Here is a 72,089-nt window from a genome sequence, read left to right as displayed (position 1 = left end):
TCAGACCTTGTTGTCAGTGCTGTGTTGGACATAATTACACGCAGTGTTCAGGCCTTGTTATCAGTGCTTGGTCAGGCGCCATAACACGTAGTGTCCAGGCCTTGGTATCAGTGCTGTGTTGGACATAATTACACGTATTGTTCAGATCTTGTTGTCAGTGCTTGGTTAGGCGTCATGACACGTAGTGTTCAGACCTTGTTGTCAGTGCTGTGTTGGACATAATTACACGCAGTGTTCAGGCCTTGTTATCAGTGCTGTGTTGGACATAATTACACGTATTGTTCAGATCTTGTTGTCACTGCTTGGTTAGGCGTCATGACACTTAGTGTTCAGACCTTGTTGTCAGTGCTTGGTCAGGTGCCGTAACACGTAGTGTTCAGACCTTGTTATCAGTGATGTGTTGGACATCATTACACGTTGTGTTCAGACCTTGTTATCAGTGATGTGTTGGACATCATTACACGTAGTGTTCAGACCTTGTTATCAGTGCTGTGTTGGACATAATTACACGTATTGTTCAGATCTTGTTGTCAGTGCTTGGTTAGGCGTCATGACACGTAGTGTTCAGATCTTGTTATCAGTGCTGTGTTGGACATCATTACACGTAGTGTTCAGATCTTGTTGTCAGTGCTTGGTCAGGCGCCATTACACGTAGTGTTCAGACCTTGTTATCAGTGCTGTGTTGGACATCATTACACGTAGTGTCCAGGCCTTGTTATCAGTGCTGTGTTGGACATCATTACACGTAGTGTTCAGGCCTTGTTATCAGTGCTGTGTTGGACATCATTACACGTGGTGTTCAGATCTTGTTATCAGTGCTGTGTTGGACATCATTACACGTAGTGTTCAGACCTTGTTATCAGTGCTGTGTTGGACATCATTACACGTAGTGTTCAGACCTTGTTATCAGTGCTTGGGCAGGCGCCATTACACGTAGTGTTCAGACCTTGTTATCAGTGCTGTGTTGGACATAATTACACGTATTGTTCAGATCTTGTTGTCAGTGCTTGGTTAGGCGTCATGACACGTAGTGTTCAGACCTTGTTGTCAGTGCTGTGTTGGACATAATTACACGCAGTGTTCAGGCCTTGTTATCAGTGCTTGGTCAGGCGCCATAACACGTAGTGTCCAGGCCTTGTTATCAGTGCTGTGTTGGACATAATTACACGTATTGTTCAGATCTTGTTGTCAGTGCTTGGTTAGGCGTCATGACACGTAGTGTTCAGACCTTGTTGTCAGTGCTGTGTTGGACATAATTACACGCAGTGTTCAGGCCTTGTTATCAGTGCTGTGTTGGACATAATTACACGTATTGTTCAGATCTTGTTGTCACTGCTTGGTTAGGCGTCATGACACTTAGTGTTCAGACCTTGTTGTCAGTGCTTGGTCAGGTGCCGTAACACGTAGTGTTCAGACCTTGTTATCAGTGATGTGTTGGACATCATTACACGTTGTGTTCAGACCTTGTTATCAGTGATGTGTTGGACATCATTACAGGTAGTGTTAAGGCCTTGTTATCAGTGCTGTGTTGGACATCATTACACGTAGTGTAAAGGCCTTGTTATTAATGCTGTGTTGGACATCGGTACATGTAGTGTTCAGACCTTGTTATCAGTGCTGTGTTGGACATCATTACACGTAGTGTTCAGACCTTGTTATCAGTGCTGTGTTGGACATCTTTACACGTAGTGTTTAGGCCTTATTATCAGTGCTGTGTTGGACATCATTACACGTAGTGTTCAGACCTTGTTATCAGTGCTGTGTTGGACATCATTACACGTAGTGTTCAGACCTTGTTATCAGTGCTTGGGCAGGCGCCATTACACGTAGTGTTCAGACCTTGTTATCAGTGCTGTTTTGGACATAATTACACGTATTGTTCAGACCTTGTTGTCAGTGCTTGGTTAGGCGTCATGACACGTAGTGTTCAGACCTTGTTGTCAGTGCTGTGTTGGACATAATTACACGCAGTGTTCAGACCTTGTTATCAGTGCTGTGTTGGACATAATTACACGTATTGTTCAGATCTTGTTGACACTGCTTGGTTAGGCGTCATGACACGAAGTGTTCAGACCTTGTTGTCAGTGCTTGGTCAGGTGCCGTAACACGTAGTGTTCAGACCTTGTTATCAGTGATGTGTTGGACATCATTACACGTTGTGTTCAGACCTTGTTATCAGTGATGTGTTGGACATCATTACAGGTAGTGTTAAGGCCTTGTTATCAGTGCTGTGTTGGACATCATTACACGTAGTGTTCAGGCCTTGTTATCAATGCTGTGTTGGACATCGGTACATGTAGTGTTCAGACCTTGTTATCAGTGCTGTGTTGGACATCATTACACGTTGTGTTCAGACCTTGTTATCAATGCTTGGTTATGCGCCATTACTTGTCGTGTTCAGACCTTGTTATCAATGCTGTGTTATGCGTCATTAAACGTTGTATTAAGACCTTGTTATCAGTGATGTGTTGGACATCATTACACGTAGTGTTCAGACCTTGTTATCAGTGCTTGGTCAGGCGCCATAACACGTAGTGTTCAGAGCTTGTTATCAGTGCTGTGTTGGACATCATTACACGTAGTGTTCAGACCTTATTATCAGTGCTGGACATCTTTACACGTAGTGTTTAGGCCTTGTTATCAGTGCTGTGTTAGACATCATTACACGTAGTGTTCAGACCTTGTTATCAGTGCTGTGTTGGACATCATTACACGTAGTGTTCAGACCTTGTTATCAGTGCTTTGGCAGGCGCCATTTCACGTAGTGTTCAGACCTTGTTATCAGTGCTGTGTTGGACATCATTTCGCGTAGTGTTCAGACCTTATTATCAGTGCTGTTTTGGACATCATTACACGTAGTGTTCAGACCTTGTTATCAGTGCTTGGTCAGGCGCCATTACACGTAGTGTTCAGACCTTGTTATCAGTGCTGTGTTGGACATCATTTCGCGTAGTGTTCAGACCTTATTATCAGTGCTGTGTTGGACATCATTACACGTAGTGTTCAGACCTTGTTATCAGTGCTTGGTCAGGCGCCATAACACGTAGTGTTCAGACCTTATTATCAGTGCTTGGTCAGGCGCCATTACACGTAGTGTTCAGACCTTGTTATCAGTGCTGTGTTGGACATCGTTACACGTAGTATTCAGGCCTTGTGATCAGTGCAGTGTTGGACATCATTACACGTAGTGTTCAGATCTTGTTATCAGTGTAACGACTACACTAAAAAATTCCACATATTGTAAACATGATTAAAGACAAAAGGACTGAAACATGAATAGGAATTCTAGGAGAACATCTTCTTCATTTCACTACACTTTCAGAAAGCTCACTGCCACTACGACGGCACGTGTTACGCTTATGGCGACGTGGTCCACTTCCCTGAAAACTGCACGACAGCTGTATGTGACGTCATCCCAAGGTACAGGCGATGGATGCGGAGACCCCTGTGGAAACCAACTGATGCTGGTACTTCACTTAGTCATAGTCTTCTATCCTCAATAGGCCCGTGAAGATCCGGGGTAGAATAGGTCTTCAACAACCCATGCTTGCCGTAAAAGGCGACTATGCGACGTAAGTGGCAACTAACGGGATCGGGTGGTCAGGTTCGCTGACTTGGTTGATGCGTGGATTATTTACAGACCGCCGTCATACAGCTGGAATATTGCTGAGCCCGGCGTTAAACAACAAACAAACAAACTCTATCCTTAAAGGCAACAGGCCCAGAGCACGTGTATTAGAATGCTTTTGTGAAGAGGCTGAACACACAGATTGCTTTCTGTATATCTTGACATGGCATAACATGTACACATTGTTAAAACACATCAGTGACGTCATTCTATCGTTTGAACGCTCAACTAATTTTTAGGAATGGAAAGTTGTTTGTCAGCTATATCTTGAACCAACATTTAAATTAATTTTCACTTGGAATAGACGGAACATTTTTTTGACAAGTGAATAATTTCATTTTTTTCCCCGAAAATGTGTGTCGCCAGCGGGGTTCGAACTCACATTGTTTGATTTGAGAACGTGTAATGGTCACCTTCAGCTACGGCGGCACATGAATGTATGATGTGAAATTAACTATTAAATCTTTTCACAATTTTGCATGATGCTTTAAAGATCAAAATAATATGTATATTATTTGTGTTAGAGCAGGTTACCAACAACGATGTTCATATTTATAGCAATTAGATAAACCTTTGACGAGAAAAAACAAATCCGTTATCCTCGTAACTCTCCATTCCTTAAAAACAATGGGCATGCTCCATTATTTTGAAGGAATTGAGAGTTACTCGGACATTCCCCTCTACGTAAGTTACGAACAATATTTGTATTGACTGATGGCATCATAGAAACATAATGATCAAATAATGAGTATGGATAGAGCCAGTGGCTAAAATCGGTATCCGTTGGGGTCATTTACGGTTACATATGCAAACAAAAGGTCACGTATGTACGTAGTACTTTCAGTGTTTCCAAACACGACGTCGCTCTTGTCAGCGCCGATCGAGTCAGCATTGACCATCAGGGTTCAGAAAAAACCGTCGTTTGTTTTTTCAGGATACCGATAGTTAAAATCGTGGATTCGTCCTTATTACGATCATTGGTCTGTCCATTCCACAGTACCATGCCCTGCTAGAGCTTTCGTCGAAGTGGTAAACTACTACCCCTACCCCTACTACTACTACTACTACTACTACTACTACTACTACTACTACTACTACTACTACTACTACTACTCCTGCTGCTGCTCATCTTCCCGAGGCAAGGGAGTTAACTGACTGTTAAAGTCCATTTTCCACCCTTGCCCAACTAGGCTTGAGTTTTGGAGTTATTTCTAGAAGGACTAACGAGTCTATGCATAGTCAAATCAAAATCGCGTAACGAAGTCGACATCCGGTTGGTAAACTGCTGAACAGAATTCCGTCGCTTGCGGGAATCGCTAAGCATGTGTACCGCCAAATCGGCGTCAACAGATATTTTCCAAATCATTTCATGTTTGTTATCAAGGTGCTCACGTGATTTGATGTACTTCCCGAAGTAAGACCCGTTTTATTACAATTACATTTCGATTATCAATCAGATCGTCTTGACTGGGCGCCGCCATTTTGTTTGAAGTAAATGTAAGTGATATGAGAGGTGGAATCTGATTGGTCAGTATGAGAAGCGTAGAAGGGACATAACTCGTAATTGCCACTTGTGGCTCTACGATCGCGGCGAGAAAATCCAGCCAATATCGGCAAGGGTGGAAACTGTACTTATACAGTCAGGTAACGTCCTTGTGGCGGGATGATGGCTGCTTCTGCTCGTCGCTATTACTAACAATAGCAATTATGATGATGGTAAAAAATAGAGACACTTAAAATATAAGAGGATAAAGTAATGGAAACGTAAGACACCGGGGGGAGTCCGCCATATGCTTGTCGCTTTTTGTCATCAAAACAATGAACCTCGTCTGAAATATATTGATAATTGGTGGCCATATTGGATTATGCAAATTAGACATATTTCCCAAACTGGGATTGCTTGGGACTTTTAGTATGTTGCTTTCGGGACCTTGTAGAAATGCATTGTGGTGAAATAAATTCTGCTGCAATTTGTTCCAGGTGAAACCATATTTTGCCTGGACTAGTGAAATAGAATAAATATAGCTGAATGGGTTGTTAAACAGAAAAAGTGTGCATTCCAAATGCTATTTCAGCTTCCGAAGAAAAGTACTTGTGTCGTCGCCGCTTAGTACCATACAGCTCCGCACGCTTTCCTCCTCTTTTATACATGGGGGCACGGGTGGCCCAGTCGTCTAAGGCGCCGCGATTCGCTGTGCAGAGTTGCGTCCCTTGGGCACGCCAGAAACCTATGATTGTGGGTTCGAATCCCGGTTCGCCCCGATTATGTTTTTAGGTTTGTCAGCACCATACCCGTGCTCGTGGGTTTCACCGAAGTGGTAAACGTCTAAGACCTGCATCACTTCGGGCTTTCCTCCCACATTAAGCTGACACGCCGTGATATAACTGTAATACTGTTAAAAGCGGCGTTAAACCCAACTCACTCACTCACTCTTTTATACATCCCCATTGGTGTTTTTGTTTGTTTACAGGGTGTGTGATAGGAGACAAGTGCTACGAGAACGGCACGGCGCTAACGTTTGGCGTTTGTCTTCAACACACATGTAAAGCCAGTGTCAAGATCTCTCAGGGCATGAAGAACAAGGTGTTTGAATTCCGATTCCATGCTGTTGCTGAACTGGACCCAATAATTGAAGGTGAGGAGCTCCTGGATACTCTGTTGAAAGTCTCCCTGTTCAAGTGATGCTCGATAAAGGTCCCTGTGATCCAGGATAATCTTCTAAAGGTCCCCCTTTCCAGGGGATAATCCATTGAAAGTCCTTCTGCCCCAGGAATACTCTCTTGAAAGTCCCCCTGCTATAGAAAATCTCTGTTAGACATCTATTTTGCAATGGAACACTATCTTTACTCAACAACAAAAGTTCCTGTGACACCAATATTTTAGTGTATTTTTCAAACAAGTAAAGCTTGGTTTTCAATATTGTAGTACATGAATCGAATCAAGTCGCCAAAACGCAACTGCTACAGAAAAGCATGCATTCAATGCAAAAGTTGACTTTCATGCAAGCCCCATGCATTTCACTACCCAAGAATGGGTGTAAAAGCATGTGCGTTAACAGGATTCAATATGCATTGTTTAGCATCGTGCTGACAACAACCACTCAGAAAAACAACAAAACTACGCAATTATTCAACATTACGAAATGCCACGCCTATCCGAAATGAGCGTCTGCGAGCCATTGGTATGCTTGAAGCAGAATCGAGTCAACGTGATGATGCAAAACAATTTAACGTCCACAGAAACACCATTTGGTGTTTATGGCAACATTGGCAACAGACGGATGCAGTCAGAGACCATCCTCGGAGTGACAGGCCGAAATTGTTTTAGATTTGGTAAAAAACATAACTTTGCATTAAATCTTATTCAATGTCACAGAAACATTTGTTGTTCAGTATATATAACACGCACTACAAGGCAAATATAAAGAAAAGTGCTCAAATGTAAATCACACGACAAATGTAAGTTATTTTTACTGGTGGGACGCTGATAAACCATAATGCCTTTAAGATACGAGTATGCTTTACGTCCTTTTCCTACCATGACGGTTCTTTGAAAGTGTGTTGGTAACATAATAAAATTGTTGATAAATGCTATTTCAGATGTTTCTTCCTGCCTTTAAGACAGGTAAAACACTTTCCTCCGAGGCCCATGAAGATCCGGGGTAGAAAAGGTCTTCAGCAACCCATGCTTGTCGTCAAAGGCGACTAACGGGATCGAGTGGTCGGGTTCGCTGACTTGGTTGATGCATGTCATCGTATCCCAGTTTCGTGGATCAATGCTCATGTTGTCGATCACTGGATTGTCTGGTCCAGACTCGATTATTTACAAACCGCCGTCATATAAGTGGAATATTGCTGAGTGCGGCGTTAAACAACAAACAAACAAACCCTCGAGTTTTCCCCCTGTTCGTAATGTTTACATTTCCAACCGAACCATCGTGTTATCCTTGACGTGAAAACCATACTGACTGACTACAATGCATCGTGTGTTTAGGTTGTGTCAAACATACAGGCGGCTGCGTCAATGTGAACGCTAGCTACCAGGCCTCGGAGTGTGTATACCTCAAGTGTGTGCAGTCAAACAGCAAGTTTACACTGCAGGTGGACAAAGAAGGTCAGTATAGCGGAGAACGATGATGTCAGGTGAGGTGAGGTGAAATGGGGTTTAACGTCCCGTCCAAGATTATTTCACGTATATAGCGACGTGCATGCATGTGTATGTGTGTTTGTGGCTGCTTGTACTACTCCGGACTGATGCCGATTTATAGTGCTAGCACACTGAGATACCATGCTGCAGTTTACCATGAATACCCCACTCAGACACAGTATACTGACTCCGAGCCGACCAGTCCTTGTTTTAGCCCCTTAATGCCGAGCGCCAGACAGGGTAACAACAAGTACCATCTTTTAACGCCTTTTGGTATGACGCGGCTGGGGATCGAACCCCGGACCTTCCGCTCTCCGGGCGGACGCTCTACCATCGGTCGTATGATACCAGGGCCCACGTACACAAAGCGATCTTAGCGCTAAGATGATCGTAACCCCCATACTTTAACATATGCTTACATGCTTGTCGTAAGAGGCGACTAGCGGGATCGGGTGGTCAGGCTCGCTGACTTGGTTGATGTCATCGTATCCCAATTGCACGGATCGATGCTCATAATGCCAATCACTTGATTGTCTGTTCCAAACTCGATTATTTACAGACCGCCGTCATATAGCTGAAATACTGCTGAATGCGGCGTTAAACAACAAACAAATAATATAACATAGGCTTGCGATAGTCTCAGCAGTAAGATCGCTTTGTGCAAGTGGACTCTGGACCTAAATGACTTAGTGTGTCATCGATCCCTGTCGATCTTTGCTCACGGTATCAATCAGTGGTTTGCCTCTTCCGGATTCGACTGCATCTTGTAGACTTCTGTGATATCTGCAGTCGTAGTATTATAAATGTCTGAGTATAGTAGGGCGGTCGGGTAGTCTGGGGTTAAAGCGTTCGCTCGTCACGCCGAAGAACCGGGTTCGAATCCCGATAGGGGTACAATGTGTGAAGCCAATTTCTGGTGTCCCCCGCCGTGATATTGCTGGAATATTGCTAAAAGTGGCGTAAAACCATACTCACTCACTCACTTAGTTTAGTAGATGACATTTTACATCGGAATCCTTACTGATCTCAGAACACAGTATGCTAACGGTTAACTGTGTGGTTATTTCCGGGTGTACAGTGTTGTGTGTTTCCAGGTTGCCTTCATGACAGTGGTTGCATCGACGTGGGCGCTGGCTACGGAGAACGCTGTAACACACATACATGCGAGAAGAAGAGGGATGGAAACTCTATAACCTACTACTTTGTAACAAGGAGAGGTGAATATGGGAAGATTGGCATAGTTGCCATGGTAACACACCATAAGCGTTGATTACGGGAGGGTTAGTATAGTTGCCACGGTGACATACCGCTGGTGCTGAGTACGGGTATATTAGTATAGTTGCCATGGTAACATACCACTGGAGCTGAGTACGGGTAGGTCAGAATTGTGACCATGGTATCATACCTCTTGTGTTGACGAAGAATAGTCTAATATAGTTAACATGGTAACATACCGCTGGCGTTGACTATGGGTAGGTTAGCATTGGTGTTGATGTTTGTTGAAATTTGCATTGAACATTTCCACATAATTTCGTGGCAAAAGACAAACTTCGTTTGCCTTGAGTGTTGATTTCGCGAGTTCGAATTCCGAGACACACGCCTTTTGTCAAATTGTTCTATCAACAATGATACAAATAGACACAATCAGTCAACGTAGGGTGGTGCTTTGACAGCACATACTGTGGCTGACAATTATTATGCTGGTCACAACAATTTGACTAATCGCCTCTCAAACATCATAACAACTTTTTTACGTGAATTTCAATCATGGAATGCATTTCAGCTAACGGATGTCCAAACCATTTTGACCCCCGAGATACAAAGTGTTACAAGCAGGGGGAGATAATCACGTCGACAGACGCCTACGGGAGGACACAAGGCTGCCCTGGAGCAGTGGAGTGGAAGTGCAGCCAAGTCACTAAAACCGTTGAACCGAGTAAGATTACTAACATACTACATTGCAGTTTCTACTACCATTAGAGCTGCATCATTGCCCAACCTCTACCAGTACCGGGGTAGTGATATGGGCCAGTGGTTGTGTTTGCTCGTCATGCTGAGGACCTGGATCGATTCCCGACATGGGTACAATGTGTGAAGCCCATTTCTGGTGTCCCCCGCCTTGATATTGCTGGGATATTGCTAAAAGCGGCGTGAAACCATGCTCACTCACTCATTCTACCACTATCATGAAGTCCTGTTGTTATCACCTCTACCACTGTCACGTATTCTGGTGTTACCACCTCTACCACTGCCACGTTGTCCTGGTGTTACCACCTTTATCACTGCCATGTAGTCCTGTTGTTACCACCTCTACCACTGCCACGTTGCCCTGGTGTTACCACCTCTACCACTGCCACGTTGTCCTGGTGTTACCACCTTTATCACTGCCATGTAGTCCTGTTGTTACCACCTCTACCACTGTCACGTTGTCCTGGTGTTACCACCTCTACCACTGTCACGTATTCTGGTGTTACCACCTCTACCACTGCCACGTTGTCCTGGTGTTACCACCTTTATCACTGCCATGTAGTCCTGTTGTTACCACCTCTACCACTGCCACGTTGCCCTGGTGTTACCACCTCTACCACTGCCACGTTGTCCTGGTGTTACCACCTTTATCACTGCCATGTAGTCCTGTTGTTACCACCTCTACCACTGCCACGTTGCCCTGGTGTTACCACCTCTACCACTGCCACGTTGTCCTGGTGTTACCACCTCTACCACTGCCACGTAGTCCTGTTGTTACCACCTCTACCACTGCCACGTTGTCCTGGTGTAACCACCTCTACCGCTGACATGTAGTCCTGGTGTTACCACCTCTACCACTGTCACGTAGTCCTGGTGTTACCACTCCACCGCTGTCACGTAGTCCTGGTGTCACCACCTCTACCGCTGTCACGTAGTCCTGGTGTTACCACTCCACCGCTGTCACGTAGTCCTGGTGTCACCACCTCTACCGCTGTCACGTAGTCCTGGTGTTACCACCTCTACCACTGTCACGTAGTCCTAGTGTTACCACCTCTACCACTGTCACGTAGTCCTGGTGTTACCACCTCTACCACTGTCACGTAGTCCTGGTGTTACCACCTCTACCACTGCCATGTAGTCCTGGTGTTACCACCTCTACCACTGTCACGTAGTCCTGCTATTACCACCCAAATAACTACATTAAGTACACCTGCTGTTACCACCTCTATCAGTACCTTAAGTTCACCTGCTGTTACCACCTCTTCCACTATCCTAAGTACACCTGCTGTTACCACCTCTACCACCATCTTAAGTTCACCTGCTGTTACCACCTCTATCACCATCTTAAGTACACCTGCTGTTACCACTTCTATAACTACCTTAAGTACACCTGCTGTTACCACCTCTATAACTACCTTAAGTTCACCTGCTGTTACCACCTCTGCCACTACCTTAAGTACACCTGCTGTTACCACCTCTATAACTACCTTAAGTTCACCTGCTGTTACCACCTCTACCACTACCATAAGTTCACCTGCTGTTACCACCTCTGCCACTGCCACGTATTCTTGTGTTACCACCTCTATCACTACATTAAGTACACCTGTTGTTTCAATTCTACCACTGCCACGTACTCCTGGGGTTACCATCTCTGCCACTGCCACGTATTCTAGTGTTACCACCTCTACCACTACCTCAAGTTCACCTGCTGTTACCACCTCTACCACTACCTTAAGTACACCTGCTGTAACCACCTCTACCACTACCATAAGTACACCTGCTGTTACCACCTCTACCACTACCTCAAGTTCACCTGCTGTTACCACCTCTACCACTACCTCAAGTTCACCTGCTGTTACCACCGCTACCACTACCTCAAGTTCACCTGCTGTTACCACCTCTACCACTACCTTAAGTACACCTGCTGTTACCACCTCTACCACTACCTCAAGTTCACCTGCTGTTACCACCTCTACCACTACCTCAAGTTCACCTGCTGTTACCACCTCTACCACTACCTTAAGTACACCTGCTGTTACCACCTCTACCACTACCATAAGTTCACCTGCTGTAACCACCTCTACCACTACCATAAGTTCACCTGCTGTTACCACCTCTACCACTACCTTAAGTACACCTGCTGTTACCACCTCTACCACTACCATAAGTTCACCTGCTGTTACTACCTCTACCAATACCTTAAGTACACCTGCTGTTACCACCTCTACCACTACCATAAGTTCACCTGCTGTTACTACCTCTACCAATACCTTAAGTTCACCTGCTGTAACCACCTCTACCACTACCATAAGTTCACCTGCTGTTACCACCTCTACCACTACCTTAAGTACACCTGCTGTTACCACCTCTACCACTACCATAAGTTCACCTGCTGTTACTACCTCTACCAATACCTTAAGTCCACCTGCTGTTACCACCTCTGCCACTGCCACGTATTCTAGTGTTACCACCTCTATCACTACATTAAGTACACCTGTTGTTTCAATTCTACCACTGCCACGTACTCCTGGGGTTACCATCTCTGCCACTGCCACGTATTCTAGTGTTACCACCTCTACCACTACCTCAAGTTCACCTGCTGTAACCACCTCTACCACTACCATAAGTTCACCTGCTGTTACTACCTCTACCAATACCTTAAGTTCACCTGCTGTTACCACCTCTGCCACTGCCACGTATTCTAGTGTTACCACCTCTATCACTACATTAAGTACACCTGTTGTTTCAATTCTACCACTGCCACGTACTCCTGGGGTTACCATCTCTGCCACTGCCACGTATTCTAGTGTTACCATCTCTACCACTACCTCAAGTTCACCTGCTGTTACCACCTCTACCACTACCTTAAGTACACCTGCTGTAACCACCTCTACCACTACCATAAGTACACCTGCTGTTACCACCTCTACCACTACCTCAAGTTCACCTGCTGTTACCACCTCTACCACTACCTCAAGTTCACCTGCTGTTACCACCTCTACCACTACCTCAAGTTCACCTGCTGTAACCACCTCTACCACTACCATAAGTTCACCTGCTGTTACCACCTCTACCACTACCTTAAGTACACCTGCTGTTACCACCTCTACCACTACCTCAAGTTCACCTGCTGTAACCACCTCTACCACTACCATAAGTTCACCTGCTGTTACCACCTCTACCACTACCTTAAGTACACCTGCTGTTACCACCTCTACCACTACCATAAGTTCACCTGCTGTTACCACCTTTACCTCATTTCCTCTAAACAGCACACGCTCCCTTCCTCTAAACGACACGCACCCCCTTCCTCTAAACGACACGCACCCCCTTCCTCTAAACGACACGCACCCCCTTCCTCTAAACGACACGCACCCCCTTCCTCTAAACAACACGCAGTCACTTCCTCTAAACGACACGCAGTAACTTCCTCTAAACGACACGCAGTAACTTCCTCTAAACAACACGCAGTCACTTCCTCTAAACGACACGCAGTCACTTCCTCTAAACGACACGCATCCCCTTCCTCTAAACAACACGCAGTCACTTCCTCTAAACAACACGCAGTCACTTCCTCTAAACAACACGCAGTCACTTCCTCTAAACAATGTGTACTTTTACAACGCTCTACTAGTACCTTTTTCTGACAGCATCACTTTCTCGCCAGCTACACTATTGTTTCATATATGTATAACTCAAAATATGATTTCTGTTTTCAGAATGTAAAGAGTAACCCGCGTACTCGTGTGTCGACAGTACCACTAACACAGACAACACTGACGATCTTGGATGTAACACTGTTTCATAGAACATAATTTTTATATTTCCCATATACTAACATGGTTTCAGACCATGGTATAGATAGACATTATGGGACGGAAAATAAATTGGAAACTTAATACTCTTAGGCGAAGTCAGACAGAATGTGCCGCTGCCTTAATTTATACCCCGATATCATACGTCATAGAGTGTTGTTCTCACTTAAAGCACACATCCAATGTTTGTTGTACAAAGTGACAATGTGTCATGGTTACTTTTCTTTCTACATATGTACCTGGTTATTCACAGGTAAATTGGCAGAATTGTTATGTATAGGCAGCATATGACACTAATACTATGTTGAACGCTGATACGAAGCGATTGATAACTAAAAACGAAGGCTTAACGGAGGATGCTAACATTTAAAGAGGATATGGTTGATACCTACTAAACGTCTTTGCAAAAAGGAATATTTTGTATTTTAATGGAGAAAACACTCAAATCTGTTGATTTCGGAAGTAGAAATAACGAGCCTCGGGAATCAACAGATTTGAGTGATTTCGCCGGCTTAAACCAGGTGATTTAATAAATAATTTCTCCTATATTTTTCATAATGACAGTTACGTATGGGTTACCTGATATAATGCACGTTCATAATGGCCAGTGAATTCCTGGATCAGAAGGGCAATAATGGTTTAATCACGGCAACATAAGCCCCACTGTATACGGGAATGTGTTAATGTGGCGATCGCTGTCAGCTAAATAAAGCAAGTGTTCCGCAGAGGTTGTTGTTGTCATTTATATCAGCTTTCTTTAACACTGACAGGAGAGGGGGTGAAGACTATTGATTGAGTAGAATACAAGATTTCCCAAGATGCGTTCTTGCATGGTGTGTCAGCACCAATACCTGCACGTTTAACATTGACACCGCGTGTCGCCTCGTGCAATCGTTCCAAAACGAGCTGGTAAACTGTAACAAAACTGAAATATAGATAAACATAGCTGGGGTATTGAGCGCGGCGTTAAACAATAATCTGAGGTTGCAGGGGAGTGTTGCGAGTGAATAGTCTAGGGGAGGTAATTCTTCGGTCCTTGTTACAAGAACCAAACTTAATTTTTACATCCAAAAGTCAGAGAGTTTTTCATAAAATCACTGTGTCCGCACACATTTGTTATAACGTGGGTTGGTTGGTTGGTTGGTTGTTTAACGCCGCACTCAGCAATATTCCAGCCATATGACGGCTGTCTGTAAATAATCGAGTCTGGACCAGACAATCCATTGATTGATACCATGAGCACTGATCCAAGCAATTTTGATCGATGAAATGCATCAGCCAAGTCAGCGAGCCTGACAACCCGATCCCGTTAGTCGCCTCTTACGACAAGCATAGTCGCCTTTTACGGCAAGCATGGGTTGATGAAGACCTATTCTACCCCGGATCTTCACGGGTCCCTTTGTTATAGAGCAACGGTGTGTTAGAAAAGATGGAATAGGCTCAATGGTTCATATTCTATTGTTTTCCACAGTTTGGGTATTGTGAACGTAAAACAATTAAAGACCACCATCAAACCCACAAATAACGAGTACATGTACTACTATATATTACGACCATAGAAACACAATTCACGTCGCAGTCGTCGATGCAAGTCCGTGAAAAAATGGCACCTCGAAGTGGTCGTCTTGCTCGTAAACGGTTCCTCACTGTTTGGGCTGATTTCCTACATAATCCTGGTATTGCCTTAGTTGTAGAGGTGGCCGTGGTGGTTCTTTCATGGAAGTTACGTTGCCGTATAAATTTGTCCTGTGCTCCAGTGGTGATACGTGGTCGACCGGATCTGGGAAGGCCAGGTTTAGTCCAGTGTGTCTCATAACGGTTCCACAGTCTTGTAATGGTCGTGGCATGTTTTCGCTGTTCACTTGCTGTAAGATTGTGATGGCATGCAAATGAAATCCAATGTTTTTTATAGCCTGATGTTGCACGTGCATGTCATGTTGGTGTTTTTCGGCACCAGGCTCTCACGTGGTTGTGGTTTTGCGATGTTTCCATCTTGTCACCAGATGTCTGCAGTGCCTCTTTCTTTCCACACAAATCAACCCCAATCCATGCAGACATGACCAATTCACTTTGGGTATTAATTTTGTATTGATGTTGGCAAGACAAAAGTAAGATGTACTTGCTTCGTTGCTCTCTCCCTACCTTAATTTGTTGTGTAACCATTCCGTGTAAATTGATACACATTGTGTTTCAGTATGCGTACATCAAATAAATATAATACCAAAATAAAATCAAAAATATTTCTAGTACACCAAACTAAACAAATTATTTATCCGCATTTACCCCTTGTGCTTCAATTCCCTCTGTGCAGTGATCGGACGATATAACGTCTGACCCTACTATTCAGCACGAGTGTACACAGTACGAATCGTACAATGGATTCTGCTTTGAGCAGGGATTTCTTATAGATATAGTTAAAAATCTCAGATTGACGGCATGATGCTTGCAGCCAGTGTAGTAGAAGGAGGGGGCGCAATGCACGTCGTGCCGCCGCGGAGCCGGTGCGAGCTCATCCTGACCTCCCCATTAAACCTCATCAAACCATTAAGGAGAAGGCAACCATTCAAATTCGATACCTCCGAGGCCAGAGACCAGCGGTAATTGTTGAAGGAAGGTTCTATGTATCCTGCAGTGGATAACCGACAGAAGCATTCACCATATTACAAATTTACTCATAACGCAAAAGTGACTGTGATCATAACGTTAGCGTTTCTTACGAATTGACTTTCACCTTGTGTAGGGTCATTGAAATATATATATTTTTTTTTATTTGAAGTTTACGCGATACACAGCTTTTCAATTGGAAGAGGGGCAGGTCACATGACCGCGAATCTGACGTTCATGGGCGTTTGAAAGACACAATTTGACGTTCATCGTTTTTCACGAGACCGTATTCTCGAAATGACGAAAACACTGACGTACAACTTCCACATTCCTTGGGGAACCCCTGGGTTACATACAGAAGCGTTGTTTCTCATTATTTAGACCCTTTAATCTTGAACTTAGCGTTGTAGTTGGGATTGGGATCAGACAGAATTTGATTGCATGCCCGTTCAAGGATATCCTCGCTACAACCAATCCTAGATAACAAAACGAAGAAATACTCATCCACTATCGTAGTCTCGACTCGATCAGTGTCTAGACTGTCCACAGCAATCTATGTATTAACCTTAGTATCAATTTGACACATCTTTATAATCACCTTTCAAAGGTCTACCAACTGATCAATGATGACTAACACATATAACCGCCACAGATTCATTACCTTCGGAAATGTTTATCGTTTATCGTGTCGGCCATTCTGACGTCTTGTACTTCATGTAAATATATTACGGCGCGTTGTCATTGTGGCTGACTAACGGAGGTAGTTCTTAACAGACCTATCTCACCCAATGATGATATTATTTGAATACATTTTTGTAGAGTACAACAGATGTTCTTGTTGTGCATACATACGCTCACGTCACCTCTCTTCTTTATGGAACTATTTTTTTCCATGATGCACATGGTTGTTGTATGGCTGTCAGTGTAAACATGAAGTCACACGTACCGATCAAGCATTACATCAACAATCGAGGTATGAAATAGTAATACAAAAAATCATAAGAATTGACTTTCACTTTGTGTGAATTCATAGTTAAATGAACACACATAAAGTGAAAGTCAATTCTGAAATAAGCCTTCATAGAATACAGTTTGGCCCTCACTCATTGAAGGTTCATACTCCAATGACCTCCACAAAGTAAAAGTAAATTTTATGGCTTTTTTAATATCCCGTTTTTGTATCTCAGATTCCGGTTTAGAATTGGTCTTTAGCAAACCATGCTTGTCAGAAGAGGTGACAAACGGGATCGGGTGGTCAGGCTCGCTGACTTGGTTAATGCATGTCATCGTATCCCAATTGCGTAGATCGATGCTGATGATGTCAATCACTGGATTGTCTGGTCCATATTAAATTATTTACAGACCGGGGCGGTCGGGTAGCCAAGTGGTTAAAGCGTTCGCTCGTCATGCCGAATACCCGGGTTCGATTCCCGACATGGGTACAATGTATGAAGCCCAATTCGCCGTGATATTGCTGGAATATTGCTAAAAGCGGCGTAAAGCCAAAACCCTCTCACTCATTTACAGACCGCCGTCATATGGCTGGGATACTGCTGAGAGGGGCGTTAAACAACAAACAAACAAACACTATTTAAAAAAAAGATATAATAACGAACTCTCTTGTTTGCCAAAAAGAGAATCTTCTTTTTCTAAAATGCTTGGAAATAGGTCAATGTCATTATAACAAGTGAGATACTAACGGATATAACCTTGTTCAACATTCAAGAGCATCAGTAACAATATTATTAACCAACACGAACGCAACGATGCGGGCAACTTCCATAAAGGCTACAATGAATGTTTTGGTCTACAACTGGGGATATGGCTTCATTATACATTTTATTGAAAAGTATTTCCGAATATGGGAATTCTATGCTGCTCGATGATTAAATCAGTTGATTTACCAGCTCCTTTGTTACCTGGTATCTTGTTGATACCAGTCCATGTTTTATCGTCATGAATAGGGGTATTATTTTGTCACCAGTAGCGCCAGCAGGACAACCTTTGTCCGATACATTAGCTCTGACATTAAGTACTCCTACATCTGTAACTGTATCAATTTTGTCTACGATATATAAGACATCGCTTTTGAAAAGATCTTTAAAATATCTATACTTTACAAGCATTATGTTGAACCTGGCCTTTTCCTGATAAGATCCTAAGCTTCTTCCAGAACAATTTGGCATCGTCGTCAACAGACTTAAGAAGATCCGTCTTGTTCTTCATATTCATAATGCTGTTTTGACATCTTACATATATTCCAGTTTGAGATACATTGAGATACATTGAGATTTCTATATATATTTCTCTCTTGTGCAGTTCGTATCTACTTTCAACCCATTTCTGTGGTATGCTGCACCGCACCTTTATTCTCATACCTTCAGCAGACTTGAACATCATTAGCCAACAGCAACCTTAAGTCGATCTGTACTTACAGCAACCATAGAACTGTTCTGCGTTATCTGAAACCTTCATTCCACGCATATTTGTACTTGTTTACACCAACATATTTGCCAGCATTTGGAACGTAAACATCTTCAAATAAATTCAAGGTAACTTTACGGTAACATTTGAAATGACCTCTTATCGAATAATGACCTAGATACAATAACATAGTCTATGACGCTACAACAATTGTGTCCAGTGTATGTACAATCTCTTAAACCTTTGACATGCCCACATCTACCATTTACAATGTGTAGGTTAAATAGTCACATCAGCAAGACGCTTTCAATGTACATCTGTGTGCTTTGCACATGAACTTTGTGGCTTGTCAAACCAATCTGACACAAATAGACAGTAGTAAATCTATAATTATCACCACCAACGTCAGATATTAATACAGTTCTTGCATTCATATCTAATAAGGTGTACATTTCGTATAAAGACTAAATAGGCAATAAACTCGAACTAACTTTGATATGTTTGATTATGTAAAATTTTAATTCGAAATGGAATAAAATATAAATACAACACTCTATGGTACTCTACTGGTGTTATTTCGATACCACTGAAGTCATACACTGGCGAGTTCTTCACATACGACTGCACATTAACATGTTAGACCAGACATACCTAGATTATTATAAAAAAAGATGACGCTATAAGTCATGAAGGCGAAGTCTATATTCTTGTTTCTTGTGTACAAACATTAAATTGACTGTAACAGAAAGAATTTCATAGAGTATATGTTCTTTTAAATTTCCTTTTGTTAATACACATACTTCATAAAACAGCAGTATTATACTCGGTTGGGCTTGTTTACTTCACAAAGGCATGTTCATTTGACAGTGATGTAAATTTCAGCACAAACTGGGAAATTACACAAAGTACATAATAGTCCAATAAAATGTGCAAAAACAATACCTTAACTGCACTAAATTAACAGGAAGCTTAACACTTCATATACCTTTCATAAGAACGTTAGGCCATGAGAATACTTATGAACAAAAGTTGAAGTCTAGGCCATATTTCCATAAGCCAAGTCTAAATCAGCCTTAAAACCTTAATTATGAAGAATTAAGTTACTATGTACGGTAAAAAATAAAATATGCAGCAACAAACAAATTCCAATTTATGAATTGTCAAATAAGTGAATAAATGTGCCTTGCCATTACTTTAGACCTCACAAAACATTCCTTCCATGACTTCCCCATGCATGTTGGTCAAACCACATGGTGATCAGACCACACCAATCTGTTATCATCTCCCTTATTATTAAGGTTGACATGAAATTGGTCAAAACCAGGAAACTGAAAAAAACATCCTAATCATTTCAATTATATAATATTGTATTATACTGTTGTTATATGCAATAGACAATTTGTGGACGTACTATAAACCATATTTTATACCTCCTTAACCTGTTGAGCTGTCATACTGAAACGAAATGGAAACATTTTGAGCATGACAATGTTTATCATATAAAGGACAGGTGTCTCGGCAGGACAAAGCCAACGGATAAAATTGGTATCCGTTGGAGTCATTTACGGATAAATATGCAAATACAAAGGGTCCGGTAGGTAAATTGTACGTTCAGTGTTTACAAACAAAGATGTCGTCGGCCTTTTCAATAGACTATCTGTAGAAATCAATAGAAATCTGTACGTAACAGAATTTAGTGTGAAACCAACCAACAACCAACAAATGGCTTACAATCAACAAGTGTAGTATACAATAAACTAGGTTTACAAATCAATACAAATTACTGAACAGCAAGTACAATGGCAGTACAATATTCAATGGCAGTATCAAGTACAAAATGTGATGGCAGTGGTGATATCAAAAACCTCAGTGATAATAATATTCACCGATCTGCAACGGTGGTTAAGTTTCAGAGATAGGCCTTGGCTGGGAATCTGGGGTGATAAGTGATCTTCACACGAAAACTGGTCTTGATGTAATGTCAGATGAAATTTGAGATGAATTGAGAACGCGCCCGCTCAACTTAAATAGTCTAACCAGCTTCCAACAGTTTCCACACAGTACTTTACCAGTCCACTATTACTTGAACATCACAGAGTTTTTCATAAGTTTCTATAACGCTTGACATCCATCCATGCTATTCCGGGAGTAACAGATAATTCGAGCATCTAAATATATTAACTTCCTCACCACTGCTTACATTAAATAGTACTTCATTCCTGACAACTAATAATACAATGCAATGAACTTCTCCTGAATCTCAACAGAAACAATGTGATCCAGTTACAATCATTGTTTAACACTCAGTTACACTGCCATGTAACAATAAATTGGGGTCTTGCTGGTTTTGGCCGCCTGATCACCTCAATGTATTTCTTGTTGGGTGAAAATGTTGGCTGGTTGGTTGGTTGGTTGTTTTACGCCGCACTCAGCAATATTCCAGCAATATGACGGCGGTCTGTAAATAATCGAGTCTGGACCAGACAATCCAGTGATTGATATCATGAGCATCGATCTACGCAATTGGGATCAATGACAAGTCAGCGAGCCTGACCACCCGGTCCCGTTAGTCGCCTCTTACGACAAGCATGGTCGTCATCTACAACAAGCATGGGTTGCTGAAGACCTATTCTACCCCGGATCTTCACGGGTCGGGTGAACATGTGTAAAAATGAGTAAATATTATAGTTTCTTGGAAGTGTATCCAAGACAGTGTAAGACTCTGTGGTTAGTTGAGGTGGTTGTGCAGGTCAAAATTCATTTTAAGAATGTTACATCTACGTCTCATATTTCACCACAACCCTGAGAAAGTGAGTGATCGGGAAACAGGAGATCAGGAAATACTGATACTAATGATAACGCCTACATGTGTGCAATGTCAAATCTTGCCTATATCGTTTACTAATGATAACGCCTATATGTGTGAATGTCAAATCTTGCCTACATCGTTTACTGATGATAACGTCTATATCTATTTTATTCAATCTTGCCTACATCGTTTACTGATGATAACGCCTATATCTGGACAGTAACTTATCTTGCCTGTATCGTTTACTTTTGATGTGTGCAATGTCAAATCTTGCCTACATCGTTTACTGATGAATAACGCCTATATCCGTACAGTAACTTATCTAGCCTGTATCGTTTACTGAATATAACGCCTTTATTACCCACGTGGTGAAGATACAGGTGGTAAGATACTAAATCCGTAAGTCACACGTGTGTCGTACAAGGTTGGCCTTGTTTTATTCGTTTTGATTGGATAACCGTGACCTCTGTCACACCGGGACTACTTTTTTCATTCATAAAAAATCGCGAGACGTCATTCATTTTGCGATTACAAGGCAGAACTGAAGAAATTCATGAGAACGAGAGGTATTTACAAACACTTTATTAAACCAAACAAGATAGTCACACGCAAATTCGGTTTGCATTCAATGTAAGTTATGCATAGAGCTCCTACAGACGTATAATCGAGCTAGATCTATAAATCGATTTACAATGTACGACTGCCGATCGAGCGCGTCCCTTGAGCGTGACGCACCCGACCTTTTTTCGCAACTTTCAATTTGATTTAACGGAAAAGGATAAGCGTGGTGAAATGAAGTCTGTTTAAACTATCTGGACAGATATCTAGACTTACTTGGGATGATCCGGTTGTGCCATCAGTGTCCCCTTTGAAGCGTATTTTGTGGCGCTGTTTCGGTAGGTGTTGTTCATGAATGAACGAACACGACAGCACGACCAGATCACTTAAAGTTCCGATAAAAATCATTCGAAAACTCCGTGGAAGTGTGCCTGACTTCTGATTTTGTGGCCCCCAACATCCCAAATGTGAACAGTAACATTCCCTATCTCTAGCTTAAAACGCTGTGAGTGGATCGCGGTTGTCTTTTCTTATTCCGGTGGCGACCTTGCCCTTCGATCGTTCGAAGCTGTCACTGACATGCAAGCAGACTTGAGTTTGTTGATTTTCACGTCTTCAGTAAAGGGTGGTACAGTTAACATGAATGTCTTTGGCGAACAGTCTGATTTCCCTCTTCCAAAATGGTACGGACATGATATAAATTCAGCTGATAGATCAAGGAAACCGAACCAATTTGATTGCACAGACAGGACCCCGGCAGTGTGACCGACTGTTGGTCCGATATTCAAAGCGCGGCGCTAATGTGACATTTCAAATTTTCTTATGGGTGTCCTGCGTACTAACAACATGGCGCTTGAATTACCATAAGTTGAAGACTTTCTTCCAAAAGGATCTTGAGCGTCGGTGCTGGTTTGTTTGCAAACAGAACAGCAGGCGCATGTTGTTTATACGTATGCATAAACATGTCAACAATGCCCATATTTGGTCTTATATCAATATTCATGCGCAACCAGATTTTGCAACCGGTTTCAGTTTGGCCTGTCAACGAACGAAAGTTGTTATGTATTTACACTTAAATATATATTTAACGTGGGTAATAAATAAAATACCACACTCATTCTCGTTAGATACCATTTTTACGAAACTCGTGAACTTTCTGTGGTATATCTGACCTCGCTTTCGCTCGGTCAGATACCATAGAAAGTCCACTCGTTTCGTAAAAATGGTATCTAACGAGAATGAGTGTAGTATTCTCTATATATCTCTGCCTACAACGTTTACTATTTATAGCGCTTATATCTCTACAGTATCTAATTTTGCCTACATCGTTTACTATTGATAACGCCTATATCTCCACATTACTAGTATCTAATCTTGCCTTCCTCGTTTACTGAATATAACGCCTATCGTTTACTATGGACAGCGTTTATATCTCTACATAATCTAAATTTGCCTACATCGTTTACTATTGATAACGCCCATATCTCTGCCAACATCGTTTACTATTGAAAGCGCTTATACATGTATCTCTACATTATCTAATTTTGTCTACATCGTTTACTATTGACAGCGTTTATATCTCTACATTATCAAAATTTGCCTACATCGTTTTCTATTGATAACGCCTATATCTCCACATTACTAGTATCTAATCTTCCCTTTCTCGTTTACTGAATATAACGCCTACATTCCTGCCTATATCGTTTACTATTCAAAGCGCTTATATCTCTACATTATCTAATTTTGCCTACATCGATCGTTTATTATTGATAACACCTATATCTCTACATTACTAGTATCTAATCTTGCCTTCTTCGTTTACTGAATATTACGCCTATCGTTTACTATGGACAGCGTTTATATCTCTACATAATCTAATTTTGCCTACATCGTTTACTATTGATGACGCCCATATCTCTGCCAACATCGTTTACTATTGATAGCGCTTATACATGTATCTCTACATTATCTAATTTTGTCTACATCGTTTACTATTGACAGCGTTTATATCTCTACATTATCTAATTTTGCCTACATCGTTTACTATTGATAACACCTATATCTCTACATTACTAGTATCTAATCTTGCCTCCCTCGTTTACTGAATATAACGCCTATATTTGTGCAATGTCAAATCTTGCCAACATGGTTCACTGATGATACTTTTACGTTGTTTGAGTAAAAACTGTGTATTGTTTTTTTATTGTCAGCGAATGCCAATAAAACAGATAAACAATTTAGAGACCAATTAGTTCGTCTAAAAGTCTAATACTACATACATTACTTGTTAAAACATCCGTCATTCACATACATTCACATTTCTGCCATTAGAAATTCCATTACCATAAGATAAACCTTTCCTGTTGCCTCCAGAGGGGGTATTTTTTATAATGGAAGGAGAAATATAAAACAAATACGCGCTCTTGGAAATGAAACCAATCTCCAAAGCGGCCGTTTTGTTAGGCGTAAAAACCTGGTTTCAAGTCACGCGATTTGAAAATCAACTTGAAGCATTCAGACCACCGACGTCATTTGCCATAACTATGGAAGGACGTTAGACACCAGAGATGGTATACAGCTATTTTGAGTGAAGGTAGGTAATTGAGGAAATATATGATCGCTTATAGAACACAGCGGTCTATTCTACATCGGAACTGATTATGAATTACAAAGTCACCAAAATACATAAGATCCATAGACACCCTAGCGCGCGGTTTGAGAGTGGGGAGCGTTGATAAGTTAATACGGCTGTGTTAAGATTCACGCTTAGCGGACAGTAGCAGTGTCGTAGATCTTTACATCAGCGGTTGGGGTGGGTTGGGAGGCAAGTGATGGGGGGTGCGCATCTCTCTCTCTCTCTCTCTCTCTCTCTCTCTCTCTCTCTCACACACACACACATCCCCAAATTTTAACACTCTGTAGCATTGTACTGTTATAATGTATATATATATATAATATATATATATAATTATATATATATATATACATGTATGTATGTATATAGATTATGTTTTATCTCGTCAAAGGTTTATCTTGTTTGTTTGTTGTTTTACGCCGCACTCAGCAATATTCCAGCTATATGACGGCGGTCTGTGAATAAAAGAGTCTGGACTAGACAATCCAGTGATTGACATCATACGCACTTGATACGCAACTCTTGAGGGCCAATCAGAAGACAGCAGCGGTAACGGTAACCCAAAGATGCTTGGATTGAAGAGTACGATGATGTAGTAAGCACACATTCTTGGATGTGTTCGTCCCACAAGTAGACTCACAGAGCCCAAGTTACTTGAAGTTTTCCTACTGCCACATTTCGTCTTTAAAGACACATTTTGAATGCACATCACCACAATCAGGGCATGTTTGCTTATCCGAACCATACTGTGGAAATTTGCAGTGAAATGTGTGTGACGGTTTCCATGACTACCAAGGTATTCCGAGGCTCTTCCTCCGCCCAAGAAGAGACGCTTTGACGTAAATAGCTCACGGAAACTAAAAATAGCACAATCGATACAGTGGGGGCTGGAACCGGCATAGCAAAGCACGCGGAGTCACAATCATGTCACCCCTGGGATACGAAGCGCGAGGGGTTGTCCAAGAAGGGAGGGAGCCCATGAGGGGGTGAGGATTTCGGGTCCAAGGAGAGCTTTTGAATTGAAATCTTCCATGTGTTCCCCATGTGGATGCTGAGGTGACTGGTGGATTGAAATATACAAGTTGGGAACACTTGGAGCGGCTACCGTGGCGGCGTGAGAGGAAATGCCCAACTTGGTATGATCATGCTGGTGAGTTGAAATCAACAACTTTTTTCTGCAGTTCATTTCTCAGTTGTCTTCCAAATGTGATGCAAGGGATTACACGTTTGAAACATATTTCACGAGCAATATCAATTTATGTTTATCTACAACAAAAAATATTGTAATATTTTGGAATGGAATAAGGATAAGGCTCTTTTCATATTTTGTATGAGCGACATTTTCGGACTCGACAAACTGCTCTGTCCGAAATAATACATTTATGCCTTGGTAAAGAGCAGAATCTTATATGCATGGGAGTCATCAGATGTATCCTCATATTATTGGGTTTCGGACGTATAGAAAATATTCGTAATTGTTTGGCTAGTCATACGAACAACTGTGAACCATCTCGCACTTACAAAGACAACTTTATCTTAAAAACAAGCTATCATCTGAGTTTTTACGTTGTTTATGTGACGCTACTTTCCCCGTTAAAGTGCGAATAATCGCGATAAACATAGCCGTCCGAAGACGAAAGGTATCCGAAAACATAAAATCCGACTATATATATTGTCAGAAATGATATATCCATAAGTTATGACATATAAACAGCTACTGACGGCCGCGATTCCTCAAGACATCGTAGACCTGTATGGCTGCTCTTGTAGAACTACCTAGCGGGACTGTGGATTTCGGAATGTGAAGAATCCCCGGCTTTATCACAACACTCGGAGAGTACGGTATACATGCTGTAACTAGGGAACAGGTTCCTGTACATTCCGCGGAGGTTGATATATGACCCGAGGCTAACTAATTATTCATACCGACAATGCATTTCTTTCGCCAATCCATAACTGCCACCATTGCCACGGTAATCTTACACGTGGAATCAAGCAGTTTGCATTTGCACCTGTGATTACTTTGCATATGATTTATTCACAAGATTTGTTAGTTTGTTTATAGTCAGCAATTCTGCTAATATGAAGGCAGGGTCTAAATAGCTGCCGTCAGGAACGATGAGATAAAATTACCCAAATCATCGAGCCTGACCATCCGATCCAATTAGTCGCCTAGACAAGCATAGCCTAGTGAGGACCTTTTATATCCCCACATGGGTATAATCTTATTATATAACACGTTTACATTAATGCCCACATCATGTTTTGTTCCTTAAACAAATACAGTAAACTACGGTTATAACGAACACGTTTATAACAAACTAACGGATATAACGAACTAACGTTTTAGTCCCGACTATATGCTGTAGTTATGCTGTATATATGCTTATAACGAATTACGGTTATAACGAACTAAAATTAGTAGTCCTTTTGAGTTCGTTATAACCGTAGTTTACTGTATAGAAAACATAAACGGCAGCGCCAGAGAATAACCAGTCTCGATTATCAAACTGATTCCATCGGGTGTAAAAGGCAACATGGCGGTAAAGGTTGGATAAATGGATCATAGAAAATTAGTGATGACACCAGACGTTCACGAAAAGGGTAAGCATGTCCTGCTCTAAAGAACACATGGTTTGACAATGATCGTCTTTGATGCTTTAAAGTATTAAATGCTATTTAAGAAGATCCGTTTTATACATAATATAATAAAAAAATATTTGTCAAAACTACAGGCCCCAATGGTAACCTCGTGTAATCTAATGGTTACATCGTTCGTTCGCCGACTCTACCCCTAGTTCTATTCCCCTACAGGAATACAATGTTTAAAGAAATTTATTGGTGTCCCAAAAATAATTGGTTGCTAAGAACGTCGTTTAACCTGATACGCACTATCCAATGTTTAGTTATCTCCTACTACAGTATATATATATTTCGTAGGCTGCGGCGACTCACAGTCAAACCAATGAATTACAGTTACTCATTCCTCATAGGCGAGATATCGCCCCGTGGCACAAACTCTATCAATGTCACCCAGGGCTATAAGATACATGGTAACGATGACTTACGCATCTGCCTGTATTTTCTTAGATTCCGTTGATACATGACAGCCGTTATTTCATCTACCACGGTGATGTATGGAGAACGCTCGTATTTCCAAAGAGCTATGGTAGTCCAGTAGACAATGAAAGATGGTTCTTAATTGCCTGATGGTGCAGGCTGCTACCAAACTAATATGGAGGCCGCCTCTGGGACTGAGAATGGTCGTTTTGGTGGTTCAAGATGTCTACTGTTGTTGGGGCGTTTTATACGTCCTCGTTACAATGGTTGAAATGTAATTTTAAGAAACATATATACTCACGCTCATTATAGTCACTCTTATACTAAAACGCACATATCGAGGGGTGGGGTGACGATAATTCTGAACACGGGTATATCTGAAACGCAAAGCGGCCATATTGTTGTTAGGAGCATACATTCAATGGCGATGTGTCGTCATTGACAGACAGGAACATCGCCTGTATTCAGGACTAGGTGGTATATTTAGAAGACTTCTCTACTTCACGAGTTTCTCGAATACGTACAGTTAATGTTACTTGCGGTGATGTCATTCCAAGGAAGTAATGCTAGGTTCGGCATGTACGTGCAGGTATGCTGGCCCAAAATAACAGTCAGTATTTACGGAAACCGTCGTGGTTAAACCCACACACTTTCAATGATAGAAGAATGCAGTCTTCATGCGTGATATTTTGCCACCTCGTACCATTCAACAAGAGCCAAAGAATGGCGATTACATGACATGGTATTTCCAGCAGGGCATCTTGTCAGCACTGGCATGTGGAGAAGAAAGTTTATTTGTATGCAATAAACTGATATGTTTCAGTGAAAAGGTGCACTATAACTTTAATGTCTGGTTAAGATACCACGCAACATACGTAGTATATATTCGATAAACATCAGAGCCTGCAGCAACTCCTTCTTGAACCCCAATCCAGACTCGGTGAACCCTCGCCCTAACTGTGTATATTGTAGCGACTACAGGCGAACATGTGATCTCCTCCTGGTGAGTCTGGGTCTGCGGGTAGGTCAGACGGTGCGTTCTTGAATTTCATTACCATACGAACTACATGCGAGTAACGAAACATGCAGCTTAAAGCACTTGGACGTTTTTCGAAATATGCCTCTGTTCACCAAGCAGTGAATGGGTACCTGGTAGGATGAGATGGTAATGTGACTGTTAACCTTCTAGAGCCTCACGGGAAGCTTGGCTTGTATAATCCCCAGGGAGCTGAGAATGAAAATCGAGCCTACACCAATCCTTTGACCAGTGTTAGAATGTGTCGCTATGAGCATGATTCAGGTTGTGGATATATAAACACAAATATACACAAAATTAATATACACATTATTATTATTATTATTATTATTATTATTATTATTATTATTATTATTATTATTATTATTAAGCATTTTCTGGCTAAATATTTCGTTATTTACATGTAGTTCGCTTCTAAGGAAAAACCCCTTGTGCCCGAAGTTGATTGTCCTCTGATGTTTGGTATCCGAAGTTGACTGGATTTTGTGAGACAAGTAGTGTACGTACAGATGACAACGTACGCCCCTGTAAAACGAACCGTAAACATACGTTAATAAACGAATTCGTCATATGTATCAAACTCATACAGGGTGGCCTACGTGTCAAAAACTACAACTTGCCATGCACGCATAACTGTCGGCGAAACATGCACGCATCACAGTCGACGAAACATTTGTACATTACAGCCGACGAACCATGCACGCATTACAGTCGACGAAACATGCACGCATTACAGTCGAAGAACCATACACGCATTACAGTCGACGAAACATGCACGCATTACAGTCGAAGAACCATACACGCATTACAGTCGACGAAACATGCACGCATTACAGTCGAAGAACCATACACGCATTACAGTCGACGAAACATGCACGCATTACAGTCGAAGAACCATACACGCATTACAGTCGACGAAACATGCACGCATTACAGTCGAAGAACCATACACGCATTACAGTCGACGAAACATGCACGCATTACAGTCGAAGAACCATACACGCATTACAGTCGACGAAACATGCACGCATTACAGTCGAAGAACCATACACGCATTACAGTCGACGAAACATATACGCATTACAGTCGACGAAACATTTGCACATTACAGCCGACAAACCATGCACACATACAGCCGACGAAACATGTACACATCACAGGCGACGAACCATGCACGCATTACAGTCGACAAACCATGCACACATACAACCGACGAAACATGTACACATCACAGGCGACGAACCATGCACGCATTACAGTCGACGAAACATTTGCACATTAAAGTCGACGAACTATGCATGCATTACAGTCGGCGAAACATGCACGCATTACAGTCGAAGAACCATGCACGCATTACAGTCGAAGAACCATACACGTATTACAGCCGACGAAACATATACGCGTTAGTCAATACATTGTTCACACAAATTGAACGAAGTCATCTTGAGGAGTGCCACTGTATATCTCGTACTGAGGCTCAGAGTGAGTCAGTTTGCTTTATGAAGCAGTATTTCAGTTATACCACGGCGTGTCAGCTTTATGTCGGATGCAAGTAAGAAGTGATGCGGGTCTCAGATGTTTACCACTGTCGGTAAACACAGAGCGTGGGTGTGGTGTTAACAGACTTAGACACACGATCAGTGCGAACCTGGATTCGAACTCACGAGTATTAGGTTTTGCCACGCCCAGGAGATTCAACACATCACAGAAACATTGCGGCGTCTTTGGCATCCGTACACACACCCTCGGAACAATTACTGCAACAGTTTCAGCTTTTTCAATCAAATTATATATTTTCTTACTTGCTGTTGAAATGCATTAAATTTGATGCATTAATATATTAAATTCATTGACTACTGCATTCCTGAGACCGGATAATAACGTTGAATATATAGACACAGTGGTCTTGTGAACCTGATCAATAATGTACACAGTCTATATGTTAGACACAACAGATATACGGTTGGTCGGGTTAACAACGCATTAATGTTTCAGTGGTGTAACTGCTAAGTCAGCAGATCGGCTTTCATAAGCTAACGGGAATTTATTACCGAGAAAGTCGGTAAATTGTACTCCATAATGTGACAACAGGTTGTATACATATTTAAGTACCCAAACTACATATTATCATTAATATATCCGTGACCCAAAACTAATGTCCCAAATATTTCCAACTGCCCACTGTTTTCTCATTCAAATGAATTTATATATGACCCGATCCTCATTTCACATTGCAAATGTTCTGTCGGCAACCAGGTTCGGATTTCACGAAGCGATCTTAGCGCTGCGACGGTCGTAAGTCTGTGTTAAAATGGGAGTTACGCTAGTCGAAGCCTCAATGCTCCCTAACACATGATCTTAGCGCTACGACTATTTTTTACTTTAGCAGAGGATTACGACAGTCGCAGGGCTGAGATCGCTTTGTGAACCGGGTCCGTTGTCACCACAAGGATTTGACCACACTGCACCCACTGTCAATAACAACATGTGTATTGCTTGTGGACACCATCGGTCAATATGTCCCAAGAAGACACGTAGTGCCAGCTGACTTCGTGTCCATATTAACAAATGTAAACCGCTGTTTCAGTACTTAGTCCATTGACGAGAGGATTTCGTACAAGACGGGAACGAACAACTATTTTTAATGTTCAGGGTTTTTTATAATCGGTTAAGAAAAACACCACAAATTGGGGAAGCTCTCAAACAAGTGTTAAAATATGTTGACAAGGCTGGATTTCTGAAGCTTTTGAACATGCAATTTAACAGAAATTCTTGAAATATGTTCATTTCAGAGACTAAAAGGTTAGCCTAATAATTGGTGGTCATGTTATATTGTCTGATTTACATTATACGATGTTCAAACTGATAGTTTATGGCCTTGAAAAAAGTGGTTTAAAATCATTCCATCAATAACTTACTACCAAACTAATATAACCACAAAGAAGTATCAATATATTTAATTATACCAGTTTGTTTTACCAATAATCAGCTTGATAACAAGGATATATATACGAAGTACTACAACAACACAGCAGAATTTGCAATATGATGCATACACCTTGCAAATTCCGGGGTTTGGGGAGAGGAGAGGGAGTGTGTGTGTGTGTTGGGGGAGGGGGGGGGGGGAGAGACTTTCCATGTGTTTTTGAAAATAATGCATTACAGTACCAGGTACGTACTTTATATTTATTCTAAATCAAGCCTGCTCATACGATTCTTCAAATGTGCATCTGGATCTATCACGTGGTGTATACTCGGTTACTTGTATATAACATTTTCTTATGGTATTTTATATACACGTGTTCCTCCTTGTTCATGTTCTGATTGTTATCGGGATCAACATTTCCCACTGAGTAACACACATGGGACACATATGACATGCACACACACGTGCGCCCTCTTGAGGGGAGTTCGATCCTCTGAATGTCTTAAGAGAAAGCTAGAAGCTCAAGCCTGACGGAAATCATTATGAGACAAGCTGTTGCCCGGATCTATATCACTAACATTTCACCGACAGATGTACGTATGCTTAATGTTAAATATGGTTCAGTGTAGAAGTAGAAAACTACTTTGGACATGGATGTATTTTCACGAAAACCTTGCCACTGCGTCAGGTAATGCATTATCATTATGCTTGTAGCTATTTTACAACGTATTGTTCGTCATGTACATAGATGTATTTCCTTAATCCTTAAAATGAGGTGGGTATAATTATGTTGAGTTATTTGATTTGTAAAATAAAATTTGAACGGATTGGTTTATTAAGCGATGTCAAGATCTCTTAAGTCACTTCATGTCTAGCATATACACACTATATGGATTTTCGTTTCATCTTTAGATCTATACTTAATAGTGAGTGGATGAGGGTTGTCTCCGAGCAGTATTTCAATTATGTCAGGGTGTGTCCGGTGAATGAATTATGTTTATTGGATTCCGTTTCTTTTAATTATTGGAAGTTTACTCTGGGTTGATGTCCTTGGCATCCAGTCAGGCGACGTGTTTATCGTGAACTCTCACGAGAACCATTCTCATTTGATGACATTGCTGTGTTACACTATAGCATTAGAATAGAGAGGCTTCATTGACGATATCAGTCTTTGGGGTTTAGTCAAATGTTGATAGAGTAAACTACGGTTATAACGAACACGCTTATAACGAACTAATGGATATAACGAACTAACTTTTTTGTCCCGACTACATGCTGTAGTTATGCTGTATATATGCTTATAACGAATTACGCTTATAACGAACTAAAATTAGTAGTCCCTTTGAGTTCGTTATAACCGTAGTTTACTGTATAAAGGAAGCCTAGGGCATAAACGGCCCTGAAGTCTAAAGAACTAACCCTGGGCTGGGCGCGAATGGGCTGGGATGGGCTGGGATGGGATGGGATGGGATGAGATGCAGAGGCATTGCTTTATACAACATATGCTGTAAGAGCTTGTCGGCCTGATAGGGTCGTGTGGTCAGGCAAGGTGACTTGGCTGATTGCCTGTCATCGAACCCTGATGACATCCCGCTGCTCTGTGGTTCAATCACTCGTTTGTGTTCTTGGAATAAAGTATTTACAAGCCGCCATGCTGTAGCTGGAACATGCCGAATGGGACTATAATAACATTTAACCCACTCACTCGAATTGAATTAAAGAATTACCCATATTGAAAACAATGTGCCTGCAACTAAAGCAGGGGGTCTTCGTACTGTCGTAACAGACATGCAATCACGCTCATTCATTTTCACATACATGTCACTGTCTTCGGACTTATTATAGATATATGTGGCACCGTGATATATCTTTGCAGTATTTGTTTCATGTACCATCATCCATGCACACAACCATTGGCTCTGACATTGTAAGGATTCGCTATTTCCCACACATGGCATGAGACATACACGTTTTTGCAACATTTTGCTCCTGGGTGTCTTCAAGAACATTATCTATTATTGACCTGCTCATCTTTATGTATTTACGAACGCAGGAACATATGCCTACCGACATCCTACTATTGAGGCTACTCAATGTACATATACCATCATACATGACCTCAACATCCGTGTGACATCAGTGTTCCCTGAGCGTTTCACATCCCCAGGGGACGACTTTACCATTGAAACCATCACACCCAGGCCCTAAATATTACATTAATAAGACAAGGTTTACCCACACGTTCTTCCTCTCATTTCTTGTCATCAACTATCCGTCGACGCTGCTGCTGCAGAGGCTGATGATGTAGCTGGCTGATGAGCACGTGTTGCTCTGGAAAGTTTGGGGGAACTGGCCATCTTAGCGTCCCGAAACCGATGGGTTCAGCGTCAATCAATAACCAGCATCGTTTGACATTTTGCTTATACACCAGGAACAATATCAGTCGAAATTTGATCACTGGGAAAATAAAAATTGGGCTGAGGATGAGGAGGGAGACCTAGTTTAACCCACGCGAGGTGGAGAGAGAGGCTGATCCGACGTCGGTAATCGATAGTCGTGTGAATCAAGTTCTTTCGACCATAGCCAATTGTACGGCGGTTCGATGACTTGTGTTCATCCGAATATTGGAGTTTTTGCAAACGGAGCGTTGTGTCCCAAGCCGGGCAAGTATTCAAGGCGGAAGGGGATAGATTCTCAGCAATGGTAGAAACGGTAAGCAGTTAGCATAATTTCCAATCCTGATGTTATTTGAAATACGTTGCGATGCATTTGAATATGTACTAAAACTACGATAGTGTAAACAAACCGTCTAACCAAATAAACATCAGTGTTTAAAATCATCCTGTAGACTAATGCCTAGTGCGTTCGCCTACCACTAAGAATCAGGCTTGTTACTCCGCGATTCCCCATAGCAGAAAATAGTATCCGCTTTTCATTCTATGGTTCATCTGGTTAAAGACATACAAATATAATTAGGTTTTATCCATTTTAGGAGTGTTGAATTTCACAAAGGTTCTGGGGTTTACAGGTTTAAGGATTTCGTAGGTAGTCAGGTTTAGGGATTTCGTAGGTTGTAAGCTGAATGAGCTGAATCCGCGGCCTTCCCAGTGAGTGAGTGAGTGAGTGAGTGAGTATGGTTTTATGCCACTTTTAGCAATATTCCTACAATATCACGGCGGAGGGCATTAGAAATGGGCTTCACACATTGTACCCATGTCGGGAATCGAACCCGGGTCTTCGGCATGACGAGCGAAGGCTTTAACCACTAGGCTACCCGACCGCTCCCCCTTCCCAGTGTAACCACCCGGAATTACATCGTTTCGGGTTGAGGAATCTTTGGTGCGTTGTGATGAACCTTTCGTTCTAAACAGACGTTCACTTCAGCAAACACCGGGATGTCCGGGGTAAAAATAACATTGCGCTATGTTCCCACACTACACAGGGGCTGCCCAAATCGCTACACTATTATTACCCCGGTCAATGGATCAGTGTGCACTCGATTTTCATGCTCAGTTCACTGGGGAGTAAAATTCCAATCTATATGTGTACACTGTATACACGAAAAGCTTAACACTCACATATCCTTCTCGGGGCGGTCGGGTAGCCTATTCGTTAAAGCGTTCGCTCGTCACGCCGAAGACCCGGGTTCGATTCCCGACATGGGTACAATGGGTGAAGCCCATTTCTGGTGTCCCCCGCCGTGATATTGCTGGAATATTGCTAAAAGCGGCGTAAAACCATATTCACTCACTCACATATCCTTCTCATCCTGCCGGGTACCCATTCAGTGATGGGGGAACAGGGGCATGTTTCGAACAATGTTACCAGCACAGGGATAAACAACGCGTGGTCAGAAATGAACCCGCCGAATGCGGTCACCCAACCGACTACTTTTCAACGTGTCCATAGTGTAGAGGTTATACTGTATAAAGACGTTTGAACTTCGAGACGTGCCAATGTCAGACACGGCCATTTAGGGACAACTGGGGAAGTTGGGGTAGCCTAGTGGTTAAAGCGTTCGTTCGTCAGATCAGAAACCCGGGTTGGATTCCCAACTTGGGTACCATGTGTGAAGCCCATTTCCGGTGTCCCCCGCCGTGATATCGCTGGAATATTGCTAAAAGAGGCGTAAAACCATATTCACTCACTCTTGGGACAACTAACGACAAGTAACGGTTTGTCGACGACATGATGTCCAAAAAAACGCCACTTCATTGTGTTACCATCTCAGTACACCTACGTTGTTTAATGATGATACTACAATCATAATTTGAATAAACGTTGAATTCTGATAACAGTTCTATTATTGAAACACACATACTGCAAATTATGTCAAAATAGTTTCACGGATGTTTGGCCATGTCTCAATGGAGCCGATTTGTGTAAGTAATGTGCAAGTATTACGCAGTTACGCATGTGTTAGGTGTGTGGCGACGAGTATAGGTACCTGTGCGTGTCCTGTGCGGCCACACGGCAGTCGTGTTTTAGTAACTGATGTTATAAATCTGCATTCCTCAGGGGTCCAGTTATATCACGGCGGCCTGTAAATATCACTGCGGTCTAACCACCCGATCCCCACATTGACGGTTGACGATAACCCCGAGGTAATGGAAGTCTGTTTTCAGCCGGAATTCCCAAAGGATCGACACTAAACTGTTATGAATCTTAAACCAATTGTAATATACCCGTTCTGGGAATAGAACCCCGCCTCACTCGACCAACACTGCCAAGTTTTCTACATCTACCCAGACAAGGTACATGCCTACACTTATACTACATCTACCCAGCCAAGAGTCATGCCTACACTTACACTATATATACCCAGCCAAAGTGTATGCCTACACTTACACTACATTTACCAAGCCAAGGTGTATACCTACACTTATACCACATCTACCCAGCCAAGGTGTATACCTACACTTATACTACATCTACACACCCAAGGGTCATGCCTACACTTATACTACATCTACCCAGCCAAGGTGTATACCTACACTTATACTATATCCACCCAGCCAAGAGTCATGCCTACACTTATACTACATCTACCCAGCCAAGGTATATACCTACACTTATACTACATCTACCCAGCCAAGGTGTATACCTACACTTATACTATATCTACCCAGCCAAGGTGTATACCTACACTTATACTACATCTACACACCCAAGGTGTATACCTACACTTATACTACATCTACACACCCAAGGTGTATACCTACACTTACACTACATCTACGCACCCAAGGTGTATACCTACACTTATACTATATCCACCCAGCCAAGAGTCATGCCTACACTTATACTACATCTACCCAGCCAAGGTATATACCTACACTTATACTACATCTACCCAGCCAAGGTGTATACCTACACTTATACTATATCTACCCAGCCAAGGTGTATACCTACACTTATACTACATCTACACACCCAAGGTGTATACCTACACTTATACTACATCTACACACCCAAGGTGTATACCTACACTTACACTACATCTACGCACCCAAGGTGTATACGTACACTTATACTACATCTACCCAGCCAAGAGTCATGCCTACACTTATACTACATCTACCCAGCCAAGGTGTATACCTACACTTATACTACATCTACCCAGCCAAGGTGTATACCTACACTTATACTACATCTACCCAGCCAAGGTGTATGCCTACACTTATACTACATCGACCAAGCCAAGGTGTATGCCTACACTTATACTATATCGACCAAGCCAAGGTGTATACCTACACTTATACTACATCTACCCAGCCAAGTTGTATGCCTACATTTATACTACACCTCTCCAGCAAAGGTGTATGCCTACGCTCGAACTATTATAACCAGATCATCTATATATGACGAAGGGGTGCCGACCAACTGAAAAAACATGTCTACAAAATTTGGCATATGATATTTTTATTTTATCATTGATAACATGTTCACGATTGCATCCGAATTAATTCATCATGCCATTATCAAGAGCCGGTCTTCCTGAAAACGACAGTGGGGCATATTAACGTATTGCATAACGAAATCGATGTTCTTCAGCTAGTAGTGGTTTAGTGTAGGTCTGTTTGACATTAATGACAGTTAGCTTCCTTAAACGTGGACCTGTGATGACGAGATCTCTAAGCTCATTACAGCGACAGATATGGAAAGCTTGAATATTATGAGAAAAACATGGAAATCGATAGCAAAATAATAGAGGGAACATGTCTGGTTCCCGTGATAAATGCCCACTAACATACGTCAGTAAGCGACAAATATGTTTTTCACTTATTTTTATCCTCACGTTTTATCTGCCCATGTATCATTATATCAGATCCTGTTCATAGTTTAAGGGGGCGGTCGGGTAGCGTAGTGGTTAAAGCTTTCGCTCATCACGCCGAAGACCCGGGTTCGATTCCCGACATGGGTACAATGTGTGAAGCCCTTTTCTGGAGTTCCCGCTGTGATATTGCTGGAATATTTCTAAAAGCGGCGTAAAACCCCAATCACTTTAAGGCCGTGTGTCATCACGAGTCCATGTATAGGAATACAGTAAACTACGGTTATAACGAACTCAAAAGGACCATTAATTTTAGTTCGTTATAGCCGTAGTTCGTTATAAGCATATATACAGCATAACTACAGCAAAATGTCGTTACACAAAAATAGAAAGTTCGTTATATCCGTCAGTTCGTTATAAGCGTGTTCGTTATAAATAGAGAATCTCACCCGAGTGTCTTTTGATATCAAATAAATCAACACGAGTTGATAAAAGTGGAAAAATTCCGAGGCTTGCCGAGGATTTTTGCCACTTTTATCAACGAGTGTGAGATTTTATTTATCATGCAACATCATTCTTCCAACTTTTTCAATTTGTAGACAGTAATTAGCAGTGTCTTCAGTGTAAAAAGGACTGCTTACAGCTTCAGTAGCAGAGCCATTAGTGATGTCATTTGATTGTGACGTCATGGTAACCAGTGACGTCACAATGGTCTGCAAAGCATTGTGATGTAATTTCATTGCAGCGATATCTACAGTGTAGATATCGCTTGATCTAATCCAATGTGGAAGTAGTCCGTCAGTGTTTACGTCATTTCAAGAACACGGTCTCGTGAAAAACGTATGAACGTCAAATTGTGTCGTTCATACACTTATGAACGTCAATTTCGCGGTCACGTGACCGACCTCTCGTCCAATGGAAAAGTCGCATATCGTGTAAACGTCAAATTAAAAAATTATTGTATACTGTATTGTATCTGTCGATGTGATATATTATCATACAACTGCTTTTTTGATTTCTATAGCTTGTACATCACAATACACTATACACATTTGATATGAAATACCCCTTGGAAGAATATTTTAGTTAGGTCGCGTGTGATCTTAATGTAGGAGCAAGACCAATGAGAGGCACCTCGGAGACGTTTACCTCTTAGATGACAGAAGTGGATTCCTAATATCCACATATTGTAGACATTTTAGGAATCAAAACTGAGTCAAGCCCGAGTCCACCATCCCATTTCATAGTTTCACCACAACTTTTCGAACCTTTTGCGAACACTTGGTATCGTCACTACGTTTAAGTGATATCATTAACACATGTTATCTCATAGTCGGAGACCGCCTCCGTGGTCTAGTGGTAGAGCGTCAGCCCGTAGAGCGGAAGGTCCGGGGTTCGATCCCCGGCCGCGTCATACCAAAAGACGTTAAAAGATGGTACTTGTTGTTACCCTGTCTGGCGCTCGGCATTAAGGGGCTTAAACAAGGACTGGTCGGCTCGGAGTCAGTATACTGTGTCTGAGAGGGATATTCATGATCAACTGCGGCATGGTATCACAGTGTGCTAGCACTAAAAATAGGCATCAGTCCGGACTAGTACAAGCAGCCACAAACACACACACACGTACATGCACATCGCTATATAAGTGCAATAATCTTGGACGCGACGTTAAACCCCATTTCACCTCACCTCATAGTCGCAATCGTACAATGGACTCTTCATTTAGCAGAGATTTCTTATGATTATGATTATTTTGTCGCTTTTATTTGCTTTTTTTAAATTTATTGTTAAAGTTTTAGGATTGTGTACATCGTATTTTCGACAATTAAATTGAATTAATATTTTTAGATTGTCGTGTGCGTCATATAGCAAAGCTATGGGGACACTGATGTTACAGACATCTGATGCTCCGCATCATCAGGCGTGCTAGAATCTTGTGATCGTAAGTTCGACTTCCAGATTCGTCATCATAATGATTCATCGTTAGTCAGATATGCAAGAGAGTGTTTAAGAAAACATACAACGTTATGGACAACAACTACCGGTTTATTGCTTTTATCGACGTTTCGGTGTAACTGCTCACACCGTTATCAAGCTTGGGGAAGAATCTACACCGAAACATCGCTACATGCAATCAACCACAAGTTGTTATCCATAAAGTTGTATTGTTTGATAGGCATTACTTATAAGGTGATGGATGGCAAAGTAGACACACTTTTGGATAACAACTTCTATAATTACAGTAATTACAGTAATTAAAGATGTTGTTATCCATAAATATGTTTTCTTATTTACAAATCAAACTTCTAGAATGCCAATTAAACATAACGAGTGTGGTTAAAAGTGTTTCAATTCTACCCATCGTCCTAGTAGTACACCAGGGCGGTCGGGTAGCCTAGTGGTTAAAGCGTTAGCGTTGGGTACAATGTGTGAAGCCCATATCTGGTGTCCCCCGCCGTGATATTGCTGGAATATTGCAAGAAGCGGCGTAAAACCTCACTCACTCACTCACTAGTTGTACACTAGTTGGAATAAAAGGGGGAATAGTATGCTTAATCTAGCTTTACACAAAAAGATCCAAAATAATAAGATTCCATTTTTTAATAATTTATGTTATTTTATGTTGATAACATTGTTTCATATGACGACAAAAAAAAATATTATTGAGAAATTAAAGTTGAACATTTATCAAATATAGTTGACATATTCAAATAAAGTCAACCATATTTTTTGTTTAGATCAACAAATTAAGAAACTCTGGCAGTATGAATCATAAGACCACGTGGTATGTATCTTGGTCAGCGAACCATGTCACCGGGTTTCTACAGAACAGGGGCAATAACGACAGCAATCCGGCAGGTATGAGTAATCAGAGCAGGAATGTCAGTAGATGTCAAACACGCCGCTAGTGCCAAGCGTCCCAGACTCCACAAGCTCACCCAGATACTACAACACCTACTTATTCCGAAAGCTAAGCCGCAAAAGACAAGCTTGAATATAGTAATCTTTTTGGGCATCAAATATTAATCGCTCCTTATATCATTTTATTGTGTTGTGGAATATATACATAAGGTTAATGGATGGTCTGGCCCTTATTACAATTAGTGTGCTACTACTATAAACGAGTGCCTTGAACAGTTTATTTGGCATCGATTCCAAATCCACTCCACACGTCACGCCAAACAAGAAGAGAGACTCAAAGAAAATAAAGATTTATTTCTCCCGCATAACCTGACGTAAACACCTTCTAATAATAGAACCGCATGCGCCTAACTCGCGAGCGATCTCAACAGCTTAGGGAAGAGAGCTGCCGAACCATTGGTTGGTCTGGCATAGTGCCAATAGGGGATCAGCGACGTGACTGGCGTTGGCTTGTCTACCTACAGAACCAATACCTGTGTAAGGCCGTCGAGCCTCTCTCGCGTAGTGTAATAACATAGATATGCTGCGTGCTATAGTCTTTAGTTGTAAGCTATTACCTTAGCGAGAAACATGTTACTCGTTCTTCGTTGGATACCCATGTTGCAGAGCCGTGAGCATCGTTCTCCATGTATAAGGTAAACACTAGTTAACAATCGGCTCGGAACGTTTTCCTAATATAGTAATAGTTATCCTTACTGAGTATCGACATGGAATGTTTGAAGACGTTTTGCGAGTCAGGGTTCCCAATAGCGTTCATATGTTGTTGTTGTTCTTGTAGTTCGCACATGCTTTCCCTACAGTACTTTGTTCACGGTCTGCAAGAAGTACATCTGATGTTTGTTCATGGTCTTAAGAACTACACCTAATGTTTGTTCATGGTCTGTAAGAAGTACACCTAATGTTTGTTCGTGGTCTTAAGAACTTCGCTTAAAGATTGTACATGGTCTATCAGAACTACACCTAATGCTGTACAGGATTACTGTGATTTGTGGAGATGTTTACAGCACTAGACTACTGTGATGACTAAGCATAGAGATCTCTGCGAGAAACTATAGTTTTATCAGATAATGCATTATTTGAACCAAGTATAGCGTGTTGGTTAAAACAACATGGCTTTTGTATAACTGTATCTATTTTTTTCACCCTTCATCAAAATCTATATTACGAAGTCACATTGAAGTGGGTATATGACATATATAATATATGTGAGATTGGAACACTAGTACCATAAAGTAGTATTGTTATATATTGTCATATAGTGCCTCAATTTAACCATGTCAAGTGTTGAACGCACAGTGCCATTTCACGCTTGTCAGAGGGGTACACTATGTACGTGATCTAGACTACCAGTCGTCGGACTTTCATTTTTGTGGAAGCCTCGGTGGCTGAGTGGGTTAGATCGCTGACTTTGTGTGCTGGCGATTAGGTGCCTCACTATGTCATCATGGGGTCGTACCCCGGATGGAACGCAACCCCAAAACGTACTGGAATCTGTACGTAATTAAGAAAGTGTTATCCAAAATATAACAATTGATATGTCAAGTTCTATTGCACTGTATTTAGAAAAATGTCTCACTGCTTCATAGCAGTTTGCTTCAATTCCTGTAAAGATCGTCTCCAGATACTGTCTGTTTCGCAAAGCTCAATATTGTCTGTCTCCATCGATATGTAGAAGGGCGATCTTCGTGAATGCTTTCCATTGCTGTAAACATTATGTTTCCTGTTTAATTCCACGTGTCCTTCCCCAGTATACCATGCTCTCTTTAACACTCATTAATTTGATAACTGGGACAGTCTCATCTCAGATAACCTTAAAACGTCTACAGTCCTCCCTGGTTCTAATGGCATGTTTTTCTCAGAACGGATTTCCCACGTGCAACATTCTCTGCCAATGCCAATGTTTTTCCAGTCCTAACGTTTCAATTCCCTGGTTATAATGCAATTTTTTTAATTGACAAAAAATAGGCAATGTAGTTAATCTTTTGGAGATTATTCCCTCTTTATATAATTGCATTGATCTCAGATGTTTTCACCTACAGCAAGACACCTACAGCCCTTGATGCTGTTATCACCCAATCACTCAAGTCCCATTACCGTAAACTCCATCTTAATCGTCTGACAGACTGTATTTGCATTAAACTGCTCCCAAAAATATGATGTAATAACTCTGCACCCAACAATTACGTCTACGTGCAAACTCTACATCACGGAGGTGATAGGGAGTCTAGAGGCACAAGCCAGTCCACAAGAGGGTGCTGTGGAGTAGCGCTCATACTTGACTAACACACTGACAAAATATGCAGCTGTCTCCAGGCACTCTTATATCAAAGACTTTTTTATATATATATCTCATTGTCCAAATTTGACCCAAGGGTTGATAATGTATATGATGCAGTCCTGTTTAAAAAAAGATTCAGCTTTTTTTAAAAAATAGCTTGGATTGAATGGATGTGTCTTGGTTGTCATTAATTTTCTATATATCATGTCAGTAAGGTCTGGTTTCCCCTCCCTGGTTATAACGTCATCCTGGTTGTAATGCCATGCTTAACGAAAGGTAGCCTTATGACGAGGGAGGACTGTAGTTCCTTTGGTCCCGAGCTCCTCTACATCGCGTTTCGGTGGTAGTTCCTTGTTTACTCCATCATCTCTGAAGAACTACATCTGCAGCTGTGACGAAGAGCTGTGCGTACCTTCTTCATAAGCAGCTTACGTTAGTGGGGAAACTTGGGGAACCTTTCATCAGTGATGCATGTCAACTAAACCAAGGCAGCACGCTAGGTTGTAAGTAATTTATTTAGTGTGACAAGGCTGTTAGGGTCAGCTTAGTCGAGGGACTATATTCGCGTGATACATTTCTTTAGTTGCTATGCATTGTATTTTGCGCAAAGGATACATGCAAGGTATTAACCTTGACTTGTGTAAGTCAAGGAAGACGGTGACCTGGGTCAAATGTGAAAAGGTGCTATTGGTGTTTTTATGGTGTTGTTACGGCAAAGAAAACGTTGCTGGAAGGGATTTGACGAACGGACATCTTCTTGACGGTTTATTACTCATGAATGCCCAAATCATGTCTCAATTCTAAAAATTGCGACTTTCAGCTTGGCGACATTGATATCGGATTCAACACATTTCCATGTTGCGTTTGAAGACTATCTAAAATGACAACATCGATTTAGGTGAGTTTTCGTAAAAGGTTCACATAAGCATATGACGTCGTCTTTTTTGTCATGACATCATACCTTACCAGAGTGACGTCATGAATGTTTCATCTGTCTCAGTACGCGAAGAAAGAGAGCGGTAAGGCATTGGCCTAATTAATGCTGTATTTGCATTGTCTAAAAATATGTTTCCATATTATGTATATATTTGTATTACCTTATAATGATGTATTGTCTAGGACCGCCATGTGTCCATGACAGAGTGAGTGAGTGCATGTTATTAACGCTGAACTATCAAGGATCAGGCAATCATTTGCATTATAACGAGTACAGATGTACGATGACAATCACATGTTTTAAATATCCGCGTCCGACTCTGAGTTTTTTACGTTAAATATTGGTTACGTGAGTCTGATGACTTTAATTCCCCTTTTAGCAAAATTGCAATTATAATCACTTCAGGGGACACCAGAAATGGATTTCAAACATTGTATCCATATGGGGAATCGAACATTGTACCCATTCATACGTTGTATCCATATGCAGAGTCGAACAGTGTACCCATTCATACGTTGTATCCATATGCAGAATCGAACAGTGTACCCATTCATACGTTGTATCCATATGCAGAATCGAACAGTGTACCCATTCATACGTTGTATCCATATGCAGAATCGAACAGTGTACCCATTCATACGTTGTATCCATATGCAGAATCGAACAGTGTACCCATTCATACGTTGTATCCATATGCAGAATCGAACAGTGTACCCATTCATACAAAGTATCTATGTCAAGAATCGAACCCGACCCTTTGGTGAAATGAGCTTGCGCTTAAACAAACAAGAGGTTACCCCACAAAAGAAAACAGAATTATTCTATACACTAGAAAATTGGGTTTGATAAAAAAAATTACGAACCTTATCAAAACTAGGCTACTAGACCGAAAACTGTCGCCGAAATTCTGTATGTGTGTGTGTGTGTGTGTGTGTGTGTGTGTTTGTGTGTGTGTGTGTGTGTGTGTGTGTGTGTGTGTGTGTGTGTGTGTGTGTGTGTGTGTGTGTGTGTGTGTGTGTGTGTGTGTGTGTGTGTCTGTTTGTTATAGTCCGGACTGATTCCGATTTTATACTGCTGGCCACTGAGATACCATGCCGCAGTTTAACATGAATACCCGACATTGTATACTGACTCCGAACAGATCAGTCCTTAAAGCCAGAGCCAGGCAGGCTTCCAACAAGTTCCATCTTTTGACGTCTTTTGGCATTAAGCAGCCAGGATGACGCTAGACCACTAGACCAGGGAGGCGATCTCCACCCATGAAACCATATGATGACACTTTCAGACATACGCCTCTGACATATGCCCCCACAGAAGCACAGCTTGGACTGAAGTTACATGAGGCATGACTTGTTATAATGAATCTATTTATATGCTGCCATTTTGAATCATAACGATGTATGGATTATGCACGATAAAGAATTATGTTCATGCCACACAACCAGCTTCGTTTGAGGACATTATTAGCATGATACGCAAGAATACTATTGAATATGTTGAATTATATCCGTTCGTTTAGATACATACGGTAAAATCCATGGTATGCTCTCAATAATAACTGTTGTCATTGTTATTGATCTTACGTTTATTGAGGAACTGTTGCAAATGCAACGGAAGATGGAGATATTTAATTTAACAGTCTTTAATGTCTTGTTTCAGAAAGGTTATAAATAAATTAAATATACATTATATTTTACGCGATCCTGTTTAACGTGTGTGTAAATTTATAAATATCGTGCATTTGATAAGGACAATAGTCATAACTGTGTATAAGTAACATGTAGCGTCGGTGTATGAACGCTGCATCAACCAAGTCAGCGAGCCTGACCAACCGATCCCATAAGTCACCTCTTGCGACAATCATGGGATGCTGAAGACCTATATTCTAACCCGGGTCATCACAGGGAAAGCAGATCGCTATTTGTCTGTGTTAATAGATCAGTTTTATGTCAAAATATCAAATCGAATGGAATGGTTTAAGAAAGGGGTACCCGTCAGTTCTCTCAGATCTAGGACGACCATTGTTATACTGTTTAAATTATATATTTTTTTATTAAATGTGATGGTGGCCGTATGTAGTTTCACTGGAGTGGGAAGAGTGCATATACAGTCAAGCTGTGTCGTCCATGCGCTGTAACATGTGCAGCTGGTTCTCACTATAGGCGACGCGTCCGGAGCAAACATAGCCACACAGATCAATACATGTAGCAGTGAACCCCAGTCAGTTGTATTTGGATCGTACATTAACACGGTACGTACTGTAAGGCTTGCGTCACCCTCTTATGTTATCTTCTGTGAATGAGTAAGTACGTCGATTTAAGCTTTGATATAAACAAATATATCTTCGGCCATAATATGCTTTAGACAGATACAGTAAATGTTAACAGTGGCCTGCCATACTTCTGACACAGTGACACACGTTGCAAGCCCTGTATAACTCAATCTTGGATTTTTTGAATAAGCTGCCTCTTTGAGTGACATTTTGCATTGGTATATAACAAACACCCCTCCTAAGTGTCATGCCGAGTGCTTATTTTATTATATTTTCAACTACTATACGTCATTAATAATAAGGAAGAGAATTTATGGATGTCAGTTTCTTTATTATGAGGAGCTAAACGTTTCGGAGTATATGCTTACTCCTTCATCAGGTGAGTAAGTATATACTCTGAAACTGTGTGTTCCTCTAATAAAGAAGTTGACATCCATAAATTCTCTTCCTTGTGTGTATCACTTCTAAATACCTTTCAAAGACTTGTCATTAATAATGAATAGATTAAAAAAAACGAGGGTCACATTCCAGTAATGTTATTTGTTTGGGTGGTTATGTTGTATTGTTTTTAAGGTAATCTGTTCCCGAAATTGCAGGAATAAATAGGTTGTCCATATCGTGAAATCTGGTCTCCCTAGGTCAGGGAGCTGATAAATAAACAGGTTTATTTGTACCTACATAAAAACTGTATAATAGTCATGAAGAATATATATAATTAAGTCGATTGACAATCGCGAATGTCTTGATTTCGAGTTTAAACAACATTCGACAATGAAAGATAACAACTCACTCAAAGGGAAGCTAAAGGTATTAAGAACCCGTGAAGATCCGGGGTTGAATAGGTCTTCAACAACCCATACATGCCGTAAAAGGTGACAATCCTTATCGTAAGGGCGACTAACGTGATCGGGTGATCAGACTCGCTGACTTGGTTGATACATGTCATCGTATCCCAATTGTTTGGATCGATGCTCGTGATGTCAATCACTGGATCGTCTGGTCCAGACTCGACTATTTACAGACCGCCGTCATATGGCTGGAATATTGCTGAGTGTGGCGTTTAACAACAACAACAACAACAACAATAACAACAAAAATAAAGATATTATGCGAAATCCATATATCAGTGAACCTCTGAAACTAAACATATGATGAGGAAACGCGATTAGTCATCCGTCGTGGACAAATTCGTATGAGGTATAGTCAGGGTAGTGTGGTCAGTGGACTCTGTAAAACATTGTGTCGATACATGTTACCTTACTGCGGCAGCCGGTTCGAGATCCATTCAAATAAACACAAAATGAGACGCCATGTATGAGCCGAACTGTGTCACGCTATTGAGCGTTGGATGCAAGTTTACATTTAAACATTCAGAACTTCTACTATCTATGACGTCAATGTTGTCACATGATACGTCATTTCTCAAATATGAGAGTTTTCCTAGACGGCAATTACCATGGTTTATTAATGCCATTCTGCAAACAAAGTACACGACCTTTAGACACAATGCTGAAGGACGTTATTGGCCATCTTGTTTTTGTTTGAGAAAAATATATCCAGATCTTTTTTTATATCAATCGGAGTTTAGAAATAGACATATGAATAAAACATTTTGCATCAAAATGCAATGTTCGAAATAGTTATTCTTATGAAATATTCAAAATACATTTCTTTATTCGATACTTCCGATAAAGACATCTCGCGCTGACATCGAGTGGAATGTCCAAAACGCCATTTGTGACGAAGGTCGCCGTTTATACAAAAGGGATCCGTCATACACCTACGCATGGGGCTTGTAATGGATAGTAACACCGAAGTGTGGGAGGAGTTCTCCCTGTGGAGTTAACGAATCATAGGACGTCAGTATAAATAACACATTTGCTGCTGCCTTTATAGTCGTCATTCCCAATTCGTTTGTTATTTACGGCGGTGGTCGATGGAAGCAGTTCAATGTTTGTTGGTGTATTTTGTACATTGACTAGGACTGGTTTGAACTTGCCATTCACCACGTATGTACCATGCTTAATATACATTTGTATCACCGTTCGTGTGATGGTAATACTTAATTAATAATCGTTATAGGTACCGTGTCATGTTTGTGATGATGCAAGACTTTCAAAAAGTCGGGTTGAGAGTTGATGGAAATATAGTCAGAACTATAAGACAAGATTAATAAGTGGAATTGTGTGAAGGTGGGTGGGTTGGGTCTTACGCCGCTTTTAGCAGTATTCTAGTTATATCACGTGGTGTCAGCTTTATGTGGGAGGAAAGCCCGAAGTGATGCAGGTCTCAGACGTTTACCACTTCAGTGAAACCCACGAGCACGGGTATTGTGCTGACAAACCCAGAAACATCATCGGGGCGAACCGGGATTCGAACACACAATCATAGGTTCCTGGCGTGCCCAAGGGACGCAACTCTGTTCAGCGAATCACGGCGCCTTAGACGGCTGGGCCACCCGTGCCCCAATTGTGTGAAGGGATGAGGAGAGAGTGCCGGCTTATCACCCATTGACTAATTCATGCAAACATTGAGGTGTAACCATCATCAATGATGCCGAGAGGTTGCAAGCCGGTTATGGTAGAAATTTAAAAACTGTTATCGATATTAACCATAAAAATATCAACCATAAAATACAGCCACGCGATTATAAGAAACTAGGAGGATGGACATTACCCTACTGGAATACACAGTGCAAACTTTCTTAATGATCATAAACTCAAATCAGATACATTAAACTACGGTTATACTCAAAGGGACCACTGATATCAGTTCGATATAACCGTATTTCCTTATAAGCATATATACAGCAAATGGCCGGGACCAAATATGTTCGTTACATCCACAAGTTCGTTATAAGCGTGTTCGTTATTAACGTAGTATCACTGTATAGTGATGATAACGAAACTCTCTCTGTGTTTCAGCATCGCGACATCATGGAATAAAGACACTGAGGTGAAGGTGGTTCCCATGTGACCGGCTCACCATCCCCACTACAGTAGTATGGACACCATAGACAAGATGGAGAAGTCCCCTCGTAGCAGTACATCCGACAACCTCCAACAACTCAGTCTCAAGGAACATTACGAGATTCTCCGAGAGTTGGGTCGTGGCACGTACGGAAAGGTTGTCCTGGCTAAGTGTCGTGAAACTGACACCAAAGTATCCCTGAAAATTCTTCCAAAGTGTAGCACAAAGTTGCGTGATTTTCAGAGAGAATTCCACTTCAGCTACTTCCTCTCCCCCCACAGCAACATCGTCGACACGTACAATGTTGCATTTGAAACAAGAACGTCATACGTTTTCGCGCAGGAATACGCCCCTCTTGGCGACCTGTTTGATGCTATACCTCCGCAAATTGGGATGGACGAAGGTGCCTCGAAATGTATCATAAAACAAGTTGCTTCTGCCTTGGACTTCATGCACAGCAAACAGCTCGTCCATCGAGACATTAAACCCGAGAATGTTCTCCTCTTTAACCAAGACTTCAGTAAGGTGAAACTAATGGACTTTGGGATGACGAGGAAAGATGGCACGGTCATACGTAAGACAAACGGTAGCATCCCCTACACGCCACCTGAAATATGCGAAGCCGTTCGAAACGAAAGCATCAAGGTAAGCAGCAGTGGAGATGTTTGGGCCTTCGGTGTTCTGTTATTCTGCATGTTGACTGGTAACTTTCCATGGGAAAATGCTGATATTGGAGATATGTACTTCAACGAGTTCGTCTTATGGCAGAGGCGAAAAACTACAAAAATTCCATCCCAATGGAGGCGATTTACTCCCCGTCTTCTGAGATTCTTCCGCAAAATATTGGACATTAAGCCCGAGCGTCGGTGCTCGGTGAAGGAGATCTTTAAATATGTGAGTGACGAGTGGCTGGTCCCAGCTCGGACAGGTCCGAGTAGCGAGGACGAAGGGGAGTGTAGTTCCGATACGGACCATATGGAGGAACTCAGCCATCTTCTCCAGGACCATGGTATTGAAACAAAAGTGGATAAAAGACTTCGAGAGAGAAGAATTTCCGAATGGCTACTAGCATTATGACTAGATCGAGGAACCTTCTCACCACGAACCATACTGTGCAATGTGACGTCAGCAACGTTTTATATCCTGAGAAATGTGTTCATCCCGCTGCTTTTGTTGCTAGGTGGAGCGGTGTTCATTGCCATCATCATAGTGTATTGTGATACTGTGACTTCTATTGTCTGGGTGTAGATTTTACAACAGAGCGAAGTCCACTATACCGATAATTCTGTTCTTCCTATTGAAGGTTTGGGAACAAGTATTCATCATTCGTATGTCAACCATTCAACCATTCAGCCATGTTGTGATGATTACCGTTATGTTTCCATGACATCATTGTAACAGTTAATGAAACAACTGAATGCTTATTTTACTGAGCGTTAGCTTAAGATTAAGATCGCTGATCAGTAAATATGAACAAATCTCCACCCAAGCGAAAATCGCAATTTAGTCCTTCACAATCACGTTTTCGATATGAAATTTTCGATATTTTACAACTTTATTATGTCGATCATCTTCCAAAAGAACTCGGTGCCTCGAAGGATCACAATGACCTCAAATGAATTTTTTTCAACAAGTCGTCCAAATCTTGCTGCCATTTTTAAAACCATGTTTTTTACTAACGATAGTAAGTAAGTTTTACTAGTCGATGTTATGTACATACAGTTGAACTGGAAAGTTTGGTACCGTGTTGCATATAGTTCAAAGGATCCTGTAGACTTGCCTTAGTCCCTGTAGCACTTATTGTAATATAGTGCCAAGCCAAAGTCCCTGGTATAAGAGCAATAAATATCTTTGATGCAATCTGGACAACTTACATTTGCATTTATGCGATATGCAACGCCAATCGTTGAGTATACATACTCGTGTCCTTATGTTAATTCAATATGTGCAATAAATGTATTGTCTGTATGAGCGAGTGTGGAGGTGTATCGTGTGACGCAATGTAAAATATTATGAATTCGTACATATTTGTTGGGTTTTTTTGTCATCGGAGGTACATTAGTACGGACAAATGGTTTTATATTTAGTATGCATGCAACACGCACTAAGCATCCATGTTGAGTCTTGGTTGAACCAGTATTTTAAGATGGCTCTTGAGCGAGCGAGTGAGTGAGTTGGGTTTTACGCCGCTTTTAATATTATTCCAGTTATACCACGGCGTGTCAGCTTAATGTGGGAGGAAAGCCCGAAGTGATGCAGGTCTCGGACGTTTACCACTTCGGTGAAACCCATGATCACGGGTATGGTGCTGACAAACCTAGGAACATAAACGGGGCGAACCGGGATTCGAACCCACAATCATAGGTTTCTGGCGTGCCCAAGGGACACAACTCTGACCGCGAATCTCGGCGCCTTAGACGACTGGGCCACTCGTGCCTCCAAGATGGCTCCTGACATCTGTAAACCTCATGAGGACTCTGCGGCGTGTGGACTTGTTCAGGAAAGCGTTTCCTGTGTCTCATACGATACGTGTTGCATCTCAGAAACCAGCTTCGTGAAAGTAAAGTGATGATGTTAATCACTTACCCTGTGCGGACATTTAGCAAACGTGAAACTCGTTGTTGATGATCCATCAAACGTTCTTCACTGCCACGATACCATCATATCGCTTTTAAAACAGCAATCACTGCTCATCTTTAATGTAATGTGGAATTTTGAAGAGAAAGCGTGTATTTAGCGCCTCTCCCGACTCTTTGTGCATGGTGGTGTCGGGGGTGGTGTTGGTGGGAGACAACGGATGCACCAATAAGACGCATCGTCGTCCTTTCGCCGAGACCCGGTTTGGCAAGTTTAAATTTCAGTAGTAACGATGCCGCGCTAGACAATGGATAATTCCTATAGTTGCTACAGGAAAGGATGGAGACAGCTCGAATGCGTGCTTTTTGTGCCTATCAAACATTCACTTTGTTTTAAAAAACATGTTTTAGTCACACTAGGATTAGAGTTTCCTGGTTCAACGTTTTTTGGGAACGATTTCAATCAGTCCAGAGAACATGTGTCGAGTGGACGTATAAAGCCTTGGCATCGTGTTGAATAAAGCCAGGGAATCTCTTTTTGGAAGGTAACAGTATTCGTCATTCCAAGTCAATGCTTCAGCGCTGTGTGTGCTATTGTGAGAGTATTGCATTTTTGCTTTTAATTACTGTCTAGTGCTATTAATCTGCATCTCTTGCTACATGTAAACACGAACATGTTTTTACGATGCAATATCACGACAGGGTAAACGAAGACTGGGCTTAACACATTATACGCTTGTAGGAAATTGTTAATCCGGTCCTTCAGTTCCACATGGTAAGCTTATGCCGTAACCACAAGACTTCTACACCGAGACTGGGTGACTTAAAGCATGTCTTTTGGGGGTATGTCTGCGGTTAACAAGGAGCAGTTGACATTTTTGACACGTAGACACATAATGATGGCTATAGTGACATTGTTGAACTGCTCTGGATTCGTAGTCACATTGTTCATCGGGGACCGCCTCCGTGGTCTAGTGATAGAGCGTCCGCCCGGAGAGCGGAAGGTCCGGGGTTCGATCCCCGGCCGCGTCATACCAAAAGACGTTAAGAGATGGTTCTTGTTATTACCCTGTCTGACGCTCGGCATTAAGGGGCTAAAACACGGACTGGTCGGCTCGGAGTCAGTATACTGTGTTTGAGTGGGGTATTCATGTTAAACTGCGGCATGGTATCTCAGTGTGCTAGCACTATAAATCGGCATCAGTCCGGACTAGTACAAGCAGCCACACAAACACACACACGTACATGCACATCGATATATAAGTGCAATAATCTTGGACGCGACGTTAAACCCCATTTCACCTCACCTCACCTCATTGTTCATCGGCCCTGACACGTAGACACATAAAGATGGATGTAGTGACATTGTTGAACGGTCCTGACACATAGACACATAAAGATGGATGTAGTGACATTGTTGAACGGTCCTGACACGTAGACACATAAAGATGGATGTAGTGACATTGTTGAACGGTCCTGACACATAGACACATAATGATGGATGTAGTGACATTGTTGAACGGCCTTGACACATAGACACATACTGATGGATGCAGTGACATTGTTGAACGGTCCTGACACGTAGACACATAATGATGGATGCAGTGACATTGTTGAACTGCCTTGACACATAGACACATAATGATGGATGCAGTGACATTGTTGAACGGCCTTGACACGTAGACACATAATGATGGATGCAGTGGCATTGTTGAACGACCTTGACAAACAGACACATAAAGATGGAGGTAGTGACCTTGTTGAACGGCCTTGACGCATAGACACATAATGATGGATGCAGTGACATTGTTGACCGGTCCTGACACATAGACACATAATGATAGATGCAGTGACATTGTTGAACGGTCCTGACACATAGACACATAATGATGGATGCAGTGACATTGTTGACCGGTCCTGACACATAGACACATAATGATGGAGGTAGTGACCTTGTTGAACGGCCTTGACACGTAGACACATAATGATGGATGCAGTGACATTGTTGACCGGTCCTGACACGTAGACACATAATGATTGATGTAGTGACATTGTTGAACGGCCTTGACACATAGACACATAATGATAGATGTAGTGACACTGTTGAACGGTCCTGACACATAGACACATAATGATGGATGCAGTGACATTGTTGACCGGTCCTGACACATAGACACATAATGATGGAGGTAGTGACCTTGTTGAACGGCCTTGACACGTAGACACATAATGATGGATGTAGTGACATTGTTGACCGGTCCTGACACGTAGACACATAATGATGGATGTAGTGACATTGTTGAACGGCCTTGACACATAGACACATAATGATAGATGTAGTGACACTGTTGAACGGTCCTGACACATAGACACATAATGATGGATGTAGTGACATTGTTGAACGACCTTGACAAACAGACACATAAAGATGGAGGTAGTGACCTTGTTGAACGGCCTTGACGCGTAGACACATAATGATGGATGCAGTGACATTGTTGAACTGCCTTGACACATAGACACATAATGATGGATGTAATGACATTGTTGAACGGCCTTGACACATAGACACATAATGATAGATGCAGTGACATTGTTGAACGGTCCTGACACATAGACACATAATGATGGATATAGTGACATTGTTGAACGGCCTTGACACATAGACACATTATGATTGATGTAGTGACATTGTTGAACGGTCCTGACACATAGACACATAATGATGGATGCAGTGACATTGTTGAACGGTCCTGACACATAGACACATAATGATGGATGCAGGGACATTGTTGAACGGTCCTGACACGTAGACACATAATGATGGATATAGTGACATTGTTGAACGGCCTTGACACATAGACACATAATGATGGAGGTAGTGACATTGTTGAACGGCCTTGACACGTAGACACATAATGATGGATGTAGTGACATTGTTGAACGGCCTTGACACATAGACACATAATGATGGATTTAGTGACATTGTTGAACGGCCTTGACTCATAGACACATAATGATGGATGCAGTGACATTGTTGACCGGTCCTGACACATAGACACATAATGATGGATTTAGTGACATTGTTGAACGGCCTTGACACATAGACACATAATGATGGATGCAGTGACATTGTTGAACTGCCTTGACACATAGACACATTATGATAGATGTAGTGACATTGTTGACCGGTCCTGACACATAGACACATAATGATGGATGTAGTGACATTGTTGAACGGCCTTGACACATAGACACATAATAATGGATGCAGTGACATTGTTGAACGGTCCTGACACATAGACACATAATGATGGATGTAGTGACATTGTTGAACGGCCTTGACACATAGACACATTATGATTGATGCAGTGACATTGTTGACCGGTCCTGACACATAGACACATAATGATGGATGTAGTGACATTGTTGAACGGCCTTGACACATAGACACATAATAATGGATGCAGTGACATTGTTGAACGGTCCTGACACATAGACACATAATGATGGATGCAGTGACATTGTTGAACTGCCTTGACACATAGACACATTATGATTGATGCAGTGACAATGTTGACCGGTCCTGACACATAGACACATAATGATGGATGTAGTGACATTGTTGAACGGCCTTGACACATAGACACATAATAATGGATGCAGTGACATTGTTGAACGGTCCTGACACATAGACACATAATGATGGATGCAGTGACATTGTTGAACGGTACCTGACACATAGAGACATATTGATGGATGGAGTGACATTGTTGAACGGCCTTGACACGTAGACACATAATAATGGATGCAGTGACATTGTTGAACTGCCTTGACACATAGACACATTATGATTGATGTAGTGACATTGTTGACCGGTCCTGACACATAGACACATAATGATGGATGCAGTGACATTGTTGAACTGCCTTGACACATAGACACATTATGATTGATGCAGTGACATTGTTGACCGGTCCTGACACATAGACACATAATGATGGTTGCAGTGACATTGTTGAACGGCCTTGACACATAGACACATAAAGATGGATGTAGTGACATTGTTGACCGGTCCTGACACATAGACACATAATGATGGATGTAGTGACATTGTTGAACGGTCCTAACACATAGACACATAATGATAGATGTAGTGACATTGTTGAACGGCCTTGACACATAGACACATAAAGATGGATGTAGTGACATTGTTGAACGGCCTTGACACATAGACAAATAAAGATGGATTTAGTGACATTGTTGAACGGCCTTGACACATAGACACATAATGATGGATGTAGTGACATTGTTGAACGGTCCTGACACATAGACACATATTGATGGATGCAGTGACATTGTTGAACGGCCTTGACACGTAGACACATAATGATGGATGGATGCAGTGACATTGTTGAACGGTCCTGACACATAGACACATAATGATGGATGCAGTGACATTATTGAACGGTCCTGACACATAGACACATAATGATGGATGCAGTGACATTGTTGAACGGCCTTGACACGTAGACACATAATGATAGATGCAGTGACATTGTTGACCGGTCCTGACACATAGACACATAATGATGGATGCAGTGACATTGTTGAACGGCCTTGACACATAGACACATTATGATTGATGCAGTGACATTGTTGAACGGTCCTGACACGTAGACACATAATGATGGATGTAGTGACATTGTTGAACGGTCCTGACACATAGACACATAATGATGGATTTAGTGACATTGTTGAACGGCCTTGACACATAGACACATAATGATGGATGTAGTGACATTGTTGAACGGTCCTGACACATAGACACATAATGATGGATTTAGTGACATTGTTGAACGGCCTTGACACATAGACACATAATGATGGATGTAGTGACATTGTTGAACGGTCCTGACACATAGACACATAATGATGGATGCAGTGACATTGTTGAACGGTCCTGACACATAGACACATTATGATTGATGCAGTGACATTGTTGAACGGCCTTGACACATAGACACATAATGATGGATGCAGTGACATTGTTGAACGGCCTTGACACATAGACACATAATGATGGATGCAGTGACATTGTTGAACGGCCTTGACACATAGACACATAATGATAGATGTAGTGACATTGTTGAACGGTCCTGACACATAGACACATAATGATAGATGTAGTGACATTGTTGAACGGTCCTGACACGTAGACACATAATGATAGATGTAGTGACATTGTTGAACGGCCTTGACACATAGACACATAAAGATGGATGTAGTGACATTGTTGAACGGCCTTGACACATAGACAAATAAAGATGGATTTAGTGACATTGTTGAACGGCCTTGACACATAGACACATAATGATGGATGCAGTGACATTGTTGAACTGCCTTGACACATAGACACATTATGATAGATGTAGTGACATTGTTGACCGGTCCTGACACATAGACACATAATGATGGATGTAGTGACATTGTTGAACGGCCTTGACACATAGACACATAATAATGGATGCAGTGACATTGTTGAACGGTCCTGACACATAGACACATAATGATGGATGTAGTGACATTGTTGAACGGCCTTGACACATAGACACATTATGATTGATGCAGTGACATTGTTGACCGGTCCTGACACATAGACACATAATGATGGATGTAGTGACATTGTTGAACGGCCTTGACACATAGACACATAATAATGGATGCAGTGACATTGTTGAACGGTCCTGACACATAGACACATAATGATGGATGCAGTGACATTGTTGAACTGCCTTGACACATAGACACATTATGATTGATGCAGTGACATTGTTGACCGGTCCTGACACATAGACACATAATGATGGATGTAGTGACATTGTTGAACGGCCTTGACACATAGACACATAATAATGGATGCAGTGACATTGTTGAACGGTCCTGACACATAGACACATAATGATGGATGCAGTGACATTGTTGAACGGTACCTGACACATAGAGACATATTGATGGATGGAGTGACATTGTTGAACGGCCTTGACACGTAGACACATAATAATGGATGCAGTGACATTGTTGAACTGCCTTGACACATAGACACATTATGATTGATGTAGTGACATTGTTGACCGGTCCTGACACATAGACACATAATGATGGATGCAGTGACATTGTTGAACTGCCTTGACACATAGACACATTATGATTGATGCAGTGACATTGTTGACCGGTCCTGACACATAGACACATAATGATGGTTGCAGTGACATTGTTGAACGGCCTTGACACATAGACACATAAAGATGGATGTAGTGACATTGTTGACCGGTCCTGACACATAGACACATAATGATGGATGTAGTGACATTGTTGAACGGTCCTAACACATAGACACATAATGATAGATGTAGTGACATTGTTGAACGGCCTTGACACATAGACACATAAAGATGGATGTAGTGACATTGTTGAACGGCCTTGACACATAGACAAATAAAGATGGATTTAGTGACATTGTTGAACGGCCTTGACACATAGACACATAATGATGGATGTAGTGACATTGTTGAACGGTCCTGACACATAGACACATATTGATGGATGCAGTGACATTGTTGAACGGCCTTGACACGTAGACACATAATGATGGATGGATGCAGTGACATTGTTGAACGGTCCTGACACATAGACACATAATGATGGATGCAGTGACATTATTGAACGGTCCTGACACATAGACACATAATGATGGATGCAGTGACATTGTTGAACGGCCTTGACACGTAGACACATAATGATAGATGCAGTGACATTGTTGACCGGTCCTGACACATAGACACATAATGATGGATGCAGTGACATTGTTGAACGGCCTTGACACATAGACACATTATGATTGATGCAGTGACATTGTTGAACGGTCCTGACACGTAGACACATAATGATGGATGTAGTGACATTGTTGAACGGTCCTGACACATAGACACATAATGATGGATTTAGTGACATTGTTGAACGGCCTTGACACATAGACACATAATGATGGATGTAGTGACATTGTTGAACGGTCCTGACACATAGACACATAATGATGGATTTAGTGACATTGTTGAACGGCCTTGACACATAGACACATAATGATGGATGTAGTGACATTGTTGAACGGTCCTGACACATAGACACATAATGATGGATGCAGTGACATTGTTGAACGGTCCTGACACATAGACACATTATGATTGATGCAGTGACATTGTTGAACGGCCTTGACACATAGACACATAATGATGGATGCAGTGACATTGTTGAACGGCCTTGACACATAGACACATAATGATGGATGCAGTGACATTGTTGAACGGCCTTGACACATAGACACATAATGATAGATGTACTGACATTGTTGAACGGTCCTGACACATAGACACATAATGATAGATGTAGTGACATTGTTGAACGGTCCTGACACGTAGACACATAATGATGGATGTAGTGACATTGTTGAATGACTTTGACACATAGACACATAAAGATGGAGGTAATGACATTGTTCAACGACCATTGAAACGTAGACACATAATGATGGAGGTAGTGACATTGTTCAACGACCATCGAAACGTAGACACATAATGATGGATATAGTGACATTGTTGAACGGCCTTGACACGTAGACACATAATGATGGATGGATGCAGTGACATTGTTGAACGGTCCTGACACATAGACACATAATGATGGATGCAGTGACATTATTGAACGGTCCTGACACATAGACACATAATGATGGATGTAGTGACATTGTTGAACGGCCTTGACACGTAGACACATAATGATGGATGTAGTGACATTGTTGAACGGCCTTGACACGTAGACACATAATGATTGATGCAGTGACATTGTTGACCGGTCCTGACACATAGACACATAATGTTGGATGCAGTGACATTGTTGAACGGCCTTGACACGTAGACACATAATGATGGATGTAGTGACATTGTTGAACGGTCCTGACACATAGACACATAATGATGGATGTAGTGACATTGTTGAACGGTCCTGACACATAGACACATAATGATGGATGCAGTGACATTGTTGAACTGCCTTGACACATAGACACATTATGATTGATGCAGTGACATTGTTGACCGGTCCTGACACATAGACACATAATGATGGATGCAGTGACATTGTTGAACGGCCTTGACACATAGACACATAAAGATGGATGTAGTGACATTGTTGACCGGTCCTGACACATAGACACATAATGATGGATGTAGTGACATTGTTGAACGGTCCTAACACATAGACACATAATGATAGATGTAGTGACATTGTTGAACGGCCTTGACACATAGACACATAAAGATGGATGTAGTGACATTGTTGAACGGCCTTGACACATAGACAAATAAAGATGGATTTAGTGACATTGTTGAACGGCCTTGACACATAGACACATAATGATGGATGTAGTGACATTGTTGAACGGTCCTGACACATAGACACATATTGATGGATGCAGTGACATTGTTGAACGGCCTTGACACGTAGACACATAATGATGGATGGATGCAGTGACATTGTTGAACGGTCCTGACACATAGACACATAATGATGGATGCAGTGACATTATTGAACGGTCCTGACACATAGACACATAATGATGGATGCAGTGACATTGTTGAACGGCCTTGACACGTAGACACATAATGATAGATGCAGTGACATTGTTGACCGGTCCTGACACATAGACACATAATGATGGATGCAGTGACATTGTTGAACGGCCTTGACACATAGACACATTATGATTGATGCAGTGACATTGTTGAACGGTCCTGACACGTAGACACATAATGATGGATGTAGTGACATTGTTGAACGGTCCTGACACATAGACACATAATGATGGATTTAGTGACATTGTTGAACGGCCTTGACACATAGACACATAATGATGGATGTAGTGACATTGTTGAACGGTCCTGACACATAGACACATAATGATGGATTTAGTGACATTGTTGAACGGCCTTGACACATAGACACATAATGATGGATGTAGTGACATTGTTGAACGGTCCTGACACATAGACACATAATGATGGATGCAGTGACATTGTTGAACGGTCCTGACACATAGACACATTATGATTGATGCAGTGACATTGTTGAACGGCCTTGCCACATAGACACATAATGATGGATGCAGTGACATTGTTGAACGGCCTTGACACATAGACACATAATGATGGATGCAGTGACATTGTTGAACGGCCTTGACACATAGACACATAATGATAGATGTAGTGACATTGTTGTACGGTCCTGACACATAGACACATAATGATAGATGTAGTGACATTGTTGAACGGTCCTGACACGTAGACACATAATGATGGATGTAGTGACATTGTTGAATGACTTTGACACATAGACACATAAAGATGGAGGTAATGACATTGTTCAACGACCATTGAAACGTAGACACATAATGATGGAGGTAGTGACATTGTTCAACGACCATCGAAACGTAGACACATAATGATGGATATAGTGACATTGTTGAACGGCCTTGACACGTAGACACATAATGATGGATGGATGCAGTGACATTGTTGAACGGTCCTGACACATAGACACATAATGATGGATGCAGTGACATTATTGAACGGTCCTGACACATAGACACATAATGATGGATGTAGTGACATTGTTGAACGGCCTTGACACGTAGACACATAATGATGGATGTAGTGACATTGTTGAACGGCCTTGACACGTAGACACATAATGATTGATGCAGTGACATTGTTGACCGGTCCTGACACATAGACACATAATGTTGGATGCAGTGACATTGTTGAACGGCCTTGACACGTAGACACATAATGATGGATGTAGTGACATTGTTGAACGGTCCTGACACATAGACACATAATGATGGATGTAGTGACATTGTTGAACGGTCCTGACACATAGACACATAATGATTGATGCAGTGACATTGTTGAACGGTCCTGACACATAGACACATAATGATGGATGTAGTGACATTGTTGAACGGCCTTGACACATAGACACATAATGATGGATGTAGTGACATTGTTGAACGGTCCTGACACATAGACACATAATGATGGATGTAGTGACATTGTTGAACGGTCCTGACACGTAGACACATAATGATTGATGCAGTGACATTGTTGAACGGTCCTGACACATAGACACATAATGATGGATGTAGTGACATTGTTGAACGGCCTTGACACATAGACACATAATGATGGATGTAGTGACATTGTTGAACGGTCCTGACACATAGACACATAATGATGGATGCAGTGACATTGTTGAACGGTCCTGACACATAGACACATTATGATTGATGCAGTGACATTGTTGAACGGCCTTGACACATAGACACATAATGATGGATGCAGTGACATTGTTGAACGGCCTTGACACATAGACACATAATGATGGATGCAGTGACATTGTTGAACGGCCTTGACACATAGACACATAATGATAGATGTAGTGACATTGTTGAACGGTCCTGACACATAGACACATAATGATAGATGTAGTGACATTGTTGAACGGTCCTGACACGTAGACACATAATGATGGATGTAGTGACATTGTTGAACGGTCCTGACACATAGACACATAATGATGGATGCAGTGACATTGTTGAACGGTCCTGACACATAGACACATTATGATTGATGCAGTGACATTGTTGAACGGCCTTGACACATAGACACATAATGATGGATGCAGTGACATTGTTGAACGGCCTTGACACATAGACACATAATGATAGATGTAGTGACATTGTTGAACGGTCCTGACACATAGACACATAATGATAGATGTAGTGACATTGTTGAACGGTCCTGACACGTAGACACATAATGATGGATGTAGTGACATTGTTGAATGACTTTGACACATAGACACATAAAGATGGAGGTAATGACATTGTTCAACGACCATTGAAACGTAGACACATAATGATGGAGGTAGTGACATTGTTCAACGACCATCGAAACGTAGACACATAATGATGGATGTAGTGACATTGTTGAACGGCCTTGACACATAGACACATAATGATAGATGTAGTGACATTGTTGAACGGTCCTGACACATAGACACATAATGATGGATTTAGTGACATTGTTGAACGGCCTTGACACGTAGACACATAATGATGGATGCAGTGACATTGTTGAACTGCCTTGACACATAGACACATTATGATAGATGTAGTGACATTGTTGACCGGTCCTGACACATAGACACATAATGATGGATGTAGTGACATTGTTGAACGGCCTTGACACATAGACACATAATAATGGATGCAGTGACATTGTTGAACGGTCCTGACACATAGACACATAATGATGGATGCAGTGACATTGTTGAACGGCCTTGACACATAGACACATTATGATTGATGCAGTGACATTGTTGACCGGTCCTGACACATAGACACATAATGATGGATGTAGTGACATTGTTGAACGGCCTTGACACATAGACACATAATAATGGATGCAGTGACATTGTTGAACGGTCCTGACACATAGACACATAATGATGGATGCAGTGACATTGTTGAACTGCCTTGACACATAGACACATTATGATTGATGCAGTGACATTGTTGACCGGTCCTGACACATAGACACATAATGATGGATGTAGTGACATTGTTGAACGGCCTTGACACATAGACACATAATAATGGATGCAGTGACATTGTTGAACGGTCCTGACACATAGACACATAATGATGGATGCAGTGACATTGTTGAACGGTACCTGACACATAGAGACATATTGATGGATGGAGTGACATTGTTGAACGGCCTTGACACGTAGACACATAATAATGGATGCAGTGACATTGTTGAACTGCCTTGACACATAGACACATTATGATTGATGCAGTGACATTGTTGACCGGTCCTGACACATAGACACATAATGATGGATGTAGTGACATTGTTGAACGGTCCTAACACATAGACACATAAAGATGGATGTAGTGACATTGTTGACCGGTCCTGACACATAGACACATAATGATGGATGCAGTGACATTGTTGAACTGCCTTGACACATAGACACATTATGATTGATGCAGTGACATTGTTGACCGGTCCTGACACATAGACACATAATGATGGATGCAGTGACATTGTTGAACGGCCTTGACACATAGACACATAAAGATGGATGTAGTGACATTGTTGACCGGTCCTGACACATAGACACATAATGATGGATGTAGTGACATTGTTGAACGGTCCTAACACATAGACACATAATGATAGATGTAGTGACATTGTTGAACGGCCTTGACACATAGACACATAATGATGGATGTAGTGACATTGTTGAACGGCCTTGACACATAGACAAATAAAGATGGATTTAGTGACATTGTTGAACGGCCTTGACACATAGACACATAATGATGGATGTAGTGACATTGTTGAACGGTCCTGACACATAGACACATATTGATGGATGCAGTGACATTGTTGAACGGCCTTGACACGTAGACACATAATGATGGATGGATGCAGTGACATTGTTGAACGGTCCTGACACATAGACACATAATGATGGATGCAGTGACATTATTGAACGGTCCTGACACATAGACACATAATGATGGATGCAGTGACATTGTTGAACGGCCTTGACACGTAGACACATAATGATAGATGCAGTGACATTGTTGACCGGTCCTGACACATAGACACATAATGATGGATGCAGTGACATTGTTGAACGGCCTTGACACATAGACACATTATGATTGATGCAGTGACATTGTTGAACGGTCCTGACACGTAGACACATAATGATGGATGTAGTGACATTGTTGAACGGTCCTGACACATAGACACATAATGATGGATTTAGTGACATTGTTGAACGGCCTTGACACATAGACACATAATGATGGATGTAGTGACATTGTTGAACGGTCCTGACACATAGACACATAATGATGGATTTAGTGACATTGTTGAACGGCCTTGACACATAGACACATAATGATGGATGTAGTGACATTGTTGAACGGTCCTGACACATAGACACATAATGATGGATGCAGTGACATTGTTGAACGGTCCTGACACATAGACACATTATGATTGATGCAGTGACATTGTTGAACGGCCTTGACACATAGACACATAATGATGGATGCAGTGACATTGTTGAACGGCCTTGACACATAGACACATAATGATGGATGCAGTGACATTGTTGAACGGCCTTGACACATAGACACATAATGATAGATGTAGTGACATTGTTGAACGGTCCTGACACATAGACACATAATGATAGATGTAGTGACATTGTTGAACGGTCCTGACACGTAGACACATAATGATGGATGTAGTGACATTGTTGAATGACTTTGACACATAGACACATAAAGATGGAGGTAATGACATTGTTCAACGACCATTGAAACGTAGACACATAATGATGGAGGTAGTGACATTGTTCAACGACCATCGAAACGTAGACACATAATGATGGATATAGTGACATTGTTGAACGGCCTTGACACGTAGACACATAATGATGGATGGATGCAGTGACATTGTTGAACGGTCCTGACACATAGACACATAATGATGGATGCAGTGACATTATTGAACGGTCCTGACACATAGACACATAATGATGGATGTAGTGACATTGTTGAACGGCCTTGACACGTAGACACATAATGATGGATGTAGTGACATTGTTGAACGGCCTTGACACGTAGACACATAATGATTGATGCAGTGACATTGTTGAACGGTCCTGACACATAGACACATAATGTTGGATGCAGTGACATTGTTGAACGGCCTTGACACGTAGACACATAATGATGGATGTAGTGACATTGTTGAACGGTCCTGACACATAGACACATAATGATGGATGTAGTGACATTGTTGAACGGTCCTGACACATAGACACATAATGATTGATGCAGTGACATTGTTGAACGGTCCTGACACATAGACACATAATGATGGATGTAGTGACATTGTTGAACGGCCTTGACACATAGACACATAATGATGGATGTAGTGACATTGTTGAACGGTCCTGACACATAGACACATAATGATGGATGTAGTGACATTGTTGAACGGTCCTGACACGTAGACACATAATGATTAATGTAGTGACATTGTTGAACGGTCCTGACACATAGACACATAATGATGGATGTAGTGACATTGTTGAACGGCCTTGACACATAGACACATAATGATGGATGTAGTGACATTGTTGAACGGTCCTGACACATAGACACATAATGATGGATGCAGTGACATTGTTGAACGGTCCTGACACATAGACACATTATGATTGATGCAGTGACATTGTTGAACGGCCTTGACACATAGACACATAATGATGGATGCAGTGACATTGTTGAACGGCCTTGACACATAGACACATAATGATGGATGCAGTGACATTGTTGAACGGCCTTGACACATAGACACATAATGATAGATGTAGTGACATTGTTGAACGGTCCTGACACATAGACACATAATGATAGATGTAGTGACATTGTTGAACGGTCCTGACACGTAGACACATAATGATGGATGTAGTGACATTGTTGAATGACTTTGACACATAGACACATAAAGATGGATTTAGTGACATTGTTGAACGGCCTTGACACATAGACACATAATGATGGATGTAGTGACATTGTTGAACGGTCCTGACACATAGACACATAATGATGGATGCAGTGACATTGTTGAACGGTCCTGACACATAGACACATTATGATTGATGCAGTGACATTGTTGAACGGCCTTGACACATAGACACATAATGATGGATGCAGTGACATTGTTGAACGGCCTTGACACATAGACACATAATGATAGATGTAGTGACATTGTTGAACGGTCCTGACACATAGACACATAATGATAGATGTAGTGACATTGTTGAACGGTCCTGACACGTAGACACATAATGATGGATGTAGTGACATTGTTGAATGACTTTGACACATAGACACATAAAGATGGAGGTAATGACATTGTTCAACGACCATTGAAACGTAGACACATAATGATGGAGGTAGTGACATTGTTCAACGACCATCGAAACGTAGACACATAATGATGGATGTAGTGACATTGTTGAACGGCCTTGACACATAGACACATAATGATAGATGTAGTGACATTGTTGAACGGTCCTGACACATAGACACATAATGATAGATGTAGTGACATTGTTGAACGGTCCTGACACATAGACAAATAATGATGGATGTAGTGACATTGTTGAATGACTTTGACACATAGACACATAAAGATGGATTTAGTGACATTGTTGAACGGCCTTGACACATAGACACATAATGATGGATGTAGTGACATTGTTGAACGGCCTTGACACATAGACACATAATGATGGATGTAGTGACATTGTTGACCGGTCCTGACACATAGACACATAATGATGGATGCAGTGACATTGTTGAACGGACCTGACACATAGACACATTATGATTGATGCAGTGACATTGTTGAACGGCTTTGACACATAGACACATAATGATGGATGCAGTGACATTGTTGAACGGCCTTGACACATAGACACATAATGATAGATGTAGTGACATTGTTGAACGGTCCTGACACATAGACACATAATGATAGATGTAGTGACACTGTTGAACGGTCCTGACACGTAGACACATAATGATGGATGTAGTGACATTGTTGAATGACTTTGACACATAGACACATAAAGATGGAGGTAATGACATTGTTCAACGACCATTGAAACGTAGACACATAATGATGGAGGTAGTGACATTGTTCAACGACCATCGAAACGTAGACACATAATGATGGATGTAGTGACATTGTTGAACGGCATTGACACGTAGACACATGATGATGGATGTAGTGACCCTGTTGAACGACACGTAGACTTGTAGACACATATTGGTGGATGCAGTGATCTTGTTGAACGGCCTTGACACGTACACACATAATGATTGCTGCAGTGCTAAGGGATATGAACCTAACCTTATAGGATAACCTAGCGGATTTTGTTATACTCGCTTTTATCACATGACCGCACTTTATCGTAGACATTCGCCTATTTGGTGAAAACAGCTAGCTGGCGCGAGGGTGTTGCTGACGAACCAGAGATCATTATGACCCAAAGAACGTAAACAAAACAGGTGATTCAGCTGCAGCACAGACGAGATAGTCTTATAATAATATTTTATATTACTGTACTACAATACATTATGAATATCATAAATACACAACCCGTATACACGTGTGCATATGTATCCGGGGCCTATGCAGTTATCTACGGTCGATATTGAAATGTTTATGCAGCTGTTAACGATAGAACACGGACGGTAAACTAACGCAGACTGCCAGAAGAGTTGATGTACACAATATCTCCCTCTCTCGACTTCGCCGGCATATTGCAGTGTGAAAGATTAGCTCGTTACACTAAGAGGAAATGCACTAACAAGGCTCTCCAGGAGTCTCCAGAACGGGAGGAGAGGGCCGTGACTACAGGGATATTTGGGGCCCTGTTTGCTTGGCTCGTACTGATGTGCCAGTTTCTCCCCGGAACTGCGGTCTCACACGCCATGAAACGTATATTGTACACAGTGCAATGACATTAGGAACATATGTCACACAATGAGAACAATGAGTACAATACATAGCTGGATCACATGCATAGATAGCATACAGTGCAGTATCAACGCGTACAGCTCTATACAGAGATGTAGTAAAGGAGTGAGTGAGTTTAGTTTTACGCCGCTTTTAGGAATATTCCAGCAATACCACGGCAGGGGTCACCGTGGGCTTCACGTATACTGAGAAGTAAATACTGTAAAACACATGGAGTGAATATTACAATGCCATATGATACACACAATAGTACGATCGCGTCTGAAAATATAGATAGCTGCAGGAGAATATCGTAAAACACGCATCGAAACTATTCATGCCGTACACCACAGACTATCTGAACCGTACATCACAAACTACTAGTATCTGAACCGTACACCACAGACTATCTGAACCGTACATCACAAACTACTAGTATCTGAACCGTACATCACAAACTACTAGTATCTGAACCGTACATCACAAACTACTAGTATCTGAACCGTACAACACAGACTATCTGAACCGTACATCACAAACTACTAGTATCTGAACCGTACATCACAAACTACTAGTATCTGAACCGTACATCACAAACTACTAGTATCTGAACCGTACATCACAAACTACTAGTATCTGAACCGTACATCACAAACTACTAGTATCTGAACCGTACAACACAGACTATCTGAACCGTACATCACAAACTACTAGTATCTGAACCTTACATCACAAACTACTTGTATCTGAACCGCACAACACAGACTATCTGAACCGTACATCACAAACTACTAGTATCTGAACCGTACATCACAAACTACTAGTATCTGAACCGTACACCACAGAATATCTGAAACGTACATCACAAACTACTAGTATCTGAACCGTACATCACAAACTACTAGTATCTGAACCGTACACCACAGAATATCTGAAACGTACATCACAAACTACTAGTATCTGAACCGCACAACACAGACTATCTGAACCGTACATCACAAACTACTAGTATCTGAACCGCACAACACAGACTATCTGAACCGTACATCACAAACTACTAGTATCTGAACCGTACATCACAAACTACTAGTATCTGAACCGTACATCACAAACTACTAGTATCTGAACCGTACACCGCAGACTATCTGAACCGAACATCACAAACTACTAGTATCTGAACCGTACATCACAAACTACTAGTATCTGAACCGCACAACACAGACTATCTGAACCGTACATCACAAACTACTAGTATCTGAACCGTACATCACAAACTACTAGTATCTGAACCGTACATCACAAACTACTAGTATCTGAACCGTACATCACAAACTACTAGTATCTGAACCGTACATCACAAACTACTAGTATCTGAACCGAACATCACAAACTACTAGTATCTGAACCGTACATCACAAACTACTAGTATCTGAACCGTACATCACAAACTACTAGTATCTGAATCGTACATCACAAACTACTAGTATCTGAACCGTACACCGCAGACTATCTGAACCGAACATCACAAACTACTAGTATCTGAACCGTACATCACAAACTACTAGTATCTGAACCGAACATCACAAACTACTAGTATCTGAACCGTACATCACAAACTACTATTATCTGAACCGTACACCACAGACTATCTGAACCGTACATCACAAACTACTAGTATCTGAACCGTACACCACAGACTATCTGAACCGTACATCACAAACTACTAGTATCTGAAACGTACATCACAAACTACTAGTATCTGAACCGTACACCACAGACTATCTGAACCGTACATCACAAACTACTAGTATCTGAACCGTACATCACAGACTATCTGAACCGTACATCACAAACTACTAGTATCTGAACCGTACATCACAGACTATCTGAACCGTACATCACAAACTACTAGTATCTGAACCGTACACCACAGACTATCTGAACCGTACATCACAAACTACTAGTATCTGAACCGTACATCACAAACTACTAGTATCTGAACCGTACACCACAGACTATCTGAACCGTACATCACAAACTACTAGTATCTGAACCGTACACCACAGACTATCTGAACCGTACATCACAAACTACTAGTATCTGAACCGTACACCACAGACTATCTGAACCGTACATCACAAACTACTAGTATCTGAACCGTACATCACAAACTACTAGTATCTGAACCGTACACCACAGACTATCTGAACCGTACATCACAAACTACTAGTATCTGAACCGAACATCACAAACTACTAGTATCTGAACCGTACACCGCAGACTATCTGAACCGTACATCACAAACTACTAGTATCTGAACCGTACACCACAAACTACTAGTATCTGAACCGTACACCGCAGACTATCTGAACCGTACATCACAAACTACTAGTATCTGAACCGTACACCACAGACTATCTGAACCGTACATCACAAACTACTAGTATCTGAACCGAACATCACAGACTATCTGAACCGTACATCACAAACTACTAGTATCTGAACCGTACACCACAGACTATCTGAACCGTACATCACAAACTACTAGTATCTGAACCGTACACCACAGACTATCTGAACCGTACATCACAAACTACTAGTATCTGAACCGTACATCACAAACTACTAGTATCTGAACCGTACACCACAGACTATCTGAACCGTACATCACAAACTACTAGTATCTGAACCGTACATCACAGACTATCTGAACCGTACATCACAAACTACTAGTATCTGAACCGTACACCACAGACTATCTGAACCGTACATCACAAACTACTAGTATCTGAACCGTACACCACAGACTATCTGAACCGTACATCACAAACTACTAGTATCTGAACCGTACATCACAAACTACTAGTATCTGAACCGTACATCACAGACTATCTGAACCGTACATCACAAACTACTAGTATCTGAACCGTACACCACAGACTATCTGAACCGTACATCACAAACTACTAGTATCTGAACCGTACACCACAGACTATCTGAACCGTACATCACAAACTACTAGTATCTGAACCGTACACCACGGACTATCTGAACCGTACATCACAAACTACTAGTATCTGAACCGTACACCACAGACTATCTGAACCGTACATCACAAACTACTAGTATCTGAACCGTACACCACAGACTATCTGAACCGTACATCACAAACTACTAGTATCTGAACCGTACATCACAAACTACTAGTATCTGAACCGCACAACACAGACTATCTGTTTCTGTTTCAGTTTGTTTGTTGTTTAACGCCGAACTCTATGACGGCGGTCTGTAAATAATCGAGTCGGGACCACCAGACAATCCAGTGATTGATATCATGAGCATCGATCCACGCAATTAGGATACGATGGCATGCATCAACCAAGTCAGCGACCCTGACCACCCGATCCCGTTAGTCGCCTCTTACGATAAGCACAGTCGCCTTTTACGGCAAGAATGGCACATACTATCTGAACCGTACACCACGGACTATCTGAACCGTACAACACAGACTATC

General features: G+C 41.6%; 2 protein-coding genes across 5 annotated transcripts in view; both read left to right on the top strand.

Moving 5' to 3' along the window:
• LOC124133845 overlaps positions 1–14,283 on the top strand; it is a 23,829-nt gene extending 9,546 nt beyond the window's left edge. The window contains exons 5-10 of the mRNA XM_046498430.2: positions 3,323–3,467; positions 6,100–6,264; positions 7,623–7,742; positions 8,870–8,992; positions 9,559–9,711; positions 13,463–14,283. Of these exons, the coding sequence (XP_046354386.2) occupies positions 3,323–3,467; positions 6,100–6,264; positions 7,623–7,742; positions 8,870–8,992; positions 9,559–9,711; positions 13,463–13,476 (720 nt within the window). The 3' untranslated portion in view covers positions 13,477–14,283. The remainder of the gene's footprint in view (positions 1–3,322; positions 3,468–6,099; positions 6,265–7,622; positions 7,743–8,869; positions 8,993–9,558; positions 9,712–13,462) is intronic.
• A 10,906-nt stretch (positions 14,284–25,189) lies between these two features.
• Positions 25,190–51,286, top strand: LOC124132590 (serine/threonine-protein kinase SBK1-like). Of its 4 annotated transcripts, none has more exons than XM_046496600.2 (3): positions 25,190–25,738; positions 43,905–43,982; positions 49,218–51,286. In XM_046496600.2, exon 3 carries the CDS (start codon positions 49,297–49,299, stop codon positions 50,338–50,340), a length of 1,044 nt encoding a protein of 347 aa, XP_046352556.1. In that variant the 5' UTR covers positions 25,190–25,738; positions 43,905–43,982; positions 49,218–49,296; the 3' UTR covers positions 50,341–51,286. The 4 variants fall into 4 exon arrangements, with proteins under 4 accessions (XP_046352556.1, XP_046352529.1, XP_046352546.1 ...); XM_046496590.2 differs by lacking the exon at positions 25,190–25,738 and adding an exon at positions 41,272–41,441; XM_046496573.2 differs by lacking the exon at positions 43,905–43,982 and having other exon boundaries at positions 25,191–25,738.
• Positions 51,287–72,089: the final 20,803 nt, after the last annotated feature.

This window comes from Haliotis rufescens, unplaced genomic scaffold (assembly GCF_023055435.1).
Source record: "Haliotis rufescens isolate VD_foot unplaced genomic scaffold, xgHalRufe1.0.p SCAF_20, whole genome shotgun sequence".
In the NCBI taxonomy this organism is placed as follows: domain Eukaryota; kingdom Metazoa; phylum Mollusca; class Gastropoda; order Lepetellida; family Haliotidae; genus Haliotis; species Haliotis rufescens.
Note: the sequence above shows the minus strand (reverse complement) of the source record. Positions and strands in the feature narration are given on the sequence as shown.

Excerpts from the sequence above, each read along its gene's own strand:
- LOC124132590 (XM_046496600.2), top strand. The coding sequence starts at position 49,297 with ATGGACACCATAGACAAGATGGAGAAGTCCCCTCGTAGCAGTACATCC.